General features: G+C 33.9%; 8 protein-coding genes across 11 annotated transcripts in view; 2 read left to right on the forward strand and 6 right to left on the reverse strand.

Moving 5' to 3' along the window:
• Positions 1–4137: 4137 nt before the first annotated feature.
• LOC110735351 lies at positions 4138–8776 on the reverse strand. Of its 3 annotated transcripts, none has more exons than XM_021915524.1 (7): positions 8435–8776; positions 8090–8334; positions 7664–7876; positions 6930–7022; positions 6657–6758; positions 6164–6574; positions 4138–4299 (listed from the first exon to the last, which is right to left on the reverse strand). In XM_021915524.1, exons 2-7 carry the CDS (start codon positions 8117–8119, stop codon positions 4267–4269), a joined length of 882 nt encoding a protein of 293 aa, XP_021771216.1. In that variant the 5' UTR covers positions 8120–8334; positions 8435–8776; the 3' UTR covers positions 4138–4266. The 3 variants fall into 3 exon arrangements, with proteins under 3 accessions (XP_021771216.1, XP_021771217.1, XP_021771215.1); XM_021915525.1 differs by lacking the exon at positions 4138–4299 and adding an exon at positions 5720–6027; XM_021915523.1 differs by lacking the exon at positions 4138–4299 and having other exon boundaries at positions 5720–6574.
• Positions 8777–8787: 11 nt separating this feature from the next.
• Positions 8788–12464, reverse strand: LOC110735352. The gene is made up of 5 exons (XM_021915526.1): positions 12361–12464; positions 12167–12272; positions 11665–12085; positions 11264–11311; positions 8788–9517 (listed from the first exon to the last, which is right to left on the reverse strand). The coding sequence occupies exons 2-4, from the start codon at positions 12245–12247 to the stop codon at positions 11268–11270; spliced, it is 546 nt and encodes a 181-aa protein (XP_021771218.1). The 5' UTR covers positions 12248–12272; positions 12361–12464; the 3' UTR covers positions 8788–9517; positions 11264–11267.
• A 1557-nt stretch (positions 12465–14021) lies between these two features.
• On the reverse strand, positions 14022–15104 carry LOC110735349. The gene has a single exon (XM_021915520.1). It carries the CDS (start codon positions 15102–15104, stop codon positions 14022–14024), a length of 1083 nt encoding a protein of 360 aa, XP_021771212.1.
• A 12067-nt stretch (positions 15105–27171) lies between these two features.
• LOC110735353 (dol-P-Man:Man(6)GlcNAc(2)-PP-Dol alpha-1,2-mannosyltransferase-like) lies at positions 27172–38250 on the reverse strand. Its single transcript, XM_021915527.1, has 11 exons — positions 37879–38250; positions 36740–36824; positions 36486–36645; positions 35441–35658; positions 34998–35299; positions 32130–32244; positions 31896–32034; positions 30922–31118; positions 30392–30481; positions 30125–30308; positions 27172–27616 (listed from the first exon to the last, which is right to left on the reverse strand). Exons 1-10 carry the CDS (start codon positions 38154–38156, stop codon positions 30177–30179), a joined length of 1716 nt encoding a protein of 571 aa, XP_021771219.1. The 5' UTR covers positions 38157–38250; the 3' UTR covers positions 27172–27616; positions 30125–30176.
• LOC110735355 (UPF0301 protein CHU_1773-like) lies at positions 27419–29113 on the forward strand. Its single transcript, XM_021915528.1, has 2 exons — positions 27419–27590; positions 28108–29113. Exons 1-2 carry the CDS (start codon positions 27449–27451, stop codon positions 28863–28865), a joined length of 900 nt encoding a protein of 299 aa, XP_021771220.1. The 5' UTR covers positions 27419–27448; the 3' UTR covers positions 28866–29113.
• Positions 38251–50913: 12663 nt separating the features above from the next.
• Positions 50914–59624, reverse strand: LOC110735356 (phosphoenolpyruvate carboxylase 2). Its single transcript, XM_021915529.1, has 11 exons — positions 59480–59624; positions 59076–59283; positions 58117–58511; positions 57758–57842; positions 55548–55770; positions 55266–55369; positions 55061–55148; positions 54408–54562; positions 53320–54318; positions 52596–52982; positions 50914–51687 (listed from the first exon to the last, which is right to left on the reverse strand). Exons 2-11 carry the CDS (start codon positions 59238–59240, stop codon positions 51388–51390), a joined length of 2901 nt encoding a protein of 966 aa, XP_021771221.1. The 5' UTR covers positions 59241–59283; positions 59480–59624; the 3' UTR covers positions 50914–51387.
• An 8569-nt stretch (positions 59625–68193) lies between these two features.
• On the forward strand, positions 68194–70686 carry LOC110735350. Its single transcript, XM_021915522.1, has 2 exons — positions 68194–68531; positions 70614–70686. Exons 1-2 carry the CDS (start codon positions 68194–68196, stop codon positions 70684–70686), a joined length of 411 nt encoding a protein of 136 aa, XP_021771214.1.
• A 926-nt stretch (positions 70687–71612) lies between these two features.
• LOC110735357 (protein EMBRYO DEFECTIVE 1674-like) overlaps positions 71613–72089 on the reverse strand; it is a 5150-nt gene continuing 4673 nt past the window's right edge. Inside the window, exon 7 of one of the 2 annotated variants that reach the window (XM_021915532.1) lies at positions 71613–72060. In XM_021915532.1, the coding sequence (XP_021771224.1) occupies positions 72048–72060 (13 nt within the window). In that variant the 3' untranslated portion in view covers positions 71613–72047. The remainder of the gene's footprint in view (positions 72061–72089) is intronic. The other variant, XM_021915530.1, reaches the window with a different exon arrangement.

The raw sequence follows: 72089 nt of genomic DNA on the forward strand, positions 1-72089 counted from the left end.
CCTATCTGCATTAGTTAGAAAACTTAGAAATTACTTTTGATCGGGTGATATGACTTTAGCCTGTCAGTGCACTGCTACTGAGTGCACCCTGCGATTGTCAAAGCAACAGAGTTGTCTAGATCCAAAGGCCTTGATTAAGGTGAGCTGCCTCGCGGTGACAATGGAATTAATACTTTCAATCATTGGAACTTTAGAGAAAAAGAGTATTTTGGCATCTTCAATTTTTGTGGCTCACACAGTCACATCCATCCCTCTCTCTATTTAGATATCCAAAACTTGGATAAGAAAAGCTTTGGCATTCCTTTTCTCATACATTAGTTGATGCTAGTATTTTTGTCTCTATGCATTATACATTATGACCTTAGTAGTTAGATGATATCTTGATTGTGTGTTTGGCTTTGTCCTTATTTTTGGTGTACTTAATCAACTATCAGGAGGTCAAGGAGTCTTTTGATTTTTGGGTTACTCCGTAAGGTGATCTTATACATCCAGCTGATTGCATGCATCACTTGCTCGAGAAAGTCAGGCGTCACATAGTTAACATTGATGGGAATGTCTTCACTGTATTTGTTACAACTTTGGTCCTTGAGGTAATCACTCTTCCTATATTTACAGTATATAATAAAAATTCAAGATACAGAACTGCACTCGTCATTTGACTTAATTTTGAAGGTGTGTCGTCAACGTATCATCAAACACACTAAGTCTTGTATTAATTCCTCTTTTCCTTGTTTTCCTTTTTCTTCAGGTGTTATAGCAACAAATGACTACATACTCGAACCAAAATTTGCTTCAAGAATTTTTTCTTTTTGAGAGTAAAATTGTAGTCATTTCATGCAAATATGACAGGGTGTGCTTTTGCCTTTTCAATACAACAATTTATACTTGTATAATACTGGAAATTTTCAAATTAAAGCTTTATATTATTATTAAGTATCATACAAATCTAAACTTAACTAAAGAATCAATGGAATATCAATGGAATCTTTGAAACAAAGTATGATAGTACAAGTCTTGTATGCATACAAACAATGGAGGATTTTAAACTAAAACTCTAAAAGATATAAGGGGTTAAGTTTTGAACTTTATAGATATTTTAACTATTGAAAAATAACAATGATCTTAAATAAACATGATATTGACCCTACATAACTTTTGTAAAAGCTTGTTACATGCAATTAAACAATGAACAATTAAATGAGTTAACATCAACAATAGGCGAGTTCGACTTACAAATTTTAATTTACACAAATTTATATGGGCCAATTGATGAAAGCAACATACTATGATATATGTACATAATAATATTTTGTATAATTTAAAAACATATACTCCCTGTGTTTCATAATACTTGATACAATTCTCATTTTTGCCTATCCTATAATACTTGATATATTACTGAATGTGAAATGGGACTACTAATAAAAATATATTTTCCCACATTTTCTCTCCTTGCCTATCCCATTTCCACCCCCACTTCTTGTTTTCTTGTAATATAAAAAAATAAAAAGAGAATCTTCTATATATAATAAACAAAAGTTTTTAATAGACCTACTTGTACTTTCTTAAACTACGTGTCCACATTAACGTCCCAAAAATTATAGGACGGAGGGAGTATTAAAGGATGGAGGGAGTATTATTTTAGAATGAAATTTTTGATTTGTAGTCGATGATTGTGAGTTATAAAATATTTGTAATTTTTTTTTGTTTTTTTGAATGAAAAATAAATTTGCAATGTTATACTCCCTTTGTCCCTCTTTTTTTTCCCCATAGTTAATTTTTGGATCAACTTTTAATAACTTTGACCACAAATTCCCATTAATGTATAAGAAATAATATAGTCAAGTGGATATTGTTGGATTCGTCAAGAATACATTTTATTAATATCAAGTTTTTATAATTTTTACAATTATAGATCTTGAGATATATACGTTTTAACACGCGTCTCAAAAGACCGTGAAAAGTCCAAATTGAACAAAAAAAGTAGAGACAGAGGTAATACTATTGCCACCGATGTATCCGAGATATCTTCTAACACCCTATTCCACCCAAAAAAATATTATGAGTCAGACAAATAAAGATTGAATGCATATCAATCTATAGATCTACTTGTACTTTGTATATGACAATAATTGGTATTAAATTTACCTCCAAAGGATTGCATGGATACATTAGCCCATTTAAGACAATTCAATGATGCTACTTGCAAAAACCTTGAGTGATGATTGCATGTCCTAAAATTAATTTAATTAAATATATCAGGTAGTTGTAATTATTCTATATAAGATCAATATCAAAACGAATAACAAATTTACTTTGCCGCCATCAAAAGTAGATATTACAATGTAAACATGGACTGACATTGTAAGTTTGCAATATTTTATATGATATATCATGTTGTAAGGTTCGATACTGGTGGAAATATTGTATCGTTTCCAAAACTAACCTTGGCGCATGACTAACTCTAAACAAATCTATTAATTAAATAAACAAGTATTGGTTTAAATGGATGTAGTGCATTAATTTAGTGCCTGCTAATTCCATGATTTTGGTTGCATTTGGTTCTAAAACCTCGCACACATACAAGTTTCGATGCGTCATCTGTTTTATGGCACGAATCTCCTTGAAATACAAAAATTGCATGCACAATACCTCTTAAAATGTTAGTGTCTAGAGCTTGAACTCTCTCTGTTCAACCTTCATTTAAAAGAGTGTTGAACCACTTGTTATATTAAGCCGCAAGCTTATAAATACTAGCTCATTAAAGGTCAATAAAAGACTACACAAAAATTATATATAATTATCAAATAATATTATAAGAAGAAAAAGCATGGTGAAATTTAAAAAAAATAATCACTCAATTTATGATTTTCCGCAATTGGTAAAAACATTTCGAGATTATTAAGACTATAAGGTTACGTTGTGTAGCAATTTCTTGATTATATCCCAGGATTGTTATATTTATTATATCATTTTTTATTTAAAGACTGTATATAATGATATAAAGTAAGAAGTGTGGTGAATCTTAAACTAAAAGTATAAGGGATTAAATTTTGAACTTTAACTTCATATTAAAATTATAGATATCTAGCTATTGACAAATAATAATGATTTGTGTAAAGTCAAGTTTAAAGCAATTGGGTCAATTGACTCCACATAACTCTATTAGTTACATGAAATTAAAAGATTGATAATTAATTTACTTAACATGAGGAAACAATATGCAATTTTGATTTACAAATTTAGTTAATACTAATTTATATGGGCAATAGATAAAGGCAACATATTAAGATATATGTACAATGTATGTACAATTATATAATATTTCGTATAATTTAAAAACATGTATTTTTCTGGAATGAAATTTTGGAGTGAATAACTTTGAGTCATGAAATAAAATTTAAATGTTATTATAGTCATTGCCAAAGATGTATCTGAGATGTCTTCCAACACCCTAATCCATCACTACAAAAAAACAAGGCACATTTTGACACTTTTTTGTACATATATTGACCTTAAAAAGTGTCATAATTTTCTATTTTGACGCTTTAAAAAGCGTCAAAATTTTTGAAGCCAAAATATTTTGACGCTTTTTTGTGTCAATTTATAAGTATAATATGTTGCTTTTGTGTGTCATCCAAAATTATTATGACACTTTTTTGTGTCATTACTAAAAAAATTATGACACTTTTTTGAGTCATTACTATCAAATTATGACACTTTTGTGTGTCAAATTGGGGGCCGTATTTCCCACCATTACTAATGTCCAAAAACTTGTGACGCTTTTGTTAGTCATTGTTTAAAAAGTTGTGACACTTTGTGTGTCAAAATGATGATATATTATTTCCAACAATTTAAATACCACCAAAAACTTTGATTTATAAAAGCGTCACTATTTCCCCCTTTTTTTTGGACGAAAATTGATAAAATTAAATTAATGAAGTACTTGTATAAAACTGTAAACAACCAAAATAATAATAATAATATAATAATAATAATAAAATAAAATAATAATAATAATAATAATAATAATAATAATAATTAATATATAAAATCATAATTGATGAAAATGTATTTACAAAAAGTAACATATATATATATAAAACACACACACATATATATATATACATATATATATAGATATTTTCCTAAAAAATATTTTCCTAAAAAAGATGTCCAAACTAATTACACACAACGCTATAAAAGCTACTAAATACCCACACATATATATAATAAGAGTGCTTGAAGCCAAATCACGCTCTTCATTTACTTTTTACCATTGCTGCCTACATCATCAACCTGCGAAAAAAATTTGATATGTGAACAATTATTGTAGTAGTAGTACTGCAAAATTAGAGAAGTTAAACAGAAAATATTTGCCATAGAGGAACGTAAACCAAGCACATAACTGTCTAGTGATACGCCTAGCTAACAAGAATTTTTGTACTAAATAGTCACTTTCTTGCACAACACAAGTAATTAACCCATTGCTATTAAAGGCGGTATGTGCTCGGCTAATAACAAATGACATTCCTATTCAAATATTAAGGATAAAGATAACAAACTGCAAAATGTCTGCTCAATATGGTCTAAGTATTACCTGCCCTTTTAATATGAGAAAACGACAAATCAGAAAAAGAAGCAGCAAATTAGCAATGGATAAAATATCATCTAACAGCAAACTAAAGGTATCAATCCCCTGCATTCGCTGCTTGAGACGACGTACAACAAGCTGGGCATCGCTTTCAATAATCACTCTACTGTACCCCAACCTGCACGCCAAGAGCAGCCCATACCTGCAAGCAGCAGCCTTGTAGCTTGGCCAATGTGAGCATCACAATTAATTTTAACCCAACCAACCCTCGGCACTTCCACGAAGACACAACAGGAGTGAGCATTGCAGGGGGCTTGAACACCCTACTAGCATACTCCCCATAATCAGTAACATACTTCATCATTCTCGCAGCAACCATAAGTAATTTTTTAATTATTAATAAATGGTGAATATTTTTTTACTGTATTCTTTATCAATCTAGCTATATAAAATGACTAACTTTCAAACATTTACCTAAAACGTACTAACTTGCCTCTAACTAACACCACTTCTCCCTAATCGAACCTAAAACCACCTAAAATAGCAATCCTGCAATGAAGTGGATGAAAAAAAAGGTGCATAAGGCATTGGTACGTCGACACCAGCAATCCTCACAATAGGTGCATCAACATATTCAAAGCTATCCTCAATAATAGATGTACCGTCAAGAACATCAGAGTATGTGAACAGGTGTAGCAAATCAAGCAACTCAAGGAGATCAAGAGAAACAGAAAACTCACATCAGCCTTAATAATTTCAGGTAAGCTGACACACTTGTTTATGTAGTTCTGCTCTTATAGTCTTATTCAGCATCAGTATTATTTATTGATCTTAGAAAATTTTAAGTGGGTCAGAAAAATTTGCAATGTGGTGTTATAGTAGAGTCAAGCAGACAGCAGGCGTTTTGTCTCGACATTTGAATAAAATTTTCTCCTACTATTTCTCAAATAAATGAGCAGAAGATGCTGAGCATCCACAATTACACGACTGGAAGTGCCTAAGTCATCAGTGATATGTGCCAACAGACTTAAAAGTTCTGACTAAAACCTTGACATGCGCAATATCCCAGATAACTTTATCCACTTTCATCTTGAACATATGAATTAAACCATCATTCTTAGGATATGTGCCTCTCAAATATTGGGTTTTATTGCTCACATTATATCATTCTGACTACAAGGAATTTACATCCCCTAAGGTAACTTCATAGTTCTGTAGCATATAGCTAAAATATTCTAATGTAGCTTTCTGTCTTGTCGTTTAAGACAAACCGAGTCTCTTGATTATATTGCTACAGAAAACCACATAATGCAAAGAAGGTGCACCAAGGAAGCTAAACCAATAATACAGAATTTAAAACCAATAATACAGAATTTAAAACCAATAATACAGAATTTAAAACCCGTACGATTCCACGGAATATAGATTCAGCCCTGAGAATCAAGTAGTTGTATTGCATTAGCTTGAGGAAATTTTAATGAAAGGAAATTTTATATCTTGCCACAGATAATGAAAGGAAATTTTTAAAAAAAAGGAAGCGGATGAAAAAAGAAATGGTTTATTCCAAACCTGAGAATCAAGTAGTTGTATTGCATTATCTATAACTTCTGATGAAACATTTCCACTACGTGTTGCCTTCAAAACCTGTGCCATCATAGAACCAACTGCATCAAATTTTGTGTTCAATATTTGATTTTGTTTAGCAAGATCCTCATTTTGCTTCTTCATATCTAACAGTGCAACCTTCAACTTCTCCACTTCCATATCACTATTGTTGACATAGTAAGACCCTTCTTTCCTTAAATGTCCTTCCACTCCAAAGATGTCGCTTTGCTTCACACCAAAGCCATAATTTAGAGGACGCTTAGGGATCTCGCCTTGATACATAAGTTGATTGAAAACTTCATTTTCAATATCAACCTTGGGAATGCAAGAAGAGGACTTATCAAGGCTTTCTTGCACCTTCTTGATTGCATCCTCCTGTTACATGATAAGAAAACTATAAGACTTGGCAAAGAGCTAATAAATTAGTGGTTAAACTAATTTTCATTGGTATATATACCACAAACTGACGAGATGTTGTGCCCTCTTTGAAGCTTCCATCTCCTTCGCTGTAAACACTTTTAAAAAACTCCAATTCACTGAAATCACCTTTTTGTTTTTTCTGCAATGTGAGAAACATACAAATATCTGACATTTAACTTCTGCTATTTTAAGTCTTTTAAATTGACGAAGTTACATTTTCTTCCAAATCTTGTAAGATAGTCAAACAGAAAAAAAAAAAAAAACACTAAATGCAAATTTTAGGACTAAATAAAATGAAGGATAATTATACCAAAATAGCTCTGCGATTTGCAAAGCTTTTAGCACCACTCTTGCGCACGAGAACTTGCGACGCACGAGAAGCTTTTCCGAGTTCAGACATTTTCTGTTTATTTAAAATCATGGTTAGCATGAGATAGAAATAAAGTTACATCACACTAAAACCACTATGATCAGAATATAACGGATTTGCTTGTGTCATTAGGTAGTGAGTTGGTCTGATGGAAGCTAGCCTCTGTTCTCACTAACACGTGTACTGTGTAAATATAATGGATTTGAGATCTCTAAACCTTATCGTGTGACTAACTATATCTGATGGGATGCAATGCTGACACAAGCAAACGACTATTGGCAACAGCAAGATAGGAAGGAGAGAATATGTAGCTTATTAGAGAGACAACAAAGGAAAAGGGTTGTAGCATCAGCGGCGAATACAGGAGGTCCATTACTGTTGTTTCATTGTGTATACTTTACTCTTTTCTCTCTCTGATTTGTTCCTTATAAAGCTATAAGACTGTAAGTTTATAGATTTGCTGGTCATAGGTTATCGCTTATGAAGAATTAGAGGACATTGTGGGAGGAGTTGATCAGCATAAACAACATAACCACCAAAATGTTTATCACACATCTAGGATTGTTCATTTATTATATCCTACTAAAATGTTACTAACAACTTGACAACATACAAAACGGTTATACAGAGCTAATCTATAAACAAGAAATTCCCGTAAAAATCAAAATGCAAACCTTGGCGTCCGATGAAAGCCAATAATCAACCAGAAAACTCCAATTTTGAGTTGTGATTCCATCAAGTATACTAGCATAATTTTGCTCACGCGTTTTTTCCACGGAATCAAAATAATCCTTCTTTAATGCATATCTATGATTTTTCCATGCTTTGCCAATACGCTTCAAAATAGCATTCCTCATTTCCTTTCCATCGGGTAACAGAAAATGTGCCTTAAAGTAAATGTACAAATAAAGTTACGTTAAGATTAATCTATGTAGCATATATAACTTATAGCGTATCATACAACATGTGAGTTATTATTGTGGCATTCATAATTATATCATATATCAGAGAACCATAGCATATGTCAGGCATGCAATAGATTATAAGTGTAGTAATGAAAGTAAGATTATATATTCATGGTGAACGATTAAAAGGCGTACCCGAACAAGGTTAACAATATTGCCTCTCATATTCGAGCTCAACTTATGCCAATTTCAAATTCCCACGGGACAAAATTCTTCTCGTTTAGCAATGTCTCCTAAGAAACTCACAAGGATGGAGCCACCTTTGTGAAGAGGTTGGTTGAATTCATTAAATTGGGCGAAGTACCTAAATCTTGGTGCATCATTCCACACATCTCGAGGCTGAACAGAACCCTTCACAAGGTGTCGTGTTCCATCGATATCTTTGAAAACAATGAAATTAGGTAAGTGTTAAACAATAAAAAAAACATTCGAAAAGGAAAAAAACAAAGCACATAATATTAAATATGCATTTACACTTACCAAATGCCACAACCTCTTCTTCCTCATCAAACTTGACATGCTCTGGCCAATTTTTCACAATACTTCGGCGTCTAAATTTTGTTCTTTTCACACCACTGTCCACTCCACCTGACTCATGCAACTCTTCTTCACTCTCTGATTGAGATTCAGGTTCGTCAGAGTCAAAATTTAACCTCTTGTTGCTTTCAGCATGAATATATGCAGGAGACTTCTCCTTTTGGAGTCCCGGTGAACAAGTTGTATTCATTTGAGGTTGTGTCAAGGGTTCACCTCCAAAATTAGAAGACGTCATAGGATGCTTCTTTTGAGTTTGGTGCATAGCTTCTAGGGGTGAAACAGCTCTTCTTTTCTAATTGGGATTTAGCTCCAGTCAAAGAAGAGACAATAGGTTATTGTGAAGCTCCCACCGACAGTGCACCTGTTTTAGCTCCAGGAAAAGGTTGTTTACTCGGATGTTCGGTAGCTTTTTGAGGTTGCTTTGATGCTTTAGTCGGCTGAGTTGTTTCTTTATGAGGGACTTATGTTGTTTCTTGTGACGGAAGTGCACCAGTTTTAGCTTTAGTAAAAGGTGGAATAGTCGGATGCTCTGTAGCCTTGTGATGCTTTCATGGTTTAGTAGGTTGAATTGTTCCTTTGTGAGGCTGTAGTGTTTCTTTATGAGGGAGTTGTGATGTTTGTGGTGTTACAGATTGTAACATAGGATACGATCTAGGTTGTGATGGGGTTAAAGGAGGTTTTGATGACATCTTTTGTTGGGAGTTTGATGGCATTATAGTTGGCATACCTGCTTTTGATGCAGCAGCTACAGATGAAGATGATGTAGATGTGGGTTTTGATGCATTAATAGAAGATTTGTTTGGTTGCAATATGTGCCCAAACGTTTGTGATCTTCCAAGTGTTGGAGGGCTAAATGGTCCCCATTGGGTGGATTGGTTAGAAGACTCTGAAAAGTTGGATTGTGACACTGCAATATGGCTGGACTTAGACTGTAAGGATGTCGAAGTGGGTTGCTTATTTGAAGAAAATTGAGCCTCGCCAGGGGGTAAAGCAGTTCTTTTACTTCTGTAACTCATTATGAGGCACCTATTAACATAAACAAATACAGCTAGTCAGAAAATATGTGTGCAGCATAGGATATCAGACAGGTTTCAATTTTCTGAATCGAAGGAAGTAGAGTATGCATACAGGTGACAGTTCTGCTAAACCTCAGTAATCAATCTGCAAATAGCTGAGCATTATCAAGTAAATCAACTCAGATTACTGATTTACTACGTATACCTGAGTATGCCAATTAAAATTCTTAGCTTAAATTGTTGAGTTGGTTTTTAATAATATCGATCAATGCATCAGTCTGTCGAAATCCACATACAACTTTCTGATTCCTTTGTGTTCCTCAATTTGTTTGCAGAAATGGATCGAATACAAAAGGGTACTGCAATGCACCCACAAGCTCCGCCCTTTTTGGTGTATAGCAGGAGACCAAGGGGGGAACAGGATCAGCAGCAGAAGTAGAGGCCTTCTCCACCTCTCACTTGAGCAACAATTTACTGATATGGGCAGGGAGCATGTTTTGTTATATTAGCTCTTTTACTGTGGTAACTTTAGCTTGTTGACAAGTTGTAGTAAATTAGAAATTAAGGCTTTTGTCCATTTATGTATGAGTTGTAGTAGTATAAATAGGAAGAGACTAAAGTAGAGGAGGTAGGCAGAAAATTGTAAGGACTTTTGGAGAGTAATGGCCTAAAGCCATTGTCCTAATAAACAGCATAAAAATATCGAGAGAATTTAATGATCAATAACTAATCTTTAAAGGCAAAATACATTAATTGAAACAGCATAAAAATATCGACAGAAAATGTTTCCTAAAAAGAAAAATTGACGATAAAATCTACTGTATAAGAATAAATATACTTGCATTACTTGAAAACAGATTTCCAATAGCTACTCTAACTGTATTCCTAATTTCCAATGAACTGACCAATGTGTGATCAAACTTTACCGATTATAGCATTTATGTTTAATAAGGTGAGGTGGTTAGAGACTTGAAAACGGATTGGACATATTTATTTACCGACTACTGCAGATCTGATCTTACACCAATTTGTGGTCCATTAGCTTTTAACATACAGTTTCTAACATTTAGACAGAGATGCAAATGCTCTAAATGCTAACCAATCTTCAACTGGCCAGTTATCATCAAAGAAGAGTCACAAAGAAAAAAACAAGGAGAATGGCTCCCTATATTGGATATTGTAACAAACATTCATGCAAAGAATTCCAGCTTTATACATAAGTAGATTACCCCTTCTCTACTGAATGCGACCCAAATGCAAAGCCTAAATGCAAACCAAGGGTTTAGTTTAGAGTAAATATGTGATTTCATCACAAAATTCAGAAGACAGAGAAATAGAATGGCTGAAAGCAATTTGATAGTACTCTAACAAGGTAACTATTATTCTTCATTCAAACGAAAGATTAATTTTAAAAATAAATGAAAAGATGCATTTACGAAATCAGGCTAGTTATAAAAATCAGGCTAGTTATACAAATTCCATTGCTTAGTAAGTTATCTTAGTCATAATTGAACAATGGTTTCATACTTTCATGTGATTACATATGCAATAGAATCAGGAATTTCTTACAATTGCTTCTGTTTTTCAAATTATTGCTGATGGTTACTAATAGTTAAATTTTCAATTATTCTGTAAACAGTAAAAAAGAAGTTTTATTAAATGATTAATTTAATTATGATTATTTATCTAACGTAAAAATTAAGAAACAAGTGCATATAATTTTTCAATGCAATATTGAATAGGGGAAAGTATTTACCTAATTAAACCTCTTCGTTCTCTCTCTTTTTGACAGGAAGTTCTACACCTGAACAATGAGAATATAGCTCTAATTATATATGATATTGACGAGAAAGAAAAAAAATAGTGTGTTAATTAAGAGCAAATCGAAATCATAAGAAAAAACGCTATAACTGTTAGATGGTATGAGAAAATAGATTGTAATTAACAAATAGAATTAACAAAAAGTAAAGGGATAAATTCAGCAAAAGGAAATATTAATTAATGACAAATATCAACTCATAATTAAATTCAGAAATTACAAATCCAAATTAAATAATAAATAGGAAACTAATCATTCATTGTCGTTATCTACTTCAGTTAACTCATCCCCTAAATCAAACAAGTCTGTAGGCTTAGTCTTTACAACATGAAACCAACCTTTTCGTATCTCATCTTCAATGTAGAAAACCTGTTTTGCTTGAGATGAGAAAATAAAAGGATCATCTTGCAAATTTCTTCCTGAATGCATCAACTTAGAGAAATTAACACATATAGAGCCATTTTGATCTGATTTAACACCCCTATGTATGTCTACCCAAACACAATGAAACAATATAGCTTTGTAAGTCCCATAATAGTCCAATTCATATATATCCTTCACTTTCCCATAATATGCTTCTCCATCTGCTTCAACCATGATTCCAGAATTTTGGGTAGTCAAACGGCTATCACGGTCCATGAACTGAAATTTATACCCATTGATCATAAAGCCCTTCATTTTTCTACCATAACAATTCAATCCCCCTGCCAGAATTTTTCTAAGTTTCCCATCTTCGGTGGATTCATCTATTGAGTGTACCTATCATGGTAGAATATAAAGTCAAAAACAGTCTGCTATTTTTGTAAGAAAATTGAACACATTAGGATACATATATATCACCTGACTTCGCAACCACTCTCCAAACTCGTTGATGATCCAATCACTTTCATCACTTTCAGTGATTGGGTTATGTGTATTCATTTGTCGCTTTAGATTTAAAAATTCTCTTCAAAGAAAGGAAAATAAATTATAATTTATAATGATATATTATAATAATTGGTTATTCATAAAATAGAATAAAACCTGCTACTTACTCGAGAAGATCTTGAATTTCATCAGAATGATGCAGTAAAACATAGCGATGAGCTTGTTTTAGGCTTTTGTCATCTAGACGGAAATTGACTTCTTTCCCAATTACTCAACCGCCAGAATTACACAAGCATTTTCCAGAATTGGGACTATCATCATCAATTCGTTTAGGTTTGTTAAAGACGGTCTTAACACCTTCAAGATATCTTGAACAAAACCTAATGGTCTCCTCTAAAAGGTAGCCTTCTACAATTGACCCTTCAGGTTGGGCTTTATTAGCTACATGTGACTTTAGATGGGCCAAGTACCTTTTCAAAAAGTCAAATTATAATTAAAATACAGTAAGTTTATAGATTTTCTAGATGAATTTAGATTAGACATATATGTAAATAAATCTAACCTCTCAATGGGATACATCCATCTGTACTGTACTGGCCCACCGAGTTTAACCTCCTCCACTAAGTGAATTAGCAAATGAACCATGATTGTGAAAAATGAAGGCAAAAACTCCATTTCCAACTCACAAAGGGTTAATACAATTCCTTCTTGAAGAGCATCTAGATCATCAGGATCAATAGCAGTGGAGCATAATTGCTTGAAAAAGTAAGACAATTTTGCAAGCAAATCAATTACTTTTGTTGCATTAGAAGCTCTTAATGCGACGGGAAGGATATCTTGCATCAAAACATGGTTGTCATGGCTCTTAAGGTTAATCAACCTTCTTTGCTTCATGTTCACGCATCTAGAAAGGTTAGATCCATAGCCATCAGGGACTCTGAGTTTTTGTAAAACTTTTAAGAACCTCTCTTTCTCCTCTACAGACATAGAATAAGAAGTTGAAGGCATATGATTATCTTGAACCCAAAGATGTGGCTTTATGCCCCATCCTTGAAGGGCATCTCGATCATCCTTCTTATCTCTGCTTTTATCGGTATTTAAGAGAGTATTTAAAATATTGTGACACACATTTTTTTTCTATGTGCATTACATCTAGATTATGCCTCAACAAATTATGCTCCCAATACTCTAAATTATAAAATATGCCTCTCTTGGTACCAATGACAACATCTTCTTCATTGTTACCCTCGTTACCTCTCTTTCTTTTTGATGTCTTCCCATAAACATACCCAACCTTTTCTTGTAGCCCCAATATGTCAGTCCCACTAGGCCGAGGTGGAGCTTCACCATGCTCTTCTCTTCCGTTAAAACTGTCACTCTCAAATCGATATGGATGACATGATGGAAGCCATTTTCGATACCCACAATAACAAGTCTTACTCCCAAAATTTTCAAAAGGAGTTGAATCAATGCATATAGGGCATGCCATATAGCCTTTGGTGCTCAGACCGGAGAGCATTGCATAACCAGGAAAGTCATTAATAGTCCAAATCAAAGCGGCTCGCAATTTAAATTTCTCTCCATCATAAGCATCAAAAGCATCAACCCCACTCCATAACAATTTCAATTTATGAACTAGTGGCTGCAAATACACATCGATGTCAATTCCGGGACTTGTTTTACCGGGAATGATAATAGACAACATGAATGAAGATGGTTTCATACATAACCACGGTGGAAGATTATAGGGAATCAACACCACAGGCCATGTACTATAAGTCGTGTTCATCAAACGATATGGATTAAACCCATCACTTGCAAGTCCTAATCAAACACTACGAGGATCCGAGGCAAAATCCTCATAACGTTGATCAAATGATTTCCAAGCTAATGCATCTGAAGGGTGCCTTAACATCTTCTTATCAACATCATTCAATTTATCATTATGAGTATAATGCCATCTCATATCTTCTGCTGTTTTTGAGGACATGTAAATTCTCTTCAGTCTAGGGATAAGAGGAAAGTAACGCATTACCTTAGCTGGCTCACCACTCGTAGAAACAGTCTTATCTTGATCTCTGACATTATCATTTCTACCCTTATTTTTCTTCCATCTTGATGTACCACAAACATGAAACTTGTATTTCTTTGAATAATCACCCCAATACAACATACAGTTATTTGGACAAGCATCAATCTTCTCATATCCAAGGCCAAGGTCTTTTATTATTCTCTTACTTTGATAATAAGATGAGGGGAACTCAAGTATTTGGGGAAATGCGTCTATGAGAAGCTCGAGTAGCATATTAAAGGATTCAGCAGACCAATGGCTCATACATTTTGTGTGAAAAAGGTGTAAAAGAAAAGACAGTTTGGAAAATTTAGTACACCCGTCATACAATTTCTCATCGGAAACATCAAGTAATTTCTTATACTTAGCTTCATCTTGCGTTGTTGAAAATTCTAAATCAATCTCCTCTTCATAAAAGACAGGGTCTTCAAGATACTCGTCATTTTCATTATTTTCATGTGGTTCAAAGGTTAGGTCATTTGAGGGTTTTTCAAAACTAAAAGCAGATCTCAATAGGCCTCCCATATCATCTCGACCTTCAAACCTTGTTTGATCTAGTGGGGATCCTTGGCTAGTACTACCTCCATCACACCCAATCATACGCTGAAGCAAATCCCCTTGACCATGAAAAATCCATTTCTTGTATGATTTATAAAACCCGTTAAACAAGATATGTCTTTCTACATCATTTACACAAAGCCATTTATCCACTTTACATGTCTTACATGGACACCGAATCTTTCCTTCTACCTGAGCTACCTTAGCAAAGTTAATGAATTGCATACAACCTTTGACATATTGAGTGTGGCATCGTGGAAGTTCTATCCAACTTGTATCCATATCTATACATAATTAATACTTTAATAAGGGAACTACAATTTTGACCAAATAAATAGAAAATTTTAAAGCTTACTTATCAGAACAAATATCAAATTCTTCACAAACTAAAATACACAACAAAGCAGATTGGGGTAGCATACTTTTATTTCATATATTCTGATCATAAAACTGAGGAAAGGTCAATCATTATAGCCATGCAACAGAAATAAAAGTTATAGGTATAGGATTTACTATATGAAATCTAACCTATTGATGCAATTTTCATTGCATACTATTTAAACCTCACTATATAATAATAAAAAAAAATTAAGAAAAATCACCTACAATTATATAATTAAACCAATGTAATCAAAGATGATGAACTATTGGAGATACCAAATAGTTATAAGTCACTAAGTTGCTTTGTCAAAGTCATTACAAGCCATACAAACAAAATTACATGCTTACTTGGTATAGCATACAACAATCTTAAAGCTTATCTCAAAACTAAACTGTCATAACTTGAAATAGTAGCATATAAGATGTGAGTAATACCTTGGTATAGCTGTCTTCAAGAGTCTTCTAAACTAAGCATGCAGTGACCAAAAGAATCCAAAAGGATGAATGCTGAAAAAAAAAAAATCAAGCAATATCCACACATTAGATGATATATTATATAATATAAAGAATTATGTTCGAGTGACCAAAAAAAAAATTATGGGGGGGGGGGAACTCAAAAGACACTTCAATTGAAAACAGTGATAACAAAAACAAATACGGTAATTCAATACTCAAATGCAAAGTTGACATGGGAGATAACATAGAAAAATACACATCAGTAGTGGAATCAAATTGGGAGAGTTTGAAGTTGTTAGAAAAATACTCATTGAACGAATTTACTAGGCATTTGATAAATATGGTAAACATGAGATGCTGGTTCTGGTGGCTTTTGTTTGGGATACGTGGGCTTTTCATAATTCAGTGGTGTTTGGTAAGACTTGGAGCAGTGAATTATAGTAGGAGTTATGGGTTTTGTGAAACTTGTTCTCGATTTTAAAAAATATAATTAGAGAGTTTGCTATGTTCCTGGCTTCCTGCTACCAGATCTGTGATTTATAGAAGTTATTAGCTTCCTCATGCTCCTGGTATAATAAAAATCAAAACTGACGCTGTAATGTTGGAGGAGAATGGCATGGGGTTAGGGGCAGTTTTTAGGGATGCTGCAGGTTGTGTTCATACAGTGGTGGTGCGTAGGGAAGTCTGTAGAAGTTCAGTTGAGGTGGCTGAAGTTCTCGCTGCTAGATTGGGGTTACAGGTTCCCTTGAGTCTTGGTTATCAAAAGGTGGAACTAGAATGTGATGCTGCTAATTTATGAGGTGCAATTAATTTGAAGTACTTTGGGAGGTCTGTTTTTGATCTAAAGGTGGAAGATATATGTAGCTTGGGGAGACAATCTTGATAGTTTTTCTTGCCATCATGTGAAAAGGAAGGGTAATACAGCAGCACTTATGATAGACTTACTCCTTCAAAGGGTCCATATCTTAACTCCTTAAGATCAACTATACGAACAACATGATTCAATTCTTAATAGTTAATTGAATCTTTTCTCAAATATTGTTTAGCGTAATGACTTTTATACTCAAAGAAATAATCACAGATATGGTAATCAAGCATTCCATGATTTAAAAAAAAAAAGCCGAAATTGATGGCATAATTTATAAGACATAATACCAGCATGCTCAAAGCTCTGAATTCAAGCAGTCTGCTAAACTAACTGCTACATACATCTCTGTTCTCAGAAATTGATCACCTTTAAGAAAACTATTAAATATATCTAATTACACCTGAAAAGAATATGAGATATATTTTTCAATCAATGTCACCAAAGTCAGCATACATCTCTAATTTTATAGTTATCCCATTTAGTCCAAGAAGGTAATAGACCATCACCTATTATGAATAATCAAATAATTATTCATTAACTATGGATTTAGTAAAAGCTTAAGCTCAAAACTCACAGCCAACTATAGACATTCAAAGATACACAACCGAAATTTTCATCCAGAACAATATTATATTTAGGCAGTGCTTATGTACATTACCTCCAATTCTTGAAGCCGTTTCTCCGCCTTTTTAGCTTCTGATTTTCCACTTCTTTGCACTTCAAATACCACAGCTTCTCCTCAGATGACCTGTGCGTTAATATGGTTAAAAATCTGCTGGTTAATTGTAGTTGTGCATTTTGTTTCAATTTAAAAAGGAATCTAAAGTTTGAAAGCAATGTATATGTGACCATTTAATTAAACAACTGATTGAATATGTATACATCTGAAAATTATCAAAAAGTTACAATTTTTAATAAAAATATGCATAATTCGAGACTTAGAGTAACAATTGCAAATGGGTATCCAATTCTTTACCAATAAAAAAGTTAGAATATAATTAACCAATTCAATAACTTAATTAATTCGTTAATTCAACCCATTCCTCAACTATAATCGGAGATTATAATAATAATAATCATGCGTGCAGCTATCAACATACATAATAATTAAAGAAAAAAATTGGAAAAAAAAAAAAAAAAATTACGAGATTTTGGGCTGAATCTTGATAAATTTTCTCCAACAAACAATAGAAACGATGAATCAAAACTCACAATACAAATTAACCCCAAAACTAAATCAAGAGAACTTTTTTGGCAAATTATGAAGAGTATTAAAGCAATCTGCAATTCACATCATACTATACGCTTCAAATATATTGAAAAAAACAAAATTGAAGTGGTAAAGTAAGAAGTGGGCTGAGATGATTATATGCTAACTGAAATCAAGAAATTAGGGATTTTTTTGTGAAGATTCAAAGTTTTTAGGCAACAAATCTGAGCGGCGAATAAGGTGTTATTGGCAACTGCTTAACAAAACCGTACTGGGAGCTGATAGTGCAATGAGGACGAACATGGGGTACAGTTTCCCGGGATATTAGATTAAAAATTTTGGTGAAATTTTAATTTCAGCGGGTTAGTTGTGTAAATGTGTAATTGATAGTAGGGGTGAGCAAAGACCCAGGGTACCCGGTACCGGACCCGGAACCGGTTAGGATCCGCCGGGTCCGGACCCGGAACTGGTCCCACCGGTTCCGGGACCGGGTCCAAAATGTCGGACCCGGTTGTAACCGGTTCCGGGACCGGGTCCTAAAATTTCGGACCCGGTACCCACTGGGTACCCGGTTTAAACCAATTCCAGTTCCGGGTACCCGGTCCCGGATCCAGACAATCCGGGTACCCGGAACCGGTACTGATTTAGTTATAAAAAATTATTTTTTTTTAAAAAACCCAACTGAATTATAAGCCCAATCCTACAAAACCCCTGCCTGGCCCAAAACTAAATACCCTAGGTATATAATGAAAAAATAAAAAAACCCTAATTCCTCTAATCCTCTCACGCTCTCAGCCTTTCTCCACTCTTTCGTCCTCCCTCCTGTCTGACTGTCTCCTCTGAGTCTCCGACCACCGTCCAGTACACCAGGACACCAGGCGACCACCGTCAACGGTCCACCTGCTTCTCTCTCTCCTGTCTTCTCCTACTAATTAAGGTATGAAATATGCAATTTGCGAATTCAATTTGCGATTTTAATCGTTTCTCTACTTACTTGCTCTCTCCTGTCTTCTCCTACTAAAGTACTAAATACTAATCGTTGCTACTGCATGTTCAATTGTGAATTGCGATTTTAATTTGCGATTTTAACTTGCGATTTTACTTGCTACATTTTAATTTGTGAAGAATATGGCAATTGGTGATGCTAAAATTGATGAAGTGGTCGAAATACTTGAGTGATTGCTCTGTGCTGCTACTGCTGTGTTGATCTGCTGCTACTGGCCTACTGTGTTGATGTTCTGCTGGCTGCTGCTACTGTTCTGCTGTTCTGTTGCTACTGTTCTGCTGTTCTGTTGCTACTGCTTTGCTGCCTGCTGGATTGATCTATTCTGCTGGCTGCTGCTATTGTTCTGCTGTTCTGCTGGCTGTAATGTTGTTGAATGTTGATCATGTTATGTTTAACTTAAGTAGTTCTGTTAAAACTTGTTTAATTTGAGTTTGTATGGATTGATTGGTTTGATTTGATACTTTGTTAGTTTGTTATTTAAACTGAAAACTTAAGTTTGTATGATTTGGATTGGTTTGTAGACTTTGTACTTTGTATGAATTGGACTAAATTTGTTTGCTGTTATATTTGTTAATTTGCACTGCTTGCTGTGTTAGTGAGAATAGTGACTTAGTGTGTTGATTAATGAGGCCCAATTTGCAGATTAATGAGAATAGTACTTTGTGTAATGTTTATGTCTTATTAAAGTTTAATTTGTTCCTATTTCAGAACTATGAGCAATACCGACAATTCGTCAGTCCCTATGGATGATGAAAGTGAGGTTGGAAACGAGAATGCAACAACCAAATCAACCAAGGTTGGTGACAAGAGGAAGTCTGAATACTGGAACCATTTTTGGGATTTTAGAGATCCAGTAACCAAAAAAATTGTTCAAGTCAAATGCAAATATTGTGAGAAAATGCTAACAGGTAATACTAATAATGGAACTTCTTCATTAAAGAAACACCTTGGTGCATGTTCAAAATACCCTCCAAATGTAGACAAAAAGCAAAAACTCATTTCTGTTTACAAGTCTCCTGAATCTGATGCTACTATAGTCTCTAATTGGAAATTTGATGAAACTGCTTGTAGACTTGGTTTGGCAAGAATGGTTATTGTTGATGAACAACCATTTTCTATTGTTGAGCGTGAAGGTTTTAGGTATTTTTGTAGTGTTGCTGTACCTCAATTTCATATACCTTCACGTTTTACAGTTGCAAGAGATGTGAAGAATATATTTGTTTGTGAAAGTGGAAAATTAAAGAAATTAATTGGGTGTTTGAAATCGAGAGTGTCACTAACAACTGATTGTTGGACCTCCATTCAAAATTTTAATTATCTTTGTTTGACTGCTCATTTTATTGATGATAATTGGAAGTTGCATAAAAGAATTTTAAATTTTCAATTAATGGATAGTCATAAAGGTAAGGAAATTGGAAAAGTTGTGGAGGCATGTATTCTTAAATGGGAGATTGAGGATCGATTGTTTTCTTTAACTGTTGATAATGCTAGTTCAAATGATGTGGCGGTTGGATATTTGAAAACACATTTTCATGATAAACTTGTTTTGGAGGGTTCATTTTTTCATATGAGATGTGCTTGTCATGTTCTAAATTTGATTGTGAAAGATGGTTTATCTAGTGTGAAGTCTTCGATTGCTCGAATTCGTGCTGCTGTTAGATATGTGAGGAGTTCACCTTCTAGAGCTAAATTGTTTGCACACTCTTCTATGTTGGTTAAAGTTTCTTGTAAAGGTTCAGTTTGTCTTGATGTGGCAACTAGATGGAATTCTACCTTTCTCATGCTTGAAACCGCATTGAAATTTGAAAAAGCTTTTAATAGGTTTGCGGAAGATGATCCTGATTTTAGTAGGGAACTCAAGGATGGAGTACCTACACAAGAAGATTGGGTAAATGCTAAAGTGTTGTCTTTGTGTTTGAAATTATTTTATGAGTCTACAAAGAAAATGTCGGGTAGTTTATATGTTACTACAAACTTGTATTTTCACGAGGTTTTGGAGGTGTTAAGTTGTTTGATAGAATGGGAAAACTCTACAAATATGGATATTCGTATTATGGGTAGACAAATGAGGGAAAAGTTTGATAAGTATTATGGGGATCTCGGTAAAACTAATATCATGATGTTAGTTGCGGTTGTTTTAGATCCTCGATATAAGCTTAGGTTTTTGAAGTATTCTTTTAAAAAACTTTATCCTAACGACTTTGCCAAAGTCGATGTTATTTGTGACAATTTGTATGACAATGTTCAGAAGTTATTTAACCATTATGATGCTATTATTGCTTCTTCCTCTTCCAAGAATAATCGTAATATTAATGTTGCCAATGTGGATAATGGTTCTGAAAACTTGAGCTCTTCAAATAGTGAGCAAATGAAAAAGTTTTATGATGATTTTGATGAGGAAGAAAGTGATTTTATTGTTGAAAAAAGTGAATTGGATTATTATCTTGAAGAAGCTCGGGAGAGAAGGGTTGAAGGGGAAATGTTTGATATTTTGGGTTGGTGGAAAGAAAAAAGTGACAAATACAAAGTATTGTCAACATTGGCTAAGGACATTTTGGCTATACCAATTTCTACGGTTTCTAGTGAATCCGCATTTAGTACATCGGGTCGCATACTTGATCAATTTCGTAGTAGTTTGGGGCCAAATATGGTGGAAGCTTTAGTTTGTACTCAAGATTGGTTAAGGGCGTCAAATGTATGCATTGATATTGAGCGCTTCCTTGAGGATGTTCAAAAATATGAAGAAGGTAATACACTAATACTTCTATTATTTTGTATATTTATCTATTTTATTTCTCTAAGTTTATTACTTATATTGTTTACTGTTTTTTTTTAGAATTGGATGGTAGTGACACTGGCATCACACAAGTTAATGAATTTGTTGGAAATAATTGATGTGACAAAGGTTTGTATAATTGTATTCTTAATTATATTGTATGAAAAGATATCAAATGACAAATATTCTAAGGACATTTTGGCTTTTGTTTATAGGGAATTTGTGCTTCCTTGTTGGCTGCTGCCTCTTTGCTTTGTTGTCTGCTGTATGCTGTCTTTCTCCGTTGCTTAGATGGTTGCTGACTTGCTGCTGGTCTTGTTGCTGGCTGATGGTGTGCTCAGCTGCTGCCTGCTGATGGTGTGCTCAGCTGCTGCCTGTTGCTGCCCTTCCTTTTCTTCCCTTTTTTTTCTGAACTTTTATTTAAGTAGTTGTTTTGGTTATGTTTGGATGTTTGGACTTTGCAGCATTGTTGAAGTTTGTTGTACTGATATTTTAGGTTGTTGAATTGGTACTTTTTGGCTTATTAGTTTGTAATATTTGTATTTTGAAATATTTGTATTTTGCTAGCCTCCAAAACTAATTTAGGGATATTATTATGTTAATATAACTAGCCTGCAAAATTCCATTATATATAATAATATATTATATAACAATTATAAAGAAAAAAACAGTATTTTACTACGTTGAATAATACCGGGTACCCGGTTTTGGAACCGGTTCCTACCGGGTCCGGGACCAGTTCCAAAAAATTTGGATCCGGTATTAACCGGTTCCGGGACCAGTTCCAATTCTTGGGACCCGGTTATAACCGGTTCCGGATCCGGGTATTACAAATATGACCGGGTACCCGGTCTTGCTCACCCCTAATTGATAGTTGGGTGACACGTTTCATTGCATTCAATATTATGACCCTTTTGAGGGACACAATATATTTTGGCTCTAAAATTAGTCAAAATGTATAAATTACATAATAGTGCACGGAGGAAAATTATGACCCATTACAAAAGTGTCAAGGCAAAAGCGTCAAAATTTACTCTATTTTCTTGTAGTGCATCTTAATATATTATGAGTCGGATAAAAAAATATCGAATACATTTTAACCTACTTGTACTTTGTATTGAAAGTAATTGGTATTAAATGTATCTCAAAATAACAAATGGATCTATAAACCCATTAACGAAAATAATGTTACCCATGATTATTGCATATCCTACTATTAACTTGATTAAAACATGTTAGTTAGTTGTAATTATTCTATGTAAGATCAATATCAAAATAGATTACAAAATAACTTAGCCACCAAAAAAGTTGATATTCAATGTAAATACCTGCAAACATTGTAAGTTTGAATACAATAATTGATATGATTTTTATGTTGTAGGGTTCAGTTCTAGGGAAAATATCGTATCTTTTTATAACCTTGACGCATGACTAACTGTCTAACTTGGAACAAAGCTAATATTTAAATAAACAAGCAATATTGTTTTAAGAAGATGTATTTCATTAATTAAGCATAATTTATGTTTGATCAGTTCTAAATTTAAACTTAGTTATTACCGGATGTAGACACCTAAAAATGTCTCCCCAAAACCAAACCCGATGATGAACAACCCTTCACCGCCATTATTGGTCGGGTTGAGTATTTAATCCCGCGAGTGCTTAAAATTCATATTCAATCAAACTCGGTTCGTAAATAAGTCTTAATGTTTAGTCAAAGCATAGTCCAATTTTTATTTTGGCCCAAACCTTTTTTATTCATTTCATATTATTTATTATTTTAGCCCAATTAATAAATAATAAACTGAAATAGCCAAAATTATGAAACGGCACTTAAAAATGCTGAGCGTAATTAGGGTAAAAGTGAATCTGGACGCAAAAATGGAAGTAAAATCCATCGTGTCACGGGAACAGTTGCCGCGCCACGGGATTTTGCACTGCGTCACGGTATGATTCCCGTGTCAGGGGGTGCCCATTCCGTGACACGGGGTTGTTTCGTGTTTTCTCTGCGTAAACCCTTCACGCACTTTTATCTTCCGTAGGTTAATTCTTTCCCACGTCACTCCAGGTTTCCCCACGTCACACTAAAGTGTACCGTGTCACGACATACTTTGCCGTGTCGCGGCAGTGTTTTATAAGGTTTTTATCTTTTTAGGGTTCCGTGTGTTCCCTCTGCTCATTTTCCCTATAAAACCCCCTCATTTCTATTGTTCGAGGCATCAATTAATCCTCTCTTCTCTCTTCTATGCTCTAGCCTAAATACTAGCCTACCTTATTCTTTCAAAATACTTCCTTTAAGCACTCCAAGGAGTCTGTACTTTACCCGAGGTTTTGTCCTTAAACAAGGCGTGAAAGGTAGAACTATTTGAGAGTTTGGCCCCAAATCAACTCTATTTAATTTAATTTTAATTATCATTTTATTTATTTCCTTGAAATTACTAACTCGTTTATTGTTTTATAGTTGCAAGCAAGCAAAATCAAAGTAAGTAATCATGTTCCTTTAATTTCTATTATTTTTCTAATGATTTTATATTGTTGGATTTATTGTTGAATTGCTTCCAATATTAATGTTAATTCTATTATATTTTTTATGATCACCATATTGCATGTTTAAAGGGAATATTTAATTGAAAATCACGACTAATAAGATAATTTGGACGACCGGTTTAGGTTCCTTTTTAACCTTGTTGTTTAATCAAGTGATCACGATATTTTAGAATTATGTATTGCATTAATATTCAACCAATTTAGCATAGTAATAGTTTGGAGCAAATTGAATTTTTGTTTGCATGCCTTTGAGATCGCAGGAATCACTTTTCATTATAAGAATCGAGTAGAGGCCAATACGGGCGAACGTGACTCCATGCATGACTCACTTCGTACCATCATCCCCGATCCTCCTTTTGTGGTTCCGAACCATATGGAGGTAGTAATCTCATGGATTATGAATGAGGTGTAACCTTCACGGGTCAATCGGTGTTGCCTATCGTTGCCCTTTTATTAGTGGTTGCCTTAAATGATCCGTAAACGGTTTACAAGTTTCTTAAAAACTTGTTGGCGGCTCCCTACTTTCTTTGTCCCTAATCGTATTATGTCAACTCCCACTTCCTATAAGTTCCAAGCATATTCACAACATGCTTTAACGTAGACGCACTTCGAACGACGCCTACATCGGTTAATTCCATGATATGGTTGCGTTTGGTTTTAGACCACGCACACATACACGTTTCAATGCATCGTCTGTTTTAAGTCACAAATCTCCTTGAAATACAAGAATTGCAAAAACCAAACGTTTGTTATGTTGAGCTATCTCCATACAAAGTTCAATTATAAGAGTGTTGAATTGCCTGTTATGTTGAGCCACAAACTTATACATATTGGCTAGACTCGATGTTAGCTCGTTGAAGGTTAACAAAGAACTATACAAAAATTGTACTTCGTATATATTTATCTCCTTGATAAACAAAATATGTTTATCAAATGACAAAACTGTAAATAAATCAACAACTTTTTATGAAAGTGGACCTCACAATGATTGATTTATTTACAATCATGCCATGAGGACTAGAAAATGGACCCCATAATAGTTTATTTATTTACAAATATGTTATGATGACTAGGCAAAATTATTGATTTATTAACAATTTTGTCATTTGATAAACAAATTTTGTTTATCAAGGAGATAAACTAGGGCTTCCTCATTTTATAAGAAGAAACAAATTATAAAATTTGAATAAAATAATTACTCAATTTATGATTTACCCGCAAGTGTTAAAAATTGTTTTGAGATTCTTAAGACTATAAAGTTGTGCAACAATTTTCTTGACTAGATCCCAAGATTTTTGTATTATATCATAACATTTTTTTATTCACATCATGTATAATGGTATAAAGTAAGAAGGAACAGTGTGCTGAGTCATAAACTAAAAGGTATGAGGGGCCAAGTTTTGAACTTTAACCTCTAATTAAAATTGTAGATATCTAGCTATTCACAAATAACAATGATCTGAGCGAATATGAGAATAAAGTAATAGGGTCAATCATCCCCACATAACTCTTGTATGCTTCTTACATGCAATTAAAAGATAGATATTTAAATTAATTAACATGAGGAAAAAAAAATGCAAGTTCGATTTACAAATTTAGTTTATACAAACTCATATGAGCTAGAGATAACAGTAACATATTACAATATATGTACAAAAATAATACGGAGTATTCTCTATAATTTTAAAAGGTGTATTATTTTGAAATAAAATTTTGAATTTGTAGTGTGAGTTTTTGAAACAAATTTGTATTGTTATATTCGAGTATAGAATTTTGAGGCATCGATAAAGATAAATCTAAATATTAATTATTTAATTAAGTATTAATAGCATTTATGTTTGACATGTATACTTACATTAAAAAGCGTTTCTAAAACAGAATATGATCCGCGTGTCACCTTTTTCAAATTCGACATGTCAACAATACGCGACACATGTCATTATAAACATGATATGTCACTTTCACATGTATTAGTTTTGCATCTAAAAAATACTTACCATCTTAGCCATTTGTTAATTGCGTTTTTTTATCCAACAAAATTATAGTTAACTTAGATAAGTTAATTTGTGTCTTATTATACTATTTGTTTCCATTATGTAATGATTGAGTTTGACAACTAAAACATGTTTATAGCAACACTTAAACTCAAAACCAACAAGTCTTACCATCTAAACAGTTGAATTTGATTAGCAAATTAAACAAGTACAAACTAGCAACCCGGGCATCGCCCGGGCCACACACTAGTTTGATATAATATCTTGTCTAAGGCAATATATTTATTAGTTATTACACATATTTAGTAAGTCTTATAACAATTATAGGAGCCGAACCTCTATGAGCTCCAAAGAAGAATCTCCCCTAATACAAATGATGAAATTTATAAAATGTTTTGAGCACTGAAGTGAGTAGGCATTGCTCATCATTTGCCCATACGTGTAGTATAGCGTCCCAAGTAGATAAAAATATAGAAATAATGCGTTTTAAAAAATGGTCAAACAAAGCAAAAAATTATAATGAAAGGAGGGAGTGTAAATGATTTTTATGCCATTCTTGAGTAAAATTTTGTGATAAAAATCTCATGTCATTGATTATGGAGCAACTTACTCTCAAATGCTGCCTATCATTTATAGTCATAGTATTGAAGAGAATCAAAATGCATGCAATTGTTGAATCATAAACTTTACTATTACTCTGTATAAACTCATTACCATATTACCATTGCTGTCATTTATTATTATCTGCCAAATGAGTTGTGACTTGTAAGGGAAATGATTTTCCACATATATCAATTACAAAGAAGCACTATGACAGTTTACACGACATTTAAACTTCCAACGCAGACATTTGCAACAAAACCATCAAATTTTGAGGTCATGCATTTTATATTGCAAAACCAAACAAACTTCCCAAAGCATTTAACCTGCATTTCTTCATAGCCCCTTAACCGCAAAAGAAGCTGAACATCACCATGAAATTAGTTTTATGCCACCTCAGGAGATACTATGACAGTTTACACGACAATCTACCAAAATTTATAACATAAAATAAAATATTTAATAATGCTAAGTTTGCTAAATAAATATGAATATATGAATACAATGCTTAAGATTGGTAGATGAACATGAACATTTTTAACCTATAGTTTTTCGCCACATCACACCATATCCACTGGGCCAGCAGAGTACAAAAAGTGCAAAAGCCACCCTATCCAACTTAACACACTAACTAACTATATGTGTGGTGGATATTGCCTGTTTTTCCAATAAAATTTGGGAGTTTTTGTACATAGTAGTACCACTTCATATTCTTCCATCTAATCTAAGTAAGAGCCAAAAACATACACATCTAAGCAAAATTATCCATTTGCAAGCAAAAAGAGAGAAAGATGGAAGCTTGTTTCCTCAGCTCAAACTGCATTACCAAGACTACCGAACTTATTCCATTGGCGAAATCTAAACTCCTTGTCCTTCCCAAGAAGAGTTCTCTGCTCCACAGCTATAAGCATGTCACTTCGTCTTCCATAACATGTAAGTTTCTCCTCGACTCATCATATCTGAAACAAATTTTTACCAAATTAGCATTTACAGAAGCAGTGTCGGAAACTCTTGATAATAATCGATTAATCGTTGTTTAAGGTTATGCACACGTATGAAGAATTATTTGCTAGCATTTAAAGGTGACAAGTGATATTGCATTGGTACTTTAAATTGAAAAGTGATACTGCATTAATCTAGTAATTGATAAACAAATTGAAAAAATAAAAAATTGATTAAATAGGGTATTATGTAATAGAGGAAGTTCAAGATTGAAATTCTACTTACTGCCGATTATAACATTAATACATGAGTTCATCCTGTCATGAACTATTACAGAAAAGTGGACAGGCTTATCTCAGCTAGAAAACATACCTAAGCTATCCCCTTGCCTAAATTCCCTACCCTGATAATCAACTGGACCTAATAAAACATTGATCAGTACTTGGACCATCAATTCAAAACAGAATCATCAACTAAACTTGGAAAATTTTTCTACCATCTTACGTAGGTTGCCAAATGGGATCCTCGTCATCCAGAGATGAGGAAATTAATCCCACACTCAGTGGAGATTGGAGATCATTCAGAGCAAAACTTGTTGCAGCAGAGAAAATCTCTATCCCTGAAAATCCCACACCACCACCACCAGCATCAGCTGATGTTGATCCGCAGAAGCAGATAATAGGTGATAATTGGGCCCATGCAATTCACGAGCCTGAAAAAGGTTGCCTACTCATAGCAACAGAGAAGCTCGACGGGGTACACATCTTTGAGAGGACTGTGGTCCTCATGCTAGCGACAGGGCCTATAGGCCCAACTGGAATCATACTAAACCGCCCATCACTAATGTCCATCAAGGAAACTAAATCGACAGTGTTAGATTCATCAGGCACATTTCTAGACCGACCCTTGTATTTTGGAGGTCCCTTAGAAGAGGGACTGTTCCTTGTTAAAAGCCCAAAAGAGGGGGATGATGGTGTCAGTAAGAGTGGGGTGTTTGATGAGGTGATGAAAGGTTTGTATTACGGGACCAAGGAGAGTGTGGGATGTGCTGCTGAGATGGTAAAGAGGAACGTGATTGGGTTGGATGACATTAAGTTCTTTGATGGGTATTGTGGATGGGAAAAGGAGCAGTTGCAGGAGGAAATTCGAGCCGGATACTGGACTGTTGCTGCATGCAGTCCGAATGTTATTGGGCTGGAATATGTGAATAGTGGAGGGATGTGGGAGGACATTTTAGGGCTAATGGGTTCAAAAAAAGTGTGGTAATAGTTGTGCTGTAAAGCTTGATAAAGTTGATTATAACCTATAATATGCATATAAAGAATGACTGATGTCTTGCAGCATCTGTATATCTGTCGATGTTGTATCCAAGCCATTTTAGTTGTATGTATGTTCAGCTTTGTGGGGGGGGGGGGAGGGGAAAAATCTCTGATGTAAAATGGTGTATTAATAATATATTACTCCCACTTACCCCCACAAACCCTCCAAAAAAAAGGTGTATTATTAATTTATTATATTCCCTCTAATTTTTCAATTGTTTCACTTAAACAGATACTCTATCCACATGTTTCACATTGATCATATTTTTCTACTATTATACCCCTCCATTTTAGTTGTCAAATGTACTAAAATAGTTGTCAGGTTTCCAATCATAAACAACAATAGCATTAAAAGTGCCATTAAACTCAATTTTTATGATCAAAGTAATCTAAAACTAAAAGGTGAGAAGCATCACAATAATTCCCTCATTAATTTTCATTCCCTAGATATGACAACTAAAAGGGGACAGGAGGAGTATAAAAATAAATACTATTATGTCTAACGTCATTAGATATGTATCAATACACATAAGTTTTTTTTGTTTTTAGTTATTTTACTAGTATACTTCCTCCGTTCCTTATGTATTGCAACAATAAAAATAATCAAAGTAAAGGCAAGAAATTAAAGTAGAACAAATAATTTTTACAAAATAAATAAATATAAATAAAACTAGGGAATACTTTCTTAATAACATGCCATGAAATGTTCAACAAGATTTGCAATTTATTGATTTTGTATCTATCCAAAATATTATCTATAATATAACCATTTTGGTTCGCCAAAGTTTTTTTTTCCCTTTTATCTATCCCCTTGTAATTTTATTTTCATTTTAAACCACTTTTGCACCACCTAGGTATTTTGCAGTTTGCACCACCTAGTTGTTTTATCAAAATGCAAGTCGAAGCCTGAGTGCATGATTAAATTTACAGAGAAGGAGTTCAGTATGTAAAAGAGAATCCTATAGCACACTACCCAGACAAAGCCTGACATTATCCCAATACCGTTATCATACTAAAGATAATGGCTAGTTGCCTAATCAACAAATGAACTAAGTGTAGTGGATATAAGTTAAAAGCTTTCATGTAAAATGCAAGGAAGAGCAGAATGATGTGGATAAGCATAAGGCTCTCTACCTGAATTATACTTCGTATGATGATAAAGTTCCTCATTCAGACAAAATCATGTATAGGATTAATTAAAAGTACCTGTGCTTTGGGTTAGAAGTTAGAACAGATCAGACATTTCCTGCGGTGGAGCTCATTTTGGGATTCTTCTAAGAAGTTTATACAAGCCGAAAACATTTCTTTCCTGCCAAAAGTATGGGATGAAGAATGAACGATGCAAGGATGGCGAGAGCTCTCTATCCAAGTAAGGCAATGCCGCAACAACCTGTTTATTTGTTCAACACTTCAACATAAGCAAATAAAAACAAAATAATAAATTAAAGAGGAACAAAATACTAGAAATACTACCTCCCATGTTGACAAGTCACTACCACGATATGCAAAGGGGCGTTTCAAGTGAAGTTCAACAAGCAAGGTACAGATTTCAAGATCCTGGAGCTGCACATAAATGGCAACAGCAATTCAGACACGCAATTTACAATCTCTCAGGGGACCCTTGGATTGGAAGTAATGAATTACAGTGCAATTAAAGTAAAATAGAAGAAATAGAATGATGGAGGTGGTGATAATTGAGAGAGGAGGAAGGGGTAGGGGAGCTACTATCCCTCCATTGAAAATTAATATTTCCCACCCCACCTCTAAAGTACTATATGACCCCCAAAAAGAGGAAATATTTCCTCAATCACTTCTTTCTACCACTACTACCTCCATCCCATCTACCAACTCTTATTTTATACCTCATATTTATTCCCTCCATTTCAAGCATGCCCATGATTTAAATGAAAGAAACTAATTTTGTAGATTAAGAGTAGAAAAGGCTATGATCATCACAATAAACAAGAACTGACAAGGCAGGGGCTGAGTTTGAAATTCATTACATATTGTTTGTCAGATGCTTTGTTCTTGTTATTAAAATAAGAAGGTGCTGCTGAAGTTCCACCAAATGTTGAATTAAATGGGAAAGGAAGAAGACCCCGGAATCCATCATCAATCCAGCGCACTTGAGCCACATAGTCAGGAATAAAAAACGAAGAAGGGAATCTGTGCCATTCACTTCCAACACAGAGGGTAGAACCTGTAATCACAATGAAAAACAAAGCATGGTTAATACTAAAATTCAAAAAACAGAAAGGTTAAGGACCCTCTAAACAATAAAAATGTGAGAACTAGGACATTCCCCAGGAAAAAAAAAAAAAAAAAAAAAAAAAAAATTAAAATAAGATAAAATTGTTTATAGAAATGTCCTTTAATCTGAAGGTTACTATTCCCCAATAATTACATTAATAGAAGTTAGAAATCATTACGACTAAGACTTATATCCAAGTTATTTATGGAAGAAAGGAAGTGTTGTCCACAGGGGAATTAAGACAAAAGAAGAGATTTACTAGCATCTTCTCAGTCTCCAAAGAATAAGTGAGAGAATACAAAACCAAGGAACTGCAACTTTCTCAACAACTTCAAAACAATAATATTTCATCCTGCATAATTACTGAGTTGCTGAAGATCAGCTGCTACGCCATAATGGTAAGATCACGTTTCATCAGATAAACAGAAATTAGTTACTTGCAGCAGTCATACACCCCCTCTGAACCATATTATTGCCCTCTTAAAAAAATTAATGCATATTTTACAATCAAAACTCTCTATGCCTGCTACACTAACATGCCATTGACCAATTGCCAGTCAGTTATTGTGTTCTTAAATTCGTGAAAAGTCAACATGAGCAACACTTTAGGATGGAGATAGTATGCTTTAAGTCAATGGAGAAATCATTACTGCAAGACAAATTAGAAGTGTGCATATTGGTGACGCATAAAGGCCAATAGGCAATAAACCATAATCCAAAGCTTACCATATCCAGCATCCTCATGGTACTGCAAATGCTTATAGATCTCAATAGGAGCTGAGTACCCATGGATCAAAGAGAAAGTACGTGAATGGGAGACACACAGTATAAAGCCGAGGATCAGTGGCCTGACAAATTTTGCAATCTGTTTAACAAAACACAACAATTTATATATTAGAGACCATCACAACATTTACAAAAACAGCAACAAAGATTTATGAGGAATTTCCAAACACTCACCATAACAAGCGCAGAACTATCATTAGGGTTGTACTTATCACGGAAAAAATCAGGCATAATTTCAATAAAAGCTGATGCAGCCACACATATTAGTGGATATATCGGATAAAGAAACCTGCAGAAACACAAACAACAAGGTAAGTATTGCAAGAAAGAACAAGGACAGACAATAACAGAAATTTGCAGTCCACTTAACCGAACAAAACATTTTTACATGAGTGATAAACATAATAATGACTAACATCGATAGACCAGAACAACTTCCAAAATCTCTCTATTCTAAGTTCTGAATTAACACTTAAACAAGCAACATGAGACAGACAACTGCTATCCATGGAACTACTTATGGTACTGCTAACCAGCTGGTGTCACATTGCTTTTGATAATCACTACAATTTCATGGTCATTGTGATTAATCATCAAAGTTGCAGATAATTGTAAACGTAATTACTTTGGCAAATTGGCAGACCAGGAAAAAAAAATTTAAAAATAAAATCAAGGAAGTTGTATCAAGGGAATCCAATCTGCATATAGCATAATAATGCATTCCACCAGGCACCAGATGAACAAGCATGTCAGTTTATAAGAAAATATACTGCATTTTTGTAACCACTTGTGTAAAGAGAAGTCACTCCCTTTGTCTTAAAAAAGAATCTCTATCCTCTCCCTCCCATACTTTGCCTCTGAGTTTCTGACCCTTGCCAAATTTTTTCTTTAGAATTTTTAAAAGCTCCCACATTCCAACTCCAAAAAAATAGTAAATTCTAATAAAATTTCACAAAATTTAGAATAGAAGTTCTTGTATGATCAGGAATATCAAATCCAATGTTGAGTGTTGATACTTGACATACATTATACAGTTGACAATTAAGTCCAATCACCTGACAAATAATGTGATGTTACGATGACATGCTTCAGTAAGTATCAAGTATTAGTTCAACAACTATGACAAGACTTCGATCCTACAGTAACCCAGCTACAGAAGATGTAAACAAGTAGCAAAAATCAAACTAATCATTGGTTTGTATCAATAAATCACGGGCTAAAGTAGGGATCACCTATATAGCAAATAACCAGTTTGGTAGAATGACCAAAATCTCAAAACAGTAGTGAAAAAAATCCCCAAGAAATTGCATAACATTAATCAGCATCACATGACATGTATTCAATGCAATGCCCCACATCAGCCAACCAGCCCTGTTGCCCGAGTAATGAGTTGAAGTGGTGTAGAGGTCATCAATAGGCATGAAAAGCAATTCAGATAAACAAGGTCCATCCAGATTGATTGCACATTTGCACATCACTAACATGACCTACTTCATCTTTGACATGGTGAAGTATCATTTTTCATGATCACAGGGCAATATCTAGCATACAAAACACACATTATCACTTGGAGCAAAGAGATAACTTAGGCACTAGTCAAAGGAAATTAGTGCCTGTTTGGCCGGGCTTCTCAAAGTGCTTCTAAGTGGTAAAAGGAGAAACTTGGCCAAACAGTATGATTAATAAAAGTAATTTCAGCTTCTTGAGAAGCCCTCTGCGGAATAAAATACATTGTAGATGTAGAAGCTACAATTTGTAGCTTATTGGTTCACTTTCTAGGGGAGGAGTTTAGTCCATTAAATGAAAATTTATGTGGACAAATATGCCCTCAAAAGAAGTTAAAATGACAAAATATCCTCTCATAAAATCAAGCCCTTTGTCCACTCTATCTCCTCTATCTTTATTTCTGTAGATTTGACCACAACTCCAAAAGACCATGCTCTATATTTGCAATTAAAACCCCGAAGTTTTACTGTCGCTAGCCTAGTAGAGATCGTGGTGGCGAAATTGGTGCACTTGCAGAGGAACGGGTGGGAGGGTTGATGTATCCGATGAAAGTTTACACATTTTTAGGATGGTTTTTTATGGGTCACTTGGTTGATCTTGAGCAAGTGACAGACCAAGAATAACATTAGGGATCCATTAGTGGTGGTGCCGTGGTGGTTTGATCTAAAATAATGGCTTAAATTTGCAGCAACACTAGCAGAGAAGGTAGAGAAATATGAGAAAGATAATGGGTCTATTTTTCATTAAAAAAAAATGAATAACATGTACTCATACTCATTTATTTCATTTATCAATTTAATTAATTTTCATTTGTAAAACTAATCTTCATTCATCAAATAAACATTAATATTCTTTTATCAAATCTTCATTTGCATGGCTGTACTATGCCAATTTTCAACTGGCCAAACAATGTAAAATTGTTTCCATTTCTCAAAAGCACTTTTAAAATTTTGTGGCCAAACAAATATGTTTCTTCAAAGTGTTTGTCTAAGAACAATTTCTGGAAAATTACTTCTGGGAAACAGAAATTGTTTTATGGAAGCTTGGCCAAACAGACCCTTAGTTTCCTGATATATCCTCAAGGTCAGCTGTCAGGTATGTTCATCTTGAACATAAAAGTAAAAAGGGGAAATAGATCATTTGGCATATCAGCTCATTATACCCCACTACACTTACACTGTTGACTACCATTCTCACTCAATGACTTCACAAGAAGCGACTATGAAGTGTCCAAAATGTCTAAACAATATGTCCTTGGCTCCTCGCAGCCTATCATGAGCCACCCATTCAGTTACCACATTGAACATTGATTTCAACAGTCCAACTCATCCAAAATCTCACTTACCAATTAACAATTAAATTATATAGTAGTACGTATTATAAAATAAGGGAGAGAAATCAAAGATTTTAAGTATATCAAAAAGGAAAGAAAATAAAATTTTAAAAAAAAAATTACCAAATTTAAACACATAAATCTACACCAAAACCAAGATTTGAGGGGAAAAAAAGTGTGGAGAGGGGGATTAGTTATCAAACCTTTCTTCCTTGTGTGGCTGCAGGGACATAAATCCAAGCCAAATATAAACAGGTGAGATGATAACTAACAACTCTGGAACATACTTCTTCCGCACAGCACGCACAAGCAACGTCACAGGAAACAGCAAAGCAATGACAAAGCAAAAATTAAAATTATTGAATCCATTCCTTAGATAAAACAATGGTCCTTCAGTTCCATATAAGTGGCTTTCACCACCTCCCAACACATTATACAGCAGCAGATTCAGCACAGATGATGTCCATTTTTTGTAATAGTAGTGATCAACAACAGCTGAGAGAACCTAGGACAAGTACACATTGGTAAATGTAATTAGCATATTTAGTACAAAATCCCTTGCATTGAGAATCACACATGAACTCAATATTGCTCTGAGATAGCTTAACATATATAAAAATAAATATATAAATAAAGTTGAACTTACCAGCAGAGCAACAGAAATGATTGTTCCTGAAATAAATGCTTGTTTCAAGCTCTTACGCAAAGAGAACAATGTAACAGGCAGAAAAGCTAACACTGAGAAGGGCCACCCAATAATAACCCCACTAGCTGCAACAGAAACTGCCATTGCTGGTTTTTCCAAAAGAGCCAATGCAGATGCAAGGGACATAGCATACATCGAGAATGAGCTTGGCAAGAAACCTGAAATTGTTAGTATCCATATTATAAATCAGACACTGTAAAGAACAAAAAGACTAATAGACGCATCATTTTCTCTAAGTTCTTTTTTTCAATGGTAAAATCAATTAAATAAAAAGTCATACGACATCTACAAAAAATATTCAAATTTAACAAATACATAGCACATTGAATCAAATAAAGAATTTCTTCATATAAACTACGATCATCGAATATATGTTGCACTTTGGAACATTACTAGCTCACATTGTTGGAATATACCGCCTCTTTGGAGAGACAATCTAACGATTTATTGTAGCTATGAAGATAGTTTTTATTTGATTCATTTTACTGTATTCAAGAAATTGACAAATGCAATCAAGCGGTAATTCTTCACCAAGGAACAATTTCCCAACAATCCATTAAAACAAATAAGCAAATCCTTCTTCAAAAGAGGAAAAGAAAAACTATGTTTTTCAAAAGAGATAAGGTGTAATGAACAAAAATCATGTCTTTAGAGAGAGAAAAGTTCCTCTTAGAAGAGGAGTTATTAGAAACCTAAATACAAACAAAAGCAAAGGAAAGAAAAACACTCACACACACACAAAAGAAATAAACATTGGGGCTTTCCACCAATAAAAATCGATGAAAGCCTTCTCAAAATTCAACAATGGAGGCTAGGGTTTTAGAGAAAGGAGAGAGGAGAGAGAGTTATTCATATTTTATTTTCTCAAAGTTGATGCAAGTATGTAGGATGATCAAGAAGCAGATAAAGACAAAAGAGATTAACAAAAGAAGCAGAAAAGGACATAACAGCATCCAGGAAAAAAATATATTGAGAGCAAACATACTTGTGCTAGCAAAGAAGCATCCACTTGTTAAGCAAAGCATCGCAAGGGTGTAAGAGGCAAGACGTTTCCCGTACTTTCTCGAGAGAGCTACAACAAGAAATGCATCTGTAACGACAGAGATAAGCCCTAGAAAGAGCCTCACAGCATAAAATACTCTGACCTGAAAGGTAGAAAATTTGACACATTTACAAGATTCTGAGGCTTACATTAAGACTTAAAACGCCTACAAACAGCAAAGTTAGTACAAAACTTACCTTGTCTTCAAATAAAAAGGAAATTGGTCCGCCTGCAATAGCATGGAATACGATGTACAGATATGATCTCAGAGCATATTCAGCACTACAAATTGCAAGAGAATCGGAATCAGTTGGAGAGCAAAAGCTTATTCATTATCACAATATGTTTAATGTTTCCCAACTTGAGAAATGGAGTAACCCATCTACTCCATACAATCATCTCAGATAGATTGTTAAACTAAATCATGTCACCATTGACATTTAATCGCCTTTCAAAGTCCGGTCATCAAATCCATGCAATTTAAATTTAGAAATGTAACATTACATTGAATGTGCGACCATATATAGCAACGACAAATGAAACTACAAGTTCATGCTTCTAACATAAACTACCTTGAAGCACAAAGAATAAACATCAATTCATAACCAAGATTTTTAGCTGGTAAATAAATCTTAGACTCTACCAATTCACTAAATGAACCCCCCTTCCCCAGTTCCCCCAACTAAATTATGTTACAAAAATACTCGTGTATAGGCGTATTACATTGTATAACAAAACACCCATGTCAAAAATCAATTGCATAAATACAGAAACAATGTCCCTAATTCCATCCCTTAAAACCCAATCACTCATCTCCGTCACAATACCAATAGCTACAATAATTCAATCATATATTCATCAAGATACTAGATTTCAAACCCGCGCAACACACGGGCTAATAATGAGAATATTCAACACGAAATATTGGGAAATTGATTTTAGCACACCATTAATCGATTTTGGCACACCCATATGTGAGAAAGCATAGAAAACTGTGCTCTCACATAAAATGTGTGCCAAAATCAATTTTGGTGTATCATTTCCCGAAATATTGGAATACCAACATTAATGATAGAACATTGTGCCACAAACAACATCAAACATAGATATAAAGAAATAAATACTACCTCCCTTTCATGCTATTTGCAACGATTAGGCATTTTTCCTCTCTACTTTATGTCAAATCGCTTTATGTTAAATCGTTGCAAATAATATGTAACCGGGTAATACATATAAACATGTGCATATCTATCTACAATCCCATTAAAATTGACAAAAATGAAACAAAATAAAACCAAAGTTAAAGAAAAGAGAGGGTAAAAAATGGAGAATAAACCTGTACTCCCAAGTCTGAAAGCCAGACTTATAAAGAAGAAAATGCAAAGGTTCCCAGTAATTGAAGACTTCATCGCAATCATGAATAATGTTGGAAGTTGCGCTCAAATATCGCAGCATTCCAAGGGCAAACAATGGTAATCCCCACCCTAAACCACCGTCGTCTCCGCCGCCTTCGCCGCCGTGTTTGGATGGCTTGTTGAGCTTGGAGTATGTTGATGATGGTGCTGCTGGTTGATCTGACGGCTGAGTGCGCCGCTGCCGTGTTGTCGTCGCCATTTTTGTGGGGTTGGTTTGTTAGTGTGGTTGTGAGGGAGTAGTGTTGTTGTTGCCTGAGATTTTTGCTTCTGGTTTACTTCTCCGATTGAAAGTAAAGATACTTAAGGATATTAGGGGTACTTTAGTAAATCACATCCCCAACTTTTAAAATAAAATAGTAACTCCGTTTCTTTTTAATTGCCCACGTATTCCTTTTTGGAATTTTAATTGACACGTTTTCTTTTGGTACCCCACTTAGGCTCTGTTCTTTTGAGCTTCTGGGAGCAGATTTTAGCAGAGCCGAGCCGAGCAGCAGAGCAGATTTTATTATTATTATTATTATTATTATTATTATTATTATTATTATTATTATTATCATCATCATTATTATTAAATATTAATTATTAGTATTAGTATTTATTTATTTATTATTATTAAATATTTATTATTATTTTATTATTATTATTATTATTATTATTATTATTATTATTATTATTACTGCTATTGCTACTACTAATATTATCGCATTATTATTATAATCATTGAATTTTTAAAGTTAAATATTAATTATTATTATCATTATTAAATATTATTTAATTATTATTATTGTTATTAAAAATTAATAATTAGTATTATCTTTAAATATTAAATATTATCTTAATATTAATTGTTATTATAAAAATCAATTATTGTTATTATAATTAATATTATTAGTTATAAGTATTATTATTACTATTAGTATAATTACTATTATTATTACTATTATTATTATTATGAAATATTAATTATTATTATTATTAATTATTAATAATTTATTATTATTATTATTATTAATTTTTTATTATTATTAATAAATATTAATAATTTATTTTTTATTAAATATCAATAATTAATTATTGTTATTATTATTATTAAATATTAATTATTTATTATTATTAAATATTAAATATTAATTATTTATTATTATTCTTATTAAATATTAATTATTATTATTAAATATTAAATATTAATTATTTATTATTATTAAATATTAATTATTATTATAATAATTCAATATTAAGTATTAATTTTAAGTAGAGCAGAGCAGAGCAGATTTCAGCAAAGTTGAGCAAAACAGATTTCAGCAGAGCAGAGCGGCTCTAAAGAACGGGACCTTACTTTTGCATTCTCTCTCACTCTCTCTCCTCTCCTTAATATATGTGCCTAAATCAAACGCGTCAACTAAATAGAAACGGATGAAGTATACTCGTATTTAAAATGTATCATAGTGTTTCTAAATTCAAAGTAAAGAAAATTATTTTGAATTTTAACAACAAAAAACACAAAAATGGTACTGTAGTAGTATTTAAAATAAATAAATAAAAATAAAAACTTTTATTTTAACAACACAAAATATTTAAAAAGTTGGCTTCTACCACCACTTAAGTAAATCATAGATAAAATCCGTTTATGGGACCCAAAATTAGGATTGTTCATTGGTCCAATTAAGACCGGACCGGATTGGATCAACCTGGATCGGACCGAACACCGAACCGATTAAGCTAGGACCGAACCCAGACCGGACACAAATAATCAGTCTAAAACTCAGACCGGACCGATTTGGACCAAATTTAGAATTTTTATAAAAAAATTCTAAATTTCAAATAATTTATGGAAAGTAAAAAAAATATAAAGGAAAAACAATATTTTAACTTTTTTTTTTTTGTATGTTTGATACAAAAAATCTTATATAACTGAAGTTTTTCATATTTGTTAACGATAATTTTAATCTTTATTAAAGGTTTATGTATAATTTTTAAGCAAAAAATCAAACCAATCCAATCAGACCGTAGATCGAGGAAATAAAATTCTCGACCCGAAGACCAGACCGATTCATTTGGTCTGGGGTCAGTCCGGTCTAGTCCATTTTTTCAGTCCAAAGCAGTTTTTGAACTCCTCTGCTCACAATGCCTACGTGTCAACGTATAATTGCTCCAAATAATAAAAAATTAAATAAATAAAGCAAAACTCTAAAACTAACCAAGCTACCCACTCAGCTATCGTAAACAGCAAGTCATCGCCACTAACCCATCATAACACCGCCGTTCCCAACCATCGGATTCTCCACCCTCACTTTATCCCCCTCCCTAAAACCGGCAACTCAACCACAACGGCCACACACCCCCTAGAAATGACCACTATAAACGGTCGTTAAGGGTCAAATATGACTAGTTTATGGCCACTAAGGATCGATTTTGACCACTTAGGCCTTAAATCGGTCGTTTTCGACCATTATCGACCATATTAGTGGTCGTTGTTGGGTGGTTTGAAAAACGCCCGCTCGTTTTTAGCGGTTGTTGGGGAGTTGTTGTCAGGAGGAAGGGGCAGAATTGGCAGTGGGACAGGCTGCGATCTGGGGTGGTTGGGTGGGAATGTGGGCAGCGGCGTGCCACCGGTGGTAGGGATGGTGTGGTCGGCTTAGTTTAGGGCTTTTGTTTTTTTTCTAATTTTTATTTTTTTAAAAAAAAACTAATTATTTAGCGATACGTGGCACAATAGGCCCCACTTAACGGATTTTTGAACGGCAATAGTTAAGTGGTGGTAAAAGCCATTTTTTTAAAAAAATTGTGGTGTTAAGTTTTTTGTTTTTTTTTTTTTTTTTTTTTTGTAGTGTTAAAAACCTTTTTTTTTGTGTGTGGTGTTAAAATTCAAAATTTTCCTTTTGTTTTTAAGAAAGACTAGCTTAAATTCCATGCAATGCACGGTTTTAATCAACCTAATTATTGAATTGCAATTTTTTTTAGTTACAATGTTAATATAATAATAATTTTCAAAAAATAAAAATAATACTCATTCTGTCATATTCTATTTTTTAATTGTTGATAAAAAAAAGCATCATAACATCCTCAATAACAAGTTAACAGTTGCCTTTTGTTTATTTATTTATTTATTTATTTATTATAAAGAAAATACTAGTGCTATTATTGATTTGTGGACAAAAAGAACTATTAGTGCTATAAATTACTTTGTATAATTTATCTAACCTATTTGTCCTCCCAAACATATTTACGTAGTATACAAATATGAACTATGAAGTACTGTATAAATTTCCACCATAACTTTTAAAAATTCAGCTTTACCCATAAGTCCATAACTAGTTAGGCTCAAACACTGGGACCCTAACAAAATCACTAAAAACATTGGCTTAACTCACTTGTTTTATGCAGACGATGTTTTCTTATTTGGGAGGGCTAACACCAACAATATCTCAACCATAAACCGTATCCTTCATGACTTTGGTAAAGCCTCTGGCCTTTGCATTAATTTGACAAAATCCACCATCATCTTCCCTGCCAAAATGTCCCATTCTGTTAGGAACATCATCTCTTCCATGGCTGGTATTAAATGCACCTCTTCTTTTGGCAAATATTTGGGGGTAATGATAAGGCCTAACAAATTAAAAAAAGGGGGGGGGATTACTTTAATCTCCTTGATAAAACTAAGGAAATATTAGAGGATGGCAAGCTAAATTATTAAACATGGTGGGCAAAACTACCTTGCTTAAATCAGTTCTAAATACTTATGCCTTGTATGTAATGCAAACCAACCTCTTGCCAATTGGGATTATCAAAGAAATAGAGAAATGTGCTAGAAAATTCCTTTGGAATAGGGTGGAGAGGTCTAGGTACATTCCTAGAATCAGGTGGGATACTATTTGTAAGCCAATGTCTCTTGGTGGTCTTGGGGTTAGATCTCTTAGAAGATGGAATGAAACCTTCATGGAAAAATTGGGTTGGAAGATGCTTAATCACTCGGACAAACTATGGGTTAGAATCCTAGCTACCAAATATCTTTCAAAGTTTAATTTCATGGACATCACCCCTTCCCCTTCCTCTTCCACCATTTTGAAAGATATTCTAAAGGGCAGAAACATCCTTAAACAAGGTTTGATTAGCACCATTGGGGATGACCGCACCACTTCCCTTTGGTATCACTCTTGGGTAGGAGATTGCCCTCTCTGCAATCTTACCATTACCCCTATCCCTCCTCACCTTGCTCACTGGTGTGTCAGTGATATTATTCACTTTGGGAAATGGAATATCTCTAATATTGCTCACCTGCTGCCTCATCCTATTCAATAAAAAATCCTTGCAACTCCTCTTTCTACTATTGCTTTTCCTCCTGATAGAATTAGGTGGAAACACACAAAAAATGGTGAGTTCAGTATCAAATCTGCTTATGCTATTTCTACCCCTCCTCACCTTGCTTCTAATTCCCTCAATTTTAATTGGAAAATAATATGGCATATCCAAATTCCTTTTAAGTATAAAATGTTTATCTGGAATATTGTATATGCTATTCTTCCAGTTGGAGTGAGGTTGAAACTTAAAATTCCAAATTTTGATCCAAATTGTGTTACATGTGGTGGAGCAGATGAAGATCATCTCCACTTATTTAGAGATTGCCCTTCTTCCTCTAGTTTTTGGAACATGGTTTTTGGTAAGGTTAACTGTGCAAAACAAATTGACCTAAATCAATTTCAAATCAACCAATAGTGGGATTGGGTGTGTTACAATCTCAATCAACCCAAGGATTGGAAAAACACCTTTGCAATTGGTATTTGGAATTTATGGAATTACAGAAACACTGCAGTTTTTGAGAAGTCAGTGAGTAGGATCCAAAATTTATTTGCAAAATTCAGCAATGATTTGTACCTTAACAACAAAATTTTGCAGACAAGAAATGGAATCCTGATAAACACTGTTTCTCCTACAATGTGGAAAATGCCACAAATGGGGTACAAGAAACTGAACACTGATGGAAGTTGGAAGGGTGAGAACAAAGCTGGTGGAGGTGGAGTGATTCGCAATGATGTGTTGGAAGTTCTTGAAATAAAACAAAGAAGTTACGGTGTTTATTCTTTTGACTATTGGGATTTATTGGCTATTGGAATCCCTTAATTTTAGCTTCCTCTTATTTGCTAATTTAATGGGCATTATTGCTGATTAATGTTGTCACTTAAAGACTAGTCGTTACCCATTTTAATGTTGATAAAAGCTAGCTCTTATTGGGGGATTAATGGGTGGATGTTACACCACTTGATTGATGACCATTTTCCCCTTAATTGTTGGTTGTTTTTACTCCCTCCAATGCCTTATAAATAAACCTTATTGACCTCCGAACGAAAAACAACAATCAGTCTTCTCTCTTTTCTAAATATGTCTAAATTAAACACGAATTCTTTATGTTCTGTTTTCTGGGCAAGCATATATTCTGAGTTCCAGTCGGGTTTGTGAGTGCACATAAACTCCGGCACCGTACTTATCCTGGAGGGGCGACCGTTTCTAGTTTACTGCAGCGGGAGGTAGCGCGGAATCGTCTTTTAGGTCAGTGGTTCACCACGACACGGCAATTGTCAATTGGTCTACACAACATTGAGATAAGTATTTTCTGTTTAATTTGCTTATTTACTAACAATCTAAAAGAAGATTGATATGATTTCTAAATAATTGAATTTTTGATATGTCAAATTTAGACAATGTTGTGATTCGGTTTTATCCAGACCAATTTTTGTGTATAATGTTCTTGCTGTTCATGATGATGAATTAAGCAATCCTCATTATAGATGGTGATATTATTGCTTTATGTCTATATCATCCTATATATATGATTGTTAATTTTATTTGCAATGATTAATATAATGGCAATTATGTTGCATTGGTATTAATTTGTTACATATGTAAGCCGTCTGCAATATGCTGCTTCAATACCAACTTTGGTTAGTTGAGAATTGTGAGTATGTGTGTATACTATACATTATGTTATGTAATCTATATGTACTATGTAGTAATTATTGGACACCTATTTTTAATACTCCAAGATCCTTAATATACTCTACTTTAGGTGATGGTTGGGTGAATTTAAGGGTTTATATGTGCTAATGTTTTGAGATGGTGAATGTTGGGATGTTAAATAAGTATACAATTTTATTTTATTTGGAGCAATTTTTATGTTGCGTAGATATGCTGTTAGACTGATGATGAAATAATTTCATTTTATAATTGGGTGTCACTTATGATGAGAAGGGTTGCAATGTATTCTGGAAAGTTAGGTTGGGATAATGGGATTTTGTCCTCTGAACTTTTCTTGGGTAATACCAAGCATATATTTTTTATTTATTTATTATTATTCATGAATTTTTATGAAGTATTGTGATACAGTACTGCAATGAAGGTTGTATTGTTGAGATGATTGTTAGCAATATTTTAGATTCTTTGTTTTTGTATTGGGCCTAATGTTCTCATATTTTGTATCTCAATTTGGATTGATTTTGTTTACATATGGTTAGTGTGTGTATCTTAAACTTTGATTTGCATATTGGTTTAGTCCAATTACAAAGAAATGTTTCTTCCTTGTAGTTATTATTTTCTAATGCCTTTGCAAATACTTTTGAGACTTTAGGACTTGTTCGTTATTCGCGGATTTTCGGGAGCAGTCCCAAAGATGACCCCGATCAAAGGTCATCCTTGGTCGGTTTGGGCTGAAATTTTGGGAGTATGTTTGGAGCACATGAGGCTTATTTTTCTACGGTTGGATTCTCACTAGCTACTCAGATTAGTGAGTTATGATGACATCTTGAGGCCCTTATTTACAACGAGGACAGTTGGGCATCTCATAGAGCTCTCTCTCACGTTACTTGATTTAATTCAAGGGAGGTTCATTCTAAACCAAGTCTTTTGTTAATTTTGGTTAGCATGTGGCTTAATCCTTATAATCTTAACAAATATATGTTTTTGTGGGTATTGACAAAGTATGTTGAATGTTCAATTTGTCAACTAAATATTTGTTGAATGATTAATAGAAAGTAAAAGTTATAATTTCGATATTTTATGAGTATGACATTATATTGCATATAATTAGTTACCTCTAATTTGTTGGTTCTACTTTTTGTGGATTGAATTTGGTCTTTAGAGATAACTTTACTGGTTTAAATATTTATTTGGTGGAATGATTTGAGCAATGTATTTTAACATGTTATTGAGGTGCATGTATGTACTCCAAGTACTACTTTTATCATGATTCATGTATGTGTTGAGCATGGAGTTGAGATGTATTATGTCAATTTCTTGAATCCATTATGATATGCAATACTCGTATTGAGAAGCTGTATTCATAACTCAATTGATTTCATTACTTTATTCTCGGTTTAACATGCATGTGTGAAATTTATAAATTCTCAAACTTGTTGAGTATTGTGAAGGGAAATTGTGTGATAATTTTTCTAAGGATATTATATGACTTTCTCTTTGGAGAATTTTCGAGTAAAATATGGTGGCTTGGGAGTTAATATTTTGAAGTGTTGTTGAATTATTATCTTTGATTAATTCAATGTTTCAAAGATCTCTGCTCTTGTCCACCTTATATGTTTTTATACCCAATGCTATGACATAGTTGTGAATTTTTTTTTCCCAACCATGTATTTGTTTATGCTCTATTTTGATATTTGAACCTTGTTCTTTCATGTGGGGGTTCATGTTTTATAAACTTATGCGTTTTCTTTATAAGAAAGTTATGTTAATAAAGACCCCATGTGAATTTTTGAGGGAGGTTTTTATATCCAAATATTTCATTCATTGAGAATGTGGGTGCATTGGTAAGGGTCTTAAATCGGACTTTATTGTCCAATGTGGGGGAAGTAATAAAGAATTAGTGTTGGACTCAAAGTCTTGACTCAGTTTCTGCTTAGTAATTGCATTTAGTTCATTACTTTGTAGGCGAGTCTTGGAGTAATTTTTATTCTGAGCCTGATTGATCCTTTGTATGGATAATTTGTCTTTGAGCATATATGTGTGTTAGCACTATGTTTCAAGTGATTAGATATGCACATTGTAATATCATGTCTTTCTTTCTTCTTTTATTAATGGCGATGGATTTTTAAATTTGGTAAAAATGAGAGGTACTATTAATGTTAGAGTTTTCTATTGTTTAATGTGAAGCCTGAAAGTGATTAATTGTGCTAAAGACATTTTTTTGATCGAGTTTGTCTTACAAGATTGTTTTGGTATTTCTATGTCTTTAGAGTATCAACTTTAAAATAGTGAAATGGCATGAGTGATTGTTTCCGTGGATGAAGTCGTTGACTATGAGTTAGGTTATGTCTAACTATGTGTAGAATTCTACAATCTTTTCCTTACGATTGTAATGCTTGATACTTCTTATATGGATTTTGTTGCTAATTCACTGAGTTTTGTTGGAAGTCTTTAAGGCTAAACTTGTGATGGATGAGTCATTGCTATAATATAAAGTTTTTTATCTTATTGATCATATGGGAGCAATTTGTGCCCATTAGTAGTGTTATGTTTCTTGGGAACTATGCTTAATCTAACGTTTCTTATTTAGTAAGTAGATTAAGCAAGTATACTATTAACTTGAGCAATGACCATTAGATCGTTTTGAGGAGGTTGCATAGGTAATTGAAAAGTACAAAAGATAAGAGTTTGATTGCACTATTGCAAGTTTCCATGAGGTCTTGAAGTTCGACAATGAGTTCAAACTCAAGCGGTTATGTTTGCACCACTAAGTGGTGAAGTTATGTTTTGGAAATTGTGCAAAGCAATCTTGTTTTGCTATGTTTGTTTCACTACAAGAAAACAGACAAATAGCGACGGAATCGTTCCGACAGACCTAAAATTCCGTCGCAAAAGTCGAAATTTACGACGGATTTTTATTCCGTCGGATATTTCCGACGAATTCTAAAAGTTCGTCGGAAATCCGTCGGAAATTTCCGATGGAAATTCTGTCGGAAATTAATTTTAAAAAAACCTTTAAAAAACCCCTTTAGAGGAAACCTAAAATATCATGGTTCCACTCTCTTTCCTCCTATCCTTTTCTCCTCCTTCTCTCTCCTTCCTCCTTCTCCCTGATGCGCCGCTCTCCTCTCCTTCTATCTCCTTCCTCTTCTCTGCTTCCTATCTCCTCTTATTCTCTCTCTGCTTCCTCTCCTTCTCGTTTTCCTTTCTCCTCTTCTTCTCTCTCCTTTCTGTTCTCTTTTTCTCCATTGTCGGCCTCTCCTCTTCTCTTACTTTCTTTTTTTCTTGGTAGGTGGTGTCCATGATGCCGAAGAGTTTGGTTTGGTGGTGTTCAAGACGCCGGTGAGTTTGGTTGGTGATGTTCAAGTCGATTCACACCAATTTTTAGAAATAAATGGTTTTTCATGTCAAATTCGACCCTGAAAACTTTAGATCTAGAGTTTTCAGGTTCGAATTTGACCTTTAAAACCCAAATTCGAGCCAATTTTGGGGTTTTTTGGGTGAAATTCAAGGTATGTACCTTTTTTCTTACTTATTTTTGTTTTTTGAGATTTTTTTTTTAATTTTATAGTGAATTGTGGTTGAATTGCGGTGGTGGTGGTGGACTTGTCGGTGGCGGTGGTGTAGATCTAGGTCAGGGTTTGGGTTAGGGTTTGGGTGTTTTAGGTGCTTGGATCTGGGTATGGGTTTGGTGGGGTTTTGGTTAGTGTTCAGAATTCCGTGTGGGTGGGTGCAGTGTGTCTGGTCGGTTTTTGGTGTGGGTGCAGTGTCTGGTCGGTTTTAGGTGGGTGGGTGGGTGAGGGTTGGTTTTAAGTGTTGGGTGGATCTAGATTAGTTTTAGTGTAGGTGGTCGGTGGTGGTTCGCTTAGGGTGGTAGGTGGTGGTTGTGGGGAATATTTGAGGAGTTTTTGTATTTAATTTGTTGCGGTGGAGGTGGCGGTTTAGCGGTGGGGGCTATTGGTGGTGGGGGGTGGTGCGGGCTTTTTTTTGTTTTTTAAAAAGGATTTTCCGACGGAATTTCCGTCGGGAATTTCCGACGGAATTATTTTCCGTCGGAAATTTCCGACGGACTTTTCCATACCTTGAAAACCTCTTCCGATGCTTAAATCCGTCGGAATTTCCGTCAGAAAAGTGTTTACGACGGAAATTCCTTCGGAAAAGGTTGATTTTCCGACAAATACTATTCCGACGACATGTTACTGACGGAATTCCGTCGGAAACACGATTTCCGACGGAAAATAGGGTGTTTCCGACGGAATTTTTCCTTCGTAATTAAGCTGTTTTTTTGTAGTGGTTTGGAATAATCTAATTTATTTCTCTTGAATTGACAGGTCATGATCAGGCAAGATGATCAAGAGTATATGACCCTTATGAGCAAATGTGCTTGCTAATATCCTATTATAGGGGAATTTGTTGTGATTTGCAAGTTGTGGTTACTTTTGATTGAACCATGCCTATAATGGTTGATGTCAAAGATGATTTGTCGAATGGAGTGATATCACTAGACTACATAAAGTCTAAAAGAAATGTTACGGATCCGTTAACTAAAGGCCTATAAAAAAAAAACTAGTTTTGGAAACATCGGAAGAGATGGGGCTAAAGCCCGTAGTATGAATTGTGAAATAGTGAACTCCTACTCACCATGAGTTCAAAGGGAAACATTATGTAATAATTCGGAAGCACGTTATTATTTTATTTGTCCATCTCTAGATGTTTGTTTGTGCTTAGCTACAAATAAGAAGGAGGTTGAGCATATGGCTCTTAATGAACTCATATCCATATTTTTGGAGGTGTGTTGTAGCTCACACTTGATGGAGTTCACCTACTTAGGTGTGGAAGTGTGGCAGCTTCCTATGAGTATTTCGTGGGCTTATACTCTAAAGCACCTATGAGCATCCAGGCTGAACGTATGACTAGTATAGTGCGTCATCTTTATTCGCGGAATTTCAGTATATTATACATGTTCGATTGTGTGGCTCAAAGTGACGGGTCCTTAACTCCCTATTGAGTTCAAGACGAAAGTCACTTGGTAGGTGAGGGATCATAGCTTGATATCCACTATGTGTTAATTCAAGTCGCGAGACATTGACACTTATGCAATTGTTTTGTTTTGCCCAGAATTCATTTTTCTTTCTTTCTTTCTTTTCACTTCTTCGAACCTGTGGGGGATTGTTGGAAGTTCTTGAAATAAAACAAAGAAGTTACGGTGTTTATTCTTTTGACTATTGGGATTTATTGGCTATTGGAATCCCTTAATTTTAGCTTCCTCTTATTTGCTAATTTAATGGGCATTATTGCTGATTAATGTTGTCACTTAAAGACTAGTCGTTACCCATTTTAATGTTGATAAAAGCTAGCTCTTATTGGGGGATTAATGGGTGGATGTTACACCACTTGATTGATGACCATTTTCCCCTTAATTGTTGGTTGTTTTTACTCCCTCCAATGCCTTATAAATAAACCTTATTGACCTCCGAACGAAAAACAACAATCAGTCTTCTCTCTTTTCTAAATATGTCTAAATTAAACACGAATTCTTTATGTTCTGTTTTCTGGGCAAGCATATATTCTGAGTTCCAGTCGGGTTTGTGAGTGCACATAAACTCCGGCACCGTACTTATCCTGGAGGGGCGACCGTTTCTAGTTTACTGCAGCGGGAGGTAGCGCGGAATCGTCTTTTAGGTCAGTGGTTCACCACGACACGGCAATTGTCAATTGGTCTACACAACATTGAGATAAGTATTTTCTGTTTAATTTGCTTATTTACTAACATGATGATGGTTCGTGGCTTGTTGGGTTTAATGTGAGACTTGGAGCTGTTTCTCCAGAGGCTGCTGAATTGATTACAATAAGGGAGGGGCTGATTGCTGCTAAAAAATTCAATCTGCATCACCTTGAGCTAGAAACGGATGCTGAGGCCTTACAGAAGATGCTGGAAAATGCAGAGGAGTACTCCACCATGAATTGGGTATGATTATCCAGGATATCAAGAAAATGTTGGAAGCTGATTGGATTGTTGTTTTCCTTCATGCCAAACGTCCAGCCAATGCGGTGGCTCATGGACTCGCCAAGATGGGTGCACAAATGACAGATGACTACTTGAAGTACTACTATTATCCACCAAAACCTGTAGCTGATGCTTTTGCCAAGGATCCAAAACGCAACTAATAGCAATTGTGTGAAGAATCAGGCTTCTGGGAACATGCCTGACTCTAGTGTTTGTGTAATATTATTAGCGGCTATTATTGTTAAGCTTTTTTACTTTCTGTACCAAGTCAGAAGCTGCTAGTATTACTCTAAATAGCAACTTCTTTCTTATGCTCTATTGTATCACGAACTGCAGTTCTCTGCTTATTAGCCTTTAGGCTGCTATAATATTTCCTTGGTGTGTGCTAAAAAAAAGTTTTAGTAGTAGTACCTCTGATACTTTTTAGTTGTAACAAAGGAATTTTGTAAATCTTACCAAAAATAATAGTCAATGGAGGTAGTGTAAGGTTTTTTTTTTTTTTTTTTTTTTTTTTTTTTTTTTTTTAAGTTGATAAAGTAAGTCATTAGTCATATGCAAAGTAAGTTGATAAATAAGTCATATGCAAAGTTTACTACGAGTATAAAAATTATGTAAACAAATAGTTACAATTGCTGAACTTTCACAATTCATACTGGAGTAGTCGATTTAACAACGCAAAACTTTGAAAATTGTTGTTCCATCCGTTTCATATCGTTAGTCCTATATGGAATCAAACACGTAAATAAAAAATGAAGAATATTTAAAATCTAACATTCAAGTATAAAGTAATTCATAATTAGTTTACTTAAGTAGATATTTCCTTATTTAGAGTCATGTCATCAATACACAACCAATTAATTCCAAAAAAATTAAGTTGAAAATAGAACATATTCAATATGAATAGATATTTTTGAAACTTACAAAATAATATACTTCGTATTGGACTAACATTATAAAACGGAGAGAGTATATGATAATAGCATTGAAAAATGAAAACCATAATTATACATAAAATGTAGTCAAACTAGTCATCCTGGGAGTGCTCAAATAATTGCTATATTCCTCTTTATGAAAGTGAGGAATTAAGCATTTGCCTCATTATTCATAGTAAAATACATCAGGAATCTGTCTAACTTAAACAGTACAATGTCAATGACCCTTCGGAGGTAAATAAAACCCAAAAATACATGACAGCCATTAATTATAAGAAGAAAACGTTATGCAATTTTATTAAATTACTGTTGATCCCATTGTTTTGAGATTAGTAATTCATCACTGCAAAGCATGCAGTATAATAGATTACTAGTAATACAACAGTAAGACTTAGTTTGAAATTATTTAGACAGCTTGGACTTTAAGTTTCCTTCACGACACAGTGACGGTCAAGCTCCAGCATAAATATTGAGCTGGCCAAGATCGGAAGACAGGCATCAAGGGGAAAGTAGAGCCATTTGGATTAACCGGTGTTCTGCATTCCGGCTGCAATACCCTTCATGGTCAGGATGAGGGTATCTTCAAGACCTGGAGCATATTCGCTTGAAGGGTTTAGCTTGACAAGCTCAGCAGCAGGTTTGTTGTTAGACTCCATGTATTCCTTTGAGAGATGGGGCCTCAACTGGACATGGTAGTTGGGGTCACGAATGCGTTTTAGGGTGTAGGCTTGACATGCGTTCAAGGTTGTGATGTAAGGATCACGAAGACGAAGTCTTTGCCTCAAATGGGGATCACCCTCAAGAATTTCTCTGTGTCCAGCAACCTATCATAAAACAGGAAGTTCGGTTAAGTCACTGGTTGCTGCCTCAATATTGAACACTAAATCGAAGGGAAACATGCAAAAAATTATGTCAAGAAGTATTTCAATTTAGTCATTCTTGGGTACGACAAGTATACAGGAAGAAAGAGGTTAGTTTTTTCACGAGAACATCTGAATTTTACAAAAGACCTCTATACACACACACACACACAAAAAAAAAAAAAAAAAAAATAGACATTCACAGTGATACGGCTTAAAATTTATTGAGAAGTAGGGTCATTATGACTGCTATAACCATAAAAACCGACTTCCTAAAATTTGCAGTAAAAGATGTATACACGACTACATGTTGAATCTTTCCCAACAAAACTTAGGATCTAACATGAACTTGCCAAAAAATCCTATTTATAAAAATGGTGTAATCTCCAATTCCCAACAATCTCTCATATCACCATGCAACAAACAAGAATATCTTGGAAAGTTTAATCACAATGTACTGTCCATCTGTCTCAGCATGTTTACATACTTGGAAATTACTGTCTTAAACTCATGATGCATAGTAAGTTAATTTATGGAGCAATAAATGATTTTACAAGACAAGCATTCTGTAAATATCCATGGTAATGCAACTCAGTTCTCAGCTATGCATTTCATAGCCACGTTAGATGAGGTATTGAGCAGACATGGAAATTCAATAATACACGTACATGGAGATAAAATTGTAATACCAATAAAGCATGGACTTTAGCATACCAGTACTCACACAGGCCATAACGTATAAGTAAAAAGAGCGCAAACATTATGATAAAGGGGAAGTAATTCTTTTCCATGATAACAAAAATAAATAGGTTATGGACTGCTATTTTTGGTTTTGGGAGGGGGGATGTATTTTATAAATTCAGTATGTTTACCTGGAGCAGAAGTTTCTTTGTTTCTTCATAGTCTTCCCTCAACCGCTCTCCAAAAGGCAACAACTCTTCAGTAACAAGTAACTTATCATATAAAGCAGCAATACCCGGATCTCCCTTAGCAAATACCATCTCAACTAAATCAATAGTAACCCTAAAGAAAGGCCACTCATTGTACATCTTCCCAAGCATGGAGAGATTATTTGCGTCCTTCTCAATTGCATGCTTGAATGCTGCTCCAAATCCAAGCCACACTGGGAGATGGAACTTTGTCTGAGTCCATGCAAAGATCCAAGGGATGGCACGGAGAGATTCAATACCCCCACTTGGCTTTCTTTTTGAAGGACGACTTCCAATGTTCATACTGCCCAATGCTGTCTCTGGCGTGGCCTGTGATTTAAATGTCAGAATTAGTGGTGGATGTAAAAAGTACAAACCAACTACTAGGTCTGTTATAGATGACTCATATACCAGCATTATCTGTTTCCCAAAAATTCATCCTACTTGCCCTTTCAGAACAAAGTCAGCAAAATTTTAAGTTTGCAAAAGATAGATAATTACATGTTGAAGATAAACTTTATATCTTCAGAAGGTACTTTTGAAAGAATATATCTTGCTAATTAGATTATTGGCAAAGAACATTAAAATTATTGAAGGATAAATAAATTTTAGGAATAGTCATAGCATATTGCAACAGAAGGTGGGAAAGGAGTCACAGGAAACTCACCAGGCGGAAATACTCCACAAATCGTGGTTCCTTGAAAACAATTGAGCGGTATTTTTCAGTGGCAACAACAGCCATATCATCCAAAAGAGCACGCCATTCAGGTTTTGGGGGGATTGGAGGGTGCATACCGTGCTCAAGTGTAGCAGCAGTGAAACGCTGAAGAGTTCTAAAGCACAAGTGCTCCTCCCCAAATGATTGCTCAATAACTTCACCCTGTACTGTAACACGAAGTGACCCATTAACTGTCTCTGGAGGTTGAGACAAAATAGCAAGATGGGTAGGTCCACCTCCTCTTCCTACAGTGCCACCACGACCATGAAACATGGTGAGCTTTACACCAAATTCCTTAGCAACCTGCACAAGCTCCTCTTGGGCTTTGTACAAAGCCCATGCAGCTGAGAGACGCCCAGCATCCTTCCCTGAATCTGAATATCCAATCATAACTTCTTGCTTCCCATTAATTCGGTTTTTGTACCAATCAATAGAGAATAGCCGAGCAACTGCAGCTGGAGCTGCCTCAAGATCTGCAAGTTTTTCAAACAAAGGCACAACCCTCAGTGGCTTTTTCACATGGCATTCACGTTGAAGAAGTTCAACTGCAAGCACGTCAGAAGGAGATGTAGCCATTGAAATAATATAAGCTCCAAAACAGTCTGAGGGAAGCTCTGCAATGACATGGAAAGTGTCCAAAACATCAGCAATTTCTTCAGTTTTTGGGAGATCAGGACCAAACAATGGACGTTTTCCACTTAATTCTGACAGGAGCCATTCTTGACGCTGTTCCTCAGACCACTCCTTGTAGGACCCAATTTCCAAGTGTTTGGTAATGGCATCCATGACATCAGTGTGACGGTCTGACTCTTGTCGAATATCAAGTCTTACAAGCGAGAGACCAAATGTGAAAACTTGTCTTAAGAAATCAAGGAGGGTTCCATCTGCAATTGGCCGATCACCACAGGCACAGAGGGACCGGTAGCAAAGCTCTAGAGGCTCCAAAAACTGCATGCTCAAAAGAGATTTAAGTCAGCGCACAGATCAAGGTAAAGACTAAAGATACTGATGTTACAGATTTATTTGCGGGCATGTACCTCCTCCAAGTTGGTGTAGGTTGAATCTTCTGGAATATCAGAGACTCCATGGGATAGCAGCTGGCGAGAACGCTCACGTGTATTATATAATTTATCTCTCACATCACCAAGAATTACACGATATGGCTCATTTGGTGGAATGTATTTCCAAAATTCTGCAAGAAAAATCAATTTTCTACATGAGTGCTTCATGTAATATCATTCCAAGAAAGATATACGCAAGGAAGCATACTACATACAAATATTAAATAAGGATCAGTAACATAATTATAGATAAGGAAATAAATTTATGAGGCCCACGATAGTTTACCCAAAGTTTTTTTTCTTTATTTATTTTTTGTGTACATCTTGCTCAAAATTTATTTCCTAATCAAAAGCTACTTTTCGGAGAGCTTGGATAATCTATTAAAGGCATGTTAGAATCCAACAGGGAAATAAATTAACATGTTGCAGTCACGGGGAAAATAAGAATAAATTTTTTTGCCAAATTACATGATGATAATATTTGTATTGGAGGAGTTTGAATTTGAAATAAGAAACATAAAAGAACAAATGTTGAACAGAAGGAGTTACGCACAACTACTGCAGCATATCTGATGAACAGTGGTAACTGCAACATAACCTGACATGATTAAGGGATGTAAGGGATGTACCTATGTAATGTTTGGCATCCTTTCTGGAGGAGGTATGGAGCTCATCAGCACGGATACGAAGTTCATCACTGCAACGAAACATAGATATCTGCCAAGTAGAGAATAGCAATAATGCAATATCAGTAGACACATACAGAATAAGATCACCCAACAAAAGAGGAAAAAGACTAAAGAAATTCAAATAACGAAAATCTTAAGCGTTCACCTCAAACATGAGATCCTCTATCTGAGAGAAATACAGGTTAGCTGCCATCATTCTAGCTAACAAGCATACATCCCTTGTGACCTCAGGTGTCACTCTTGGATTACCTGTGTTAATAAGAAGCAAAATGAAGTAAAGATATGTTCTATTTCTATAAGTACCATAACCCAATCATTTGATTGGTAGAAAAGCAAACTTATTGCATGAACAAACTAATCCCACTTATTCCTAACCATAAATTCGAACATATATGAAGTATATAGCAGATTAATTAAGAGAACATACCATCACGGTCACCACCCATCCAAGAGGAAAATTGGATAAGTGGAGCATTGTAGGGAACACGTTCATTAATTCCCATATTCTTCAAAGCAGTATCAATACGACGCAAAAACTTGGGAACACCCTTCCAGATTGTTTCATGGAAGTAGCTCATTCCAGCCCTCATCTCATCCTGGGGTGTGGGCTGTGTCCTTCGAATTTCATCAGTACGAAAAGCTGCTTGAATCTGCATAAAATTATACAAGATAAAATATATTACACTCTACAAATAAGATGTAGCTTAATGTAAGGTATCACTCCCAAAACTCAAATACTAAAACCACCATTTAGATACAGCATAATATTATGGTCACCCAAGGATGAGTCTTCCACATTTAAACACTGTATGATCAATCCAGGGAGATTAGGAAAGAAAATTTAGTGCAGAATGAGTTGAATAATAAAAACGGGTAAAGAATATAGGAATCATCAAATGATGAGAAAGTAGCACCTATAAGGCTATAACTTGGAATAATGATGGGAAATTGGTTGACCATGTAAAGAGACATAATTTAATTCAGCATAGAATGATTAAGATTAAGGTTCAGCACAGAGATATGAGAGCTTATAACACTGAGGAAGGACCACTTTAAACTTTGAATAAGGAGAATCGAGAAGAGAGAGTGAAGCAAGAAGAAAGCATGAATAGGAACCACAGTAATAACAACACCCGTAACAGCAGATATCTTAAGCCTGCTGTTATGCTAACTTATTCTAGAAGGATAAGGGCAAGGAAGTAACAATTTTGGCAGAAGGGTAATAGAGGTAATTGTCAGTTAGTTACAGCCTTGAGTATAATAAAAGAATGGAATGAGGGATCATTGATAAAAGTAATCAATAATCAGTAAGCTCTAATTGAAAAAATGCCATCTACTTAAGTAAATATCTAGGCTGTAATTGATGCATTTCGCCTTGATTTACACCAACACATTAATATCCTCTGCTTGTCCAATTACCTCTTCTAAATTTTTTTATTTATCTCTCTCTAATGCTCCCTTCTCATTTTGTGAGTGGATATTTGCTAAGGATTGATCAGCTTGGTTCTTAGAAATAACACATATAAACTTGCAAAATGCAGAGTGTTTACCATATGGATTAATTAAAATTTGTCAAAACCCAAAAGAGTATATTTAGCTATCCATGGAGTAATTTTATCCATACATATGAGATTGGTAAAGGTATTCTGTGCACATCAGCATAACATTTCCAAAGAAAAAAAAAAGATATATATAGAATTATAGACTTATCATATTTGAGCAATTGCCGCCTCTAAAGACAAATACGGTAACCATGACATAGTCAGATTATGACAAATTCAAGTCATCATATAAAGAACTTTTAATTGTTTTAAATGTTTTCAGTCTCTGCAAGCTGGACGGACAACAATGCACAATTGTATAATACTAGAGTTGACTTAATAATGTAGCAAAAATATTCATTTGTAGAATTGTGGTATATTACATCAGAATCAGGCTTTCCTTCTGTCCCAAATAATTAGAAATCACCCTAGTCATGAAAGGGAGATGTAAACTAAAGTCATCACATGGTCACATGACATTTTTTTTAAGAGGATGCTGCTATGTAGATTAAACCTAACATGGTGACATTTAGACTGGTACCTAACATGCTGACATTTAGACTGAACCTAATATGCTTTAAAAATTTACAACATACCCACTTTCACGGGAAAATAAATCAAAACCCAATACATCATACATCCAGAATGACAGTCATTAGTCCTACGTAATAAGAGTATACCATGATTGAATTTCCCATGATATCTTTGTATGGAATGCAAAATCAAGGATAGGAGAGACACAACTATAAAAAGAAAATATTTAAACAAAAATAATAACAAAAAAAAAAAAGATACTACGTAGTTAAGGTAAAATCACTATAAATCCTTAATTACGATGGGTTAGGGCAATGTGGCAATTATTTCCAAAAGGAGGGAGTAAAATATCTTATGAGCGGACCACTATCTTTCCCAAATCTCTTCTCCGTACTTCTTACTCAATATTTAATTAAGATTCCTTACAGTGACTAATTAATTACTCCCACCATCCACCCTTTTTCAGATTCCACTTCCATGAAATAAGTCACACTATTGCATGATCATGAATTCATATTCATGATGGAGTTTCCACTTTCAAGCAATAATAGTATGTAATTACCTCTCTCTGTAGAGCTTCATCAAGCTCTTGCTTGTCATCGGGAGTGATATCCTTAGCATATAGCTGGGCTAAGCAATTCCTTATCCTAAAAGATAAAACCAAATACAGAACAAATGATCAACCAATGCTAAAAGATTATCACATAATGATTAAAAAAATGTAAAAGGAAGTTTGGAACAATGAGTTGGACACAAGCAATTATTTCTTATTGAAAAAAGATTATCTTGTGCATATTCAATTAGGTATATAGAGTCATATTTCGGCAATGTTTGCAATAAATTTAATGGATTATATCAAATATCCTGGTAAACTATTGCACAACGATTAGAGATCAAATTCACATTTCACAAGATACAAACCTGCCATGCTTCTGAAGCAAGGATCGACGGACAGATTGAGTGGGGTGAGCAGTTAAGACAAGATCTACAGTTTGATTCTTGAGGGCATCAAAAACTTCTTGGGGGGATTTTCCAAGCTCCCCCACAAGCCTCTTAAATGTCTCCTCAATATCAGATTCAGTAGTTGCTGAATTCTCATCGACGAAATCTCCCTTCTTCAGCTTCTTGATTCTACGACGGTAAGCAATCTGAACCTCCTCAGCCAAGTTAGCCAAGTTAAGCATGTGAGAGAAAGATTTCGCAACGACAATGGAGTCACCGGGATCCAAACTTGTGAGCACATTTCCGAGCTCTTCAAGCTTCTTAGGATCCCTCTTCCCTTCATACTCAGCTGAAAGCTCATAACACTCTTGAACCTACAATTTTAACCAACCAATAATCCTATAAGCTCAGGATGCATATAAATCACTTTCACAAGACAAGACAATCACTTTAACAATAAAAGGACAGCAACATAATCATCAACATAACTACTTAAATCACTAGCACAAGAAAATCAAACAACTACTATTCAATCACGCAATCAATGAACACTTAGCTAATAAAGTCAACCTTAAATCAATCACAATAATATACAATATCATCCTTAAACAACAACCTTTATTCCCCATTTTGAAGCATCATGACATTAAAAACGACCAAGATCTTACCTTTAATTAAAACCATCATGCTTCCTGTAAACCCATTACAATAACATTTTAATTATGCATGATAAAATCGTATTGGTATTTTTATTGTAAGATCAAACACTATATATTAACAAAAATTCAATGGATCTTCAAATTAACGTGAATTCTAATCATATAAATCATACGGTATTATCAATTAAATACAATAACAGCAAAATTAAAAGCATAACCAAATTATACATCAAAAAATACGGAAAAAATCAACAAAATTAACCCCAAAAAAAAACTTACAGTTTCACGAATATCTTCCCCATGTAAATCCTGAAGAATATCAAGAAACCGATCCAACAAAAGGGCATCATACTCGATCAACTTATCATCATCAGACACTTTTTTAGGTACCAAAAGCCTGAGTTGGGCGTCAATCGACGCCATTTTTTCAATGTTCCGCGCCATTTTACAATTTAAATCCAATCCCTCTTTTCCTCAAAGATTCAACCTATTAAATCAAACCCAAATCAGATTAAATCAAACAAAAAAAACCCAGAAAAATTACGACTTTTTAGACCCAAAAAATCAAGCAAATTGACAGGAAACCCAGAAAAATTATGATAATTTAACCCAAAAAATCAGAAAAAAAATGACATAATAATTGCATGAATTTAATCTATAAGAAAGTTAAAGCAAAAGGGTACCCGAAAATTTTGGTGAAGTGAGATTAGAGAGAGAATAGATAGAAGAAGTTAGATGTCTAATGCAGAGAAGTAGCAGAGTGGCTTTATATAGAGTGAAGGGTATACATAAAACTATAAAAGTATTTTCAAGTCAAAAATACTGAGCGATTTCCCTCAATTAAAACAAAAACAAATTCCCACTATACACCCATTTAAAAACAAATTCCCAAAATACTCCACGTAGGATTGGTATTTGGGCTAATGTTGTTAACGGTTTTATGTTAAAACCGCTACCAACATTAGCGGTTTTGTTTTTTTTTTTTCAGAAAAAACAAAGAGATCAGTTATTAATGAAATTAGGTCTCTTCGAACTTAACAGAAATAGTGGGCGCTCTCTTTCCTGTTATTGGCTGGTATCAGAAAACAGACCTCCTTTTTTTTTGACAGGTCTCTTTGCCTCCACTTATTTTTAAATAAGGTAAGGAAGAAAAGAGACCTGTTTATTTAAATAGGCGGTCTCTTTTCTAAAACCGCTAATAACAGTAGCGGTTTTAAAGCTATAACCGCTATTATCATTAGCGGTTTTAAGGTGAAAAAAATTACACTTGACACCGATCCTACATGGACGGTATCTAGGGAATTAGTTTCCAAAACGATGCACCAAGAGAATTTATTTTTATTCTAGCATTATTGTGGGAAATTGCTAGTAAGATGTTTTACTTTTATTTTTTATTAATTAAAAAAAAAATAAAAAAAAAAAAAGAAAATTGGTGTATTTTTTTGAAAAATTGATGAATCTTTTGGAAAAGATATGTGATTAAGAAAGGAGGCTGCTTTCGAATAAATACAATTGAGAATATGCTTTTCAACGATGCTTTTTGGGTTCTCAAATTATTGATGTATATTATTGATGTGTGGATAGTAATTTTTTGGCAAGGAATAATGTTATGTTGGGTTTTAGATGTATGATTAGAGTTAATGTGAGTTGTGATTGGTGCTTTGATGCACTTTTCTTTTGAGATTCTTCCCATGAAAGATTTTGTGGTTTCTATAATAATTGGATTTATGGTTGTTATATCTTAAATTTGGAGTGTACCTGCATCGATATAATAGTTAGGAGTACAAGTAGGGGTGGAACTTTTCAAACCGAACCGTGAAACCGCCCGTTACCGAACCGAACCATCACGGACCGATCCGTTTATAAACCGATAAATACAAACCGAAATCCGAACTGAACCGTTCAATATCAAACCGAAACCGAATTGAACCGCTCAATGTCAACCCGTTACGGACCGTAAACCGATAACAAACCAAACTGCGCAAATCCGAACCGAAACGAAACCGAACCGAACGGTTTATAAGCCTGTTAATGACCCGAACCGTTTATAAACCGAAACCGTTTAAACCGAAAAAAAAAACCGTTTAAACCGAACTATTTGTAACCCGCTAACCGTTTAAACCGACCCGTTTATGAACCGAAACCGTTTAAACCGCACGTATAAACCGAACCGTTATAATCTGCTAACCGTCTAAACTGAACTGCCATAACCCGTTAAACCGTTAAAATCGAACTGTTTTCGAATCGCAACCTGTTTAAACTGATCCGATTACAAACTGCTTAATTCAAATTGAATTATTTACAACCTAAATGGCTAAATAGTAAATACAATTAATGTTAATAAATGTAGATCTAATCAAACGACTTAGGTTTATACAAAGGTTTATATCACCTAGACCTAGGCCAACGACATTATTAATATCGTTTTAGATTACTTATTTATTTTAACTACAAGATATATCATTTGTATAATTGTATCATTTTCATTCCAGTAATAATGCTAGTCCACCCAAATTATCTTCATTGTTCCTTGATATTCATGATCATCCAATAACACTCAAAGCCTCAAAGGTAACATAAGATTGGAGATGTATGAGATTGTGTTACACAAGTGGCATAAGCATTAGAATATTACTGTACTAGTCAATAAGGCGTACAATCATTCACATTATCACTTTATAAAACTTTCTTATACAAGTATTTTGTAAAGGGGAGGACTAAAATGTTTATAAAACACATTTTTTTAGCTTTTCTTAAATTAAACCAGATATTAAGTAATAGAATTTTAATAAATACGGAGGCATCCCAAATCTGTAGCCACAATTATTTCATAACATTACCACAAATCCAGCAGATAAATAGCATTAAAATTAGAGTAATATCAACAAGCAATTAAAAAAAGTCACCATTTTCATTGATTAAAATTCACAATACATATACCAATACATAATGAAACTACTATCACTACTACCCAGATTAGATTTCAGATTTATCAACTGAAATATCATCAAGTTTAGGGTTGCAAAAAATGATACATGATAAGATGAAGGGAGGAGTGAGAATGTGAGTGATCTGGGAGCAGAATCTTGAAGCAGCAGCACAGCACCCAAGAGCAGAGGAAATAGCAGCAACAAGCAGGAACCAGCACACGCAATAACAGATCAACAACTTATCAGAAGCAAGGAATAATATAAGCAGAAGGGACTCAGCAGGAACTTATTTTTGTTTTTCAAAATTGCTCTCAGATTTACGTTTATCGTATCATCACTGAGCAATGGTTGTTTTAACTTAAAACTTGAAAAATGCTGCCAGCAAGTACATATACATTGAAGTCTCAACATAAATGACAAGGGCAACGATGATTCAAGAAAAATTAAAACAACAAGCATAAGAAACAGCAGCAACAAAACAGCAGCAGCAACAACTCAGCAGAGACAACAACCAAAAGGCAAAAGCACTACCAGCAGGCAGCAGCTCATAACAAGTTTAAGCAACTTCAAAATTATAGCTTTTGTTTTTTAAAATTGCTCTCAGATTTACATCACTGAGTAATGGTTGTTTTAATAAAAACTTGAGAAATGCTGCCAGCAAGTACCAAAATACATTTAACTATTTAAGTCTCAACATAAAAGACAAGGGCAACGATTTTAAAAGTCTTGAAAAATGCTGCCAGCAAGTCTGAAAATAAATGGCAAGGGCAACGATTTTAAAAGTCTTGAAAAATGCTGCCAGCAAGTCTGAAAATAAATGACAAGGGCAACGATTTTTCAAGATAAAATAAACCACAATGAGACACAAATGCCAGTTATGCAGATGAAGCACTTTCAGCTTCAATCTCTTTACCAATAAGGAGGACGTCTTCCTCAACATCCGCTTGATAACCATGGCACCAATTTTGGGTGGTAACCAATGCCTCAACATTCTTTGGAAAAAGTTTACCCCTATATTTGTTCAAAATACGACCACCCAAACTAAAAGAAGATTCAAAGGCCACCGATGTAATAGGAATGGTCAAAACATCCCTTGCCATATTAGCTAAAATAGGAAGAGAAGAAGCTTGAGATTCCCAATACTTGAGAACGTCAAAATGTTCCCCTTGAATTAATCGCGAACGAGGTCCATTCAAATATGCCTCAAGATCAGCCAGAGGGCATCTAGTTGAATCATCACATTCGTCATCAACCTCACGCAACTGAAACAGATTTTTTATTATAAAAGTTAAATTATGACATTACAAATAAAAATAGAAGACTACCATTAATATTGAGTATATTGTATAACATAAATACCGTGAACATATTTTGAGATCTCAACGTGCGATTAGAATTTTCAGATTGAGCTGTGTTTGAAGAGGCAGGATTTCTGCAGCTTGTATTAGATGCAGTAGAATAAAATTTATAAAGGTCATAAAAAGCTTCCTTAATCATCATAATCTTTTCGTCGCATGCCTCATCATTATACAACGAGTTCAACATATGTCTCACTCGAAACAACTTATAACGAGGATCAAGAGCAATAGCAACTGAAAGTATCAAACTATAATCCTCCCAATAACTCTCAAACTTCTCAAGCATAACTGCTGCCATGGGTGCAAGTTTAGGGTCTTTAAAGGCTTGAGTAATAGCGTACTCAATTTTTAAAACACTAACAAAATACAAATTAGAAGTGGGATATTCGGTACCAGAAAATAACACAGTTATATCATTAAATGGCTGAAGGAAATCACAAATTTTTTGAATGGTATCCCATTCATCAGCATCAAGTCTATAAGAAATACCCAAAAACCTACTAGTATATATAATCAAGGCATCCTTAGCTTCTAAGGCTTTTCGGAGCATTGTATAAGTGGCATTCCAACGAGTCACAACATCGAGACATAACTTACCATTAAAAGCAGAGTCTAACTCAGACAAAGCATTCTCAAATTGAGTTAATCTAGAATCAGAAGCATCAATATATTTAACAACCTCACGCAATTTTTCAACACTTTCATGAACTTCTTTTAAACCTCTTTGAACAATAAGATTTAAAACATGAGTTGAACATCGAACATGAAAGAATTTCCCATTACAAGGAAGAGGAGAGCATTGCATTAATTCTTTTTTCAAATATTCAACCATAACATCCATAGAACGAGCATTATCAACGGTCATTGAAAAAGCCTTACCTTGAAGGTTCCACTCTTTAATCAGTTTAAACACAAACTTTCCAACCTCAACACCAGTATGGGGAGGGCCACATTATCTAAAATTTAAAATTTTAGACCTAAGAGACCAACTGTTATCAACATAATGAGTAGTCAAAGTGAGATAGCCTCGGTTAATACATGCAGTCCACAAGTCACATGTAAAGCTAACTCTACCAGAAACATTAGCCAAAGACTCATGCAACAAGGATTTATATTTATCATGCTCAGCAATAACATACTTTAACATAGTTTTTCTACAAACATGCTGCACCTTAGGATTCAAATATGCATGAAGTTCCCTAAGATATTCATGCTCTACAATATTTAAAGGATATGCATGGCAGATAATAGCTTTAGCAAACTTTTGTAAATAAGTTTTTTGATCAAATTGTGATTCGTTACTGGACTGGAGACCATGCTTTTCCAAACATGCATTAATATGAGCTCTACAAGTTGAAGTACCCGCTTTACCAGGTGCTTTATATTCTTTGCCACACAAATTACAACGAGCATAATCTACCTTTTCATTACCTATCGTCTTTACAAAAAAAGTGTAATGCTTCCATATACCTGCGGTTCTTTGACGTTTATTAACAAAAGGATTGATAGTGTCGGTATTACTAACATCATCAACCGAGAGTGGGACAGAGGCAGCTTGAGAGCTAACAGTATCAAAATTTGATTGCCTCTCATAGTCAAATTCATCATACTCGCAAGACATGACTGAAACAAAAAAAAAAAAACAGCATTTATAAGTACCAAATTAAGTGACAGATTCTACTAATAGTGAGCAATTAAGCATGCATTGTCTCATGTGACTGACATATGTGTACATTTTAAGTACTAACTTTAAGCCAACTTTAAGCCAATCATACAAGTATACATTTTAAGTACGTAATGGTAACTAAATATCATGAACACTCAACATCATGATCATATACACAAAAACTAAATTTGAACAAAAATTACATCCCTCTAAAAACAAAATAAAAAAATCCTCATATCATAAAAAGGTAGACAGCAACAGCAGAAGGTAGTGTAAGGGTGAAAACATAAAAAGTTGCAAGTAGATAAATGTATTTGAAGTTCGACTATGTTTCGACTATATTCAAGCAAGAACAACAACAATAATCAAATACAAAAACAGAAAAACTGTATTAAAAAAAACGAAAAGGAAAAAGTAATTACCTTTGACGGCTTGAAGGAGATTTGAAGATGGAGAACTGCCTGAACTGGAGATCAAGAAAAAATCAAGAATGTATATTATCAAAACTTGAAATAAAAAAAAAACAAACGAAAACGAAAAAATCGAAAAAATTAACAAAAAAATTACCTTGAGGTTTGACGGCTTGAAGGAGAGGAAGAATTGAAAAAAAAAAAAAAAAAACCGAGAATGCAAAAGTCAGAAATCAGAACTTTAGATCCAAAACAAAAATGAAACGAAAACAAAAACCCTAAATAAAAAAAGTAAAAAACCGAAACGAAAACGAAAAAAATCAAAACGAAAACAACAAAAATTAACAAAAAATTACCTTGAGGTTTGACGGCTTGAAGGAGAGGAAGATTTGAAAAAAAAACGAGAATGAAAAAGTCAGAAATCAGAACTTAGATCCAAAACAAAAATGAAACGAAAACAAAAACCCTAAATAAACAAACCGAAACAAAAACGAAAAAAATCAAACGAAAACAACAAAAATTAACAAAAAATTACCTTGAGTTTTGAACTTTTGAGGCCTTGAAGCCTTCAAATTGAAGGAGAGGAAGATTTGAAAAAACAAAAAAATGAGAATGTAAAGCGAGAAATCAGAAATGTAGATCCAAAACACAAATGAAACGAAAACAAAAACCCTAATTAGGATTTTTAAAAGTTGAGAAGTTGAGCTTAAGATTCTTGAGAATTTCAGAACGAAAGAGTGAGAAACTGAGAAGTTAGAGAGAGAAACTAAGACAGATTGAGAATAGAAGAGTGAGTAAAACGGCTGAATGGCTGATAGAGTGGGCTTGAGATTCTAGGTTTAGGTTTTACTTGTTCAGTTGATCTAACCGTCCATATTCAATCTCAACATCTAACCGTTCATTTTTTTTTATTTTTTTTTGTAGATTCCAGAATATTCATCATTTCATCTAGATCTAACGGTCTAGATTTTTCTTTGTGCTTTTCTAGGTCTTTTGACCGTTTTTTTAATTATTTATTATTATTATTATTTTGAGGGATTATTATTATTATTATTATTATTATTATTGTTAGTATAATTATTTGTTAATATTATTATTATTACTAGTTTACTACTACTATTATTATAATATTATTATAATTATTATTATTATTACTATTATTATTATTTATTATTATTATTATTATTATTATTATTATTATTACTATTATTATTATTATTAGTTTATTACTTATAAGTTATAAATTGTAAGAAACGCAAATGTTTCAAAATTGAAATTGATTCAATACGACATAGTTAATGACTTAATGAGTTAATGCACATCAATATCTGACATCTCTATATGTATATTATATATATTTGTGAGTCTGTGACTGTATATCAGTATATATAATAAATTAATAATAACTTAATAAGTAATAATACTAATAACTAATAAAGTAATGAAAATCTAACCATTGTTTTTCATGGGCATTCAATCTAACCGTTGTATATTTGACTATTTGTACATTAGTATTGCATAATGATTTCATCACCACTTTAATTAGTGATTTCCTGATTTCGTCCATTTAACTTATTAAGTTGTTTGAGTTAGTAATCTAAATAAAGTAACAAACTAAGTAACGAATCCATTTAATCTCGTGTAAGTTATAATTTATAAGAAATGCAATGTTTGGAAATGGAAATTGATTCAATACGATATTGTTAATGTATATGCAATTATAGATTAATTATTATGTATATCATATCGTACGAATGTACGGTTGGTATCATTATCATACTATCATAAGTATCATTGCCTCATTGAATTATTGGTATGTACTACAATCGATAAACATATTTACATATCTGATTATTAAAACTTAAAAGTTTAAAACACTTGTTGATCAATCTAATTGAATACTTGTACATTCTTAATTATCGATTTATCGTATTATAAGTATCAACTCATTAAATCATGGTCATGACGCGATCTTTAAAACAATCATGAATTCATGACCCAAACCGCTTATAAACCGAACCGACATGATCCAAACCGTTCATAAACCGAACCAATTGAACTGTGTAAACCCTCCACTAAACCGGCCCATTTCAAACTGAGCCGACATGATTCGCACCGTTTATAAACCGAACCGATATTGACCTGGGTAAACCCGCCCCTAAACCGACCAATTTCAAACCAAACCGGCTTGATCCAAACCGTTTGTAAACCGAACTGACATTGACCCGGGTAAACCCGCCCCCTAAACCGACCCGTATCAAACCGAACCGACATAATCCGAATCGTTTATAAACCGACCCGCTTATGACCCAAACCGAATTTAAACCGCAAAGAAATAAACCGAAACTAAACCGAGCTGTGACTAACCCAAACCGAACCAAACCGACCCGCCAGCTAAACTAAACCGTTTCAATCCGAACCGCTCCAAACCGAAACCGACTCAAACCGAGGTCAAACCGAACCGCCAGACCGAAGTCCCACCCCTAAGTACAAGTAATAAAGTTCGACATACCTGATTTAACTTAGTTGAAATTATCTGAAATCTCAGTTAATCAGATCTGAACTGATTTATTTCATCCGAATTCAACAAAAGTTGACCTTAATATAATTATTTTAGGGTGAGTTTGATTCTAGTTAGGATATGTTAAGTATATTTATCTAAGATAAGATCTTGTATAGACGCTAATTCACAATGAAAAAAAAAATCACATGTGTTCTTATTAAAGTTGAATATTAATGTCTCCCTAAGTGATAGATATTATATTTATGATAATATTTGTCGCAGATTAGAATAGGTTTTAGGTATATATTGTATCCTTATCGTACTAGGTTTCCTAACGTGATTAGGACTAGGATTGTAAAACCGAAATCTGACATGGTATATTTTTCTATGTTTCTAAGTGCTTTAATCACAATTTTTTCGATTTGCCACCACCAAGTCTGATTTCTTGCTGCAATTTCTTCTTTACTTTATCAATTACTTTTAGGCAAATTGCTCATATTTGATTAATCACCTACATCGTCTGCTACATCATGACGAAGGATACTCCACCTCCATCCATTGAGTTTCAACCTGCACTTTCCGTCACTAATATCAAGAACTGCATTCCATTAGTGTACTCGTCACTAATATCAGTTCCATACTCTCAAATTGGGAGGAATTGTTTACCATTCCATATTTCCATTAGGGTACTCGATCACATCGATTCAAAGACCACAAAACCTACTGATATCTCTGAAAGTTTGTGGACACGGCTTGACGCGATCGTAAAACAATGGATATACGGGACCATTTCATCTGATCTTCTTGAAACCATCCTGTGCAAAGGGGACACTGCACAACACCAGGACAACAAGGCTACAAGGGCTCAGTAGGTTGTATATTAATGTGTTTTTTCAAATATGTAATTTTGATAATTGTTTTCTTAGAAAGTGTTTGATGATAAAAGACCACACTCAAAATGATAGAGTTAAAACTTATTCTAACTAATCTAGTTGAACTAAATTTTTCTTAATTTGATCTAAAATAAATAATGATACTTAAAGTAAACTAAGGGTCTGTTAACATTTTCTAAACTGAGATGAAATGAATATTTTACAAGAGAAGGAAATTAGGAGCTAAACTGAACTGAATTGATTGGAGCTGAACTGAAGTGAAATTAAGCTGCAGTGAACATGCCCTAAATGTAACATTATTTGAATTTATTTGATTTTAAATATCAGTTTCGGCAGAGGAGCTTAAAATATTTTGGATAACTATAAGGCACAGTGATTGGAAATTACGGTTAAGAAAAACTATCCGAAGATTCGATCTACTTCTTATACGATAATTTAGGATATCCGATTTGATAATTTTGGATATTAGATAGGATATCAATTTTCTTTCAGATATCAAATAACAAATATCCAAGAGGTTGGGTGTTTTACAACTTTTTTGAAAAAAAATATATCAAAAGAATCAAAATTAAAGATAATTATATAACTTTGGAAATCTAATTCGAAATTAACGATATAAAAAAATCTAAAACTTTTTTAATTGGATAATGCATAATGGATATCAGATTTTACAGTTTTCATATATCGGATATCCTATCCATGTTCAACCCTATTGGAAATGACATGGTGATAAGAAGGTGGCACCTCCAAGTGAACTGTTATACGTAATCTTCAATAGTGTGAATTTAAGAGCAAAAAAAATTCTCCCACAAGGAAAGAAAATGATGGATGTGTTTTTAAAATGTTTTGGGCCCATAATATCGGGCTTGATCATGGCTACGATATATAGGTCAACAGGTCAGGTTCGGTCAGACTTCGGGTCGATTTCGAGTTATGTTTAGAAACAATCAAAAATAGTGTAAAACTTAATATTATTACGAAATATGAAATTTTGGTCAAATCGAGTTGAATTCGGTTTGTTCAGGTTCGGGTATCTCTCAATAACTTCGGGTCGGGTTCGGTCAGGTTATTGGGTCGGGTTAGGGATTGTCAACCCTAACGGTATATAGGCTCGCAAATTTTTAGCTTGGGTCACGCCCAGATAGCTCTGGCTGGAGTCGCGCAACACAAATGTGCATTTACAAGAAAAAAAAAAACTAAACATTTAGTCTAAATATTATAATGTATGAAAATGAACATTTATAATATAAAAGTAAAACTATGAAACTGAAGAAAAAAAAAGGATTGTAAATCTAATATTATATAACAAATCATTTCAAATGTAATATACGGAGTAAAAATGAACATATAATGTTATTGCTTATTTGTCAACAAATTTTGTAAGTTTCAAGTAAATGACCTTGATTGGTTTAATTCTCACCAATGGATATCTTGCAATTCGCTTAACTATATGATTTAATACCTCAATGAAAAAAAATGCTAATGTATAACATTATTATTACATATGTTAATTGAACATCTTTTGATATAAAACCGAACATTTTATACAACTGAACAAACAAAAAAATTGAATTAATTAAAAAAGAAAAATAACATTTATTTTACGTATCTGGCCTTGACCTTAACTATTAACGATTGTGCTACTTAGTTTTATTTTTATTTTTTTTTATCAAACACGCACGATTAATTAAATAAATTAGCTTTGCCAATTACTCATTTTATTTTATTTAATTATAATCATATTTTGGGATAGAATGAGTAAGGGATAGTTCAAGTGATTAGAGCTTCCCTCCCGATTCCAGGAGATCATGGGATCGATTCTCACCCCACCTTTGACATTTTGCTATATCTTCCCTTCTAATGAATAGGAGAATAAAATCTCCTAATTTTCTTCACTCATAAAATATAAAGCATAAGTTAGGTTTTTTTTTTTTCTTTTCTTTTTTTTCAAAATCATATATATAATCCTACGGACAGAGTTTAATCTCATCCCACTTTAGTTTGTTATTTTTTCTTTGTGTTTATTTTGCAATTATGTATTGTAATTTATTTATTAGGTACAACAATCGGAGATGGCAAGTGGTTGAGGACTTGAGGTATATCATTCCATATAGCCATGTGAAGGACTAGAAATAGAAAGCATGTTTTAAGAAATTTGACATTGTTTTGTTATTATTATTAATATGGATTATTAAAAATAAAAAAAATAAAAAAAATAAAAAAATTTGAGTGTGATACTTCATTAATCCATTGTACACCCATATTATAATGACGAATCAACTGAATGGGCGGTCCAATGATTAATAATATGTAATTAAGTAGATGTAAGTTTTTTTATTTTTTATTTTTTAATTAAAATAATGAAAAGAGTCATAATCTAAGAGACATTGTGTTGAGCAAAGACATCATCCGGTGAATCCCATGCCAATGTATTTGCTGGGAAGGTTAAATCATGCCACATTATCACTCATCATGTATTATACTAAATGTAGTATTATTAGTATAAATAATGGTATTATAATATGCTTGATTTTGATACTTTCAACTTTGAAAAATGGAGTGGTATTAATTAATCAAAAAATACATAATTTGAGCTAAAATTGCATGGAATTTGGTGTCATCAACTACGTATAACAACAACAATCCTTTTGCGCACTCTTATATTAACGAACTGTGTGTAATGGGGCCAACTTCGCGTCGGCATCCTCATTCACTTTATTTTTCAAATGTAAAAGAAATTGTCAACTTTCCATTGATAATGATTTTAAAGTAATTATCTAAGCTTTATTAAATTTATTTTAAAATAATTATCTAAAATTTATCATTTTACCTGAATTGTGTACTTTGCAAAACGATTCATAACTATCTACTCCAAACATTAATCGCCATTTAAAATGCTACTTTGCCAAATCAAAGGTTGTTCAGTTTCGAATAAAATCATCAAGTTTTCAAATCAAATCACCAGGTTTTCGGGTCTGATCATAGAATTCTTCGAAAAAATTACAATTCGTGTCTAATCCGACAACCCAAAAATTTTCAAATATCTCCAATATGAAATATACGCAATAAGAAAGTAGATAGGATAACCGGAATTTTGGATCAAATCACCGGACTTCTGAATTGGATATTTTTTAATAGCCAAACCAAACATTTCCTAAACCCCACTTTTTTCATTTTTATTCACCTTAAATCAACAAGACTTGCTAAAAACATATGCAACAGACAAATGTAACTTTCATGTTTTTTTTTCATGTAACCTTCGTTAAGCAAGCATATTTGAGTAAGGTTAGCTTTAGAACTTAAGATGTTAAGTCAATATAAGTTTTGCAAGTGCTAGCAGCCTAGCATTGGGTATTTAGGTTCTTGGTTCTACTTCTACCAGTGTAAGAGTTTCATATACAGTAATGCGTTCTAAGCTAGCAAGGTTTCCTCGAGTTTACATCATTGCTCCCTGCTTAGGCGACAACATTATTAGAACATTCACATTTTCTTCACTCTGGACTTCTGCATGAAAATTTGAAACTAACATAAGT

This window comes from Chenopodium quinoa, unplaced genomic scaffold, assembly GCF_001683475.1.
Source record: "Chenopodium quinoa cultivar QQ74 unplaced genomic scaffold, ASM168347v1, whole genome shotgun sequence".
NCBI classification, from domain to species: domain Eukaryota; kingdom Viridiplantae; phylum Streptophyta; class Magnoliopsida; order Caryophyllales; family Amaranthaceae; genus Chenopodium; species Chenopodium quinoa.

Bases quoted from the DNA above. Each gene is read 5' to 3' on its own strand.
- LOC110735353 (XM_021915527.1), bottom strand. From the start codon at position 38,156: ATGGCGACGACAACACGGCAGCGGCGCACTCAGCCGTCAGATCAACCA. The intron at 36,825-37,878 runs GTTTATTCTCCA...TGCAATTTGTAG, and splicing joins TTTCAGACTTGGGAGTACAG to TGCTGAATATGCTCTGAGAT. The intron at 30,482-30,921 runs GTAATGAATTTC...ATTTATGTGCAG, and splicing joins AAGCATCTGACAAACAATAT to CTCCAGGATCTTGAAATCTG.
- LOC110735350 (XM_021915522.1), top strand. From the start codon at position 68,194: ATGACGAAGGATACTCCACCTCCATCCATTGAGTTTCAACCTGCACTT. The intron at 68,532-70,613 runs GTAGGTTGTATA...TTTATTTATTAG, and splicing joins AACAAGGCTACAAGGGCTCA to GTACAACAATCGGAGATGGC.
- LOC110735356 (XM_021915529.1), bottom strand. From the start codon at position 59,240: ATGGCGCGGAACATTGAAAAAATGGCGTCGATTGACGCCCAACTCAGG. The intron at 55,771-57,757 runs GTAATTACATAC...AATTTTATGCAG, and splicing joins ATGAAGCTCTACAGAGAGAG to ATTCAAGCAGCTTTTCGTAC. The intron at 54,319-54,407 runs GTACATGCCCGC...TTGAGCATGCAG, and splicing joins CCTACACCAACTTGGAGGAG to TTTTTGGAGCCTCTAGAGCT.
- LOC110735349 (XM_021915520.1), bottom strand. From the start codon at position 15,104: ATGGATACAAGTTGGATAGAACTTCCACGATGCCACACTCAATATGTC.
- LOC110735355 (XM_021915528.1), top strand. From the start codon at position 27,449: ATGGAAGCTTGTTTCCTCAGCTCAAACTGCATTACCAAGACTACCGAA. The intron at 27,591-28,107 runs GTAAGTTTCTCC...CATCTTACGTAG, and splicing joins CACTTCGTCTTCCATAACAT to GTTGCCAAATGGGATCCTCG.
- LOC110735352 (XM_021915526.1), bottom strand. From the start codon at position 12,247: ATGAATACACATAACCCAATCACTGAAAGTGATGAAAGTGATTGGATC. The intron at 12,086-12,166 runs GTGATATATATG...CTACCATGATAG, and splicing joins GAGAGTGGTTGCGAAGTCAG to GTACACTCAATAGATGAATC. The intron at 11,312-11,664 runs GTTGGTTTCATG...CTCATTGTTCAG, and splicing joins TGAAGATGAGATACGAAAAG to GTGTAGAACTTCCTGTCAAA.
- LOC110735351 (XM_021915523.1), bottom strand. From the start codon at position 8,119: ATGAGAGGCAATATTGTTAACCTTGTTCGG. The intron at 7,877-8,089 runs GTACGCCTTTTA...ATTTACTTTAAG, and splicing joins ATATTGTTAACCTTGTTCGG to GCACATTTTCTGTTACCCGA. The intron at 6,759-6,929 runs GTATAATTATCC...CTCACATTGCAG, and splicing joins CAAATCGCAGAGCTATTTTG to AAAAAACAAAAAGGTGATTT.